The 66,357-nt window shown below is 40.0% G+C and overlaps 1 protein-coding gene and 1 non-coding gene across 3 annotated transcripts; both read left to right on the top strand.

The window, feature by feature from the left end:
- The first annotated feature begins 25,579 nt into the window (after positions 1-25,579).
- Positions 25,580-31,483, top strand: LOC104144217 (uncharacterized). The gene is made up of 4 exons (XR_011134657.1): positions 25,580-25,654; positions 28,545-28,608; positions 29,023-29,148; positions 31,347-31,483. It is a non-coding gene; the product is annotated as an uncharacterized protein (transcript).
- Positions 31,484-35,370: 3,887 nt separating this feature from the next.
- Positions 35,371-65,970, top strand: CIP2A (cellular inhibitor of PP2A). Of its 2 annotated transcripts, XM_068908120.1 has the most exons (22): positions 35,371-36,036; positions 37,652-37,799; positions 39,175-39,287; positions 40,182-40,226; positions 40,664-40,758; positions 41,301-41,397; positions 42,330-42,452; positions 42,602-42,747; positions 43,433-43,508; positions 44,626-44,853; positions 45,745-45,904; positions 46,862-47,003; positions 47,781-47,880; positions 48,750-48,868; positions 55,640-55,832; positions 58,013-58,087; positions 58,184-58,294; positions 59,100-59,296; positions 60,882-60,995; positions 61,901-61,983; positions 62,472-62,611; positions 63,356-65,970. In XM_068908120.1, exons 1-22 carry the CDS (start codon positions 35,371-35,373, stop codon positions 63,524-63,526), a joined length of 3,342 nt encoding a protein of 1,113 aa, XP_068764221.1. In that variant the 3' UTR covers positions 63,527-65,970. The 2 variants fall into 2 exon arrangements, with proteins under 2 accessions (XP_068764221.1, XP_068764229.1); XM_068908128.1 differs by lacking the exon at positions 40,182-40,226 and having other exon boundaries at positions 63,356-65,961.
- The last annotated feature ends 387 nt before the right edge of the window (positions 65,971-66,357 follow it).

Genomic DNA, 66,357 nt, shown 5'->3' with positions numbered 1-66,357 from the left:
TTCTCTTGAAGAACCATTCTATCCGGTAGCCTTGATGTACCTTAGTAAATGAATGGTTTCCTCTAGAACTAAACAAATGTTTGTGAATCAGTGAAGTTGATTGCTATAGTTTTTTTATTCTTGACGTGCATATGATTCACAGCAAATTACTTCCTTGATTCTAAAATTGTTCTCTTCATCAAAAAGGTGAAAGGTGAAACAGTTTTCAGGTAAAACATTTAACAATTTTTTTTTTAATCAACTGCTGTACCAGGCTTTTCTTTAAGATGTTGTTTAGCTTTGATATTATTTTGACATGATAGACCCAGTGAAAAATTAAAAAGCATTTTAAGCCAGTCTATTATTTTGAAAGTTCAAATGTTGTTACAACATTAAACAGGAGCATTCAACTAGTCTAATGTCTCCTGTTAATACATAAACTAACTTCTGACATAAGAAGCCTGAAAACCTCCTCTTTCACTAAAGAAAATGTCTGAATATCCTTAGAGGAGAACAATACCTAAGTTAGGTTTGCCCCCTGACAGTTAGTAATATAAAAAAAAAATGCAATAATAGTAATATTTTAGTCTTGATTAGAATCAACATAGTAATGATGAAGTAAAAGTTCAGACAGTGCTAGCAGTTAAACAAATAAACCTGTAAAAAAAGAAACATCAGGACCATACCTTCACAAAGGACATGCTCTTCCAGCAAGTCTTAGTTGCAAAAACGTAAAGCAGTCCAAACAGGACATGAGAATGCATTGCTTTAGCTTAACTGCCGACATAGATAAGTTGCACCTCTCAGGCAAATGTGAACTGGAACTTAGTATTTTCTCCTTAACTCTGTCAGTAATACAGGGAGTACACAAACATGTTTTACAATCACTTATACGGGGCTTCTCAGTGAAAAAACAAAAAAACAACAAATGTTAACGACAGAGGAAGCTTAAAGTGCGACTGCTCTTACAGAGGCTATTGAGGGAGGGGAGACACAGGAGGACTATAATGATCAACAGGAGAGAAATAAGATCAGCCCATAGATGTAAGTAAGTAGTCTGTAGGTAAATAATTTTAGACCAGCCTACAGCCTTAGGGAGATCATGTTTCATTTAGACAGTGAATGAGCTAGCTGCATTAGTAAATCAATCTTTCCGCCGATACAATTTGTTCCTATCTGCAAATGAACTCCCTTATGGCCTTCAGGCAATGAAAACTTCTGATCAAAATCTGTGGTTTTAAAATGTTTACACTGGAGTAATAAAGTTCAGTGAGCTGCATCTGATGCTTCCTGGTGTAAGGAAATATATGAATGATATGAAGGCTATGGTTTTAGTCACTTGTAAGCCTCTCTAAGCAGTTCTTTCTGTCCTTCCTGTTGAAACAAGATTGCATGATCCAGTATATAACCAAATACCATATTCTCATTGTTTCTCTGGGCAGTTTCTTCAAGAACTGAGCTAGCAGGCCTTCCTCCGTTTGTTCCAGGTTTTAGCAATCTAGAGAGTGACCTATGGGCAGTACCCTTTGGATGGGATCATTTGCCATAAACACTGCATGTTCCAAAGGAAAATGCTGAGGGACGAATACATCCTCTACCAGCATGTTAAACTTATGGGAAACTCTCCAGTTTAGGGTATCACATGCAACCTTCTGCAACCAGTAAAAGTTAAGAAGACAAAAACTCCAAATGCAAATCAACTAAATGTCATTAATCCCAGAGACAACTTATTTCTTGGAAGAGGAAATATTTTCCCTCTGGAAATAGAAATGCCTGGAATTACAGTAGATTGGTACCAGAAAATGGAGTGTTCACCAAAGGTAGGAGATACTGTCTACAATTTCATTAATGCTGTACGTTGTCCCCCTTTGATCTTTTGGCTCTCCATGGAGAATAAGTTTTATAATCCAAGCTGGGAAGGGAGAGTAAGTCTTAGCAGGCAAATTTTGTGTCATGGACAATGGGTAGTGATGGCTGTTGAAGGGTGCGACTGCTTGAGGGATGTTCTAGTTCTGCAGCCCGACTCTGAGCTGACTTCAATTCCTCTCAAAGACTCTTTGACGATTTAATTCTCTGTGCTTTGGCAATAATTGTAAAACTTGTTGTTTGAGTGAGTCCTGAGCCAGGGAATAAAAAGAGTCCACACAGTCCTGGTTTACTGAGAAAATTTTAATACTTGGCTTGTCTATGCTGTAGTGAGCTCAAGGAATTAGCCTGGTGTATAGACTGCCTCGGTGGTATCTGTGTACCCAGGGAGAAAAAATGTAGTACGATAAAATGTTAAAGTTTTTAGGGAACTCTTTCAAATGTGGCTTTCAAAGGTAGGTACTCTTTCAAAATGTAAAGAGCTACACACAACCTTCTGCGTCACCAAGCTCTTCCTTCAAGCAGTGTTTAAGTATGAAACATAAGCAAAAGTTTAGGTCTGTTGCTGAATGGTCCTGGGAACCTGCTGGTTTAGGACCTACATTCTGCCAAATCTAACGAAACAAAAGCAAAAATACGGGACAAGTCCAAGCCACATACCTGCTTATCTGTGATATCACTTGAGCACATGCTCCAACCTCAGCCTGCATTACTCTTTGTAATATAATTGAAAATGTTTTATTAAAAAGCAAGGAGGAGATGTGGAAAGAGCCTGAGAACCCTTGAGTATTGTGCAGTTATACAAATTGTTTTCTGCTGTATTGCTCTCCTTTGCTCTCTCTGAGCTGGACTTCCTTTCTGGAGCCAATACTTCTGAAATGCTCTGGCTTTGTGCCGCAAGCATGTCAGAGAAATTTCACCGAGGTAGCTGTGCCTGCTTTCAAATCACTGGTTTATGCGTACAGCATATAGCAAGATGGCCATTGTGCAGCTCCTGTAAGGACTGAATTTAACAACCAACAGGGCTGACCAAAACTCACCTCACCTTTATGCTTTGTTGTTTACTACTTAAAGCTTTTCCTTTGTCTCAAAGCGCATGGTGGTATACTATGCTGTAAGTATAGTATTCACGACTAACACTTGGAGTTATTTTGACCCTGGTTATGTAACGAAGGCTGTGTAAGGCAATGCAACTCCAAATACAAAGAAGATATTTAAAAGGCTGGGTAGGTGTATGGAAGCCAGAGGCATGACTGATATAGGACAAATGTGCTCACCGACCATTTGGCAAACTCACCTTAAAATGTGAACCAATGCTTAGCTTGACAAATTGGGGATGACCCCCCCAAAAACAATTCTAGCTCCTTATTTTCAGGCAGATGCTCATGAATTCTATGCTTGGAAAACAAGCAATTTGCTTCAAGTGTTTTAAGAATAACTGTTCAGCATCTGAGCCAGCCTCCTCAGTTGGATGCACGAGTTTGCACTTCTCTAAGAAATACTGTGATTGCTTGAAAGAGTTCCTTCTTCATTACAAAACAGAGCTTCACTTTACTTTGGAGACAGATGTTCCCTCTGCACAGAATATAATTGTGCTTTTGTCCCCCGAAAACCCCATATCAGTATAACATATCCAGATCCTCTGATACGCATTTTCATTGAAGCCTTTGATCTTTGTCCTGACTGCAATTAAAAACAACTACAGTTATCCAGTTTCCAAAATTTGATTCTACGGCAAGTATTCTCCAGAAATAAAGAATCAGAATTAAGTACTATAAAATGTATGGGAACAACTATCATATAGATGACATTCGATTGTAGCTACCTATGTCAGACTTAAAAGTATGAAAGCTGTTAATTGTAAAGTAGTAATTAACTCATTACTACAGAAGATTAACAAGAACAAATGCCTTGGAGCCTTTTTTCTTTCACTTCTATCAGTTCTGCACCTTTATATTTATCACCTACATCCGCTCCTGACGGAAAAAAAAGGAAAATTGATTCTTTCTCTCCATTTAGCAATGACTAACATTATGACTGAATTTCTGTATTGGCAGAAATCTAATTTGCTAGCTTTATTAATCAAAAAAAGCTTTCCTCTTTTAACTGATATAATTGAAGTTAATCTGCAAGTGATTGAAGTAACAAACCGGATAGCAAGCAGTAACTGGTTGCTGTTTCAGTTATGTTCTATGTAGCAGCATATGCAGTAGGATATGTTTGGTCGGAGGGGATTTCCCTGTGTTTGTGGAAATCTCAAAAGCCTTGAAGTAAAGGCCAGGACCTGAGAAAGGACTGAAAGGACTTTTCCTTTCAAGAGGAAAATAATCAGGTATTTGGAAGAGTTAGCTGTGCCTCACGACACCTTTGTACCGCTGTACTAGGATGGAGTGTAGTTGCTCTGAACTAAGCTTTAAAAAGAGAAAGAAAAGTCTAGTATGCAGATGGCAGGTCAGCCATGACACATGAACCAGAGAAAGAAGAACTTTAAAATCAAATAAACCAGATGGCAGGCTGTATGAAAGCTGTTCGTTTCCCTGCTTTTCCAGTCAAGCCTCCATCTTCCCAGAGCAGCATGCGGCAAAGTGCAGTCTCCCCTCGGGATGGGGAAAATACAGCTTTTACTTCGGGATCCTTTCTGTCTTGCCCCCACCACCGCACCACATCAGGACATCGTGCCTCCTCTTGGCCTCCCCTTTCACATTGGAAGCTCCGGCTCTGCTTATCCCCTTCCTGTCTTTCCAGAAGGCCCCCTGAGTGGTGTTTCCCCACTACTTTTCCTCTTTTGGGCCTCCGCCAGGCTAGTAGAGGACGACTTCTCTCATTGCTCCCTAGGTCGAGATTGTTTTTCCTCCCCTGAAGCTGGCTGCAGGCTCCTGCTGACCCCATGCTGGGTTCCTGGTTGTGCAGAGCTTGTGCAGAGCCGCCCAGCCAGCTCGCGCTTCACCATCCATGCTCCTGCCGCGGCCGCCCCTCACTCCTGGTCCCGATGGTCCTCGGCTGCTGCCAGTCCTGCACAATGTGCCCGGCCATGGAGGCCTGAGGCTGACGCTTGCCCTAGGTGAAGCTGCGCTTGGGAGAAGCCAGAAAAGTGCCTTCGAGTGTCTGAAGCTTAAACAGCTTGCAGAGAAGTTAAGCGCATTCACGTGGGAAACTGGTATAAGTAAGTGTGGCTTTTGTCCCTAAGTCTGTGAAATAAGGAATGCAACAGTAGTTCTGGGGCGTGAGGAAGTTTAATGGTTAGCTGCTGTGGTGTGTGCTTTACTGTTCGCTAGTTTTGCTAATTGTATGAAAAAGTGACTAGCCATCTGACAGGATTTTGTGCATGCATCCAAATCTGCAATGAGGGTTTTTTGGTTTGTATGCTCGGGGTTTTTTTCCCTCTTTTTTTTCTTCTTTTTTAAAAAAGTAAGCTAAGATCTCTGAATTTTCTGCAATAAGACAGAACTGCAAGAAAGTTTTTCCTTCCTGCTCACTCGAAGAATTCATCTACTCTAAGGGACTGCTACTTGCTTGGGAAATTCATTACTGCGATTACTGAGATCCCATGAAAGTCCTGTTAATTAAACCTCTGCCATGACAAAATGGGCTGTCATCTAGTCCCTCTGGAAGGTGAAAAGGTTGTTACTAAATCCTGCCTGGGAGTTACACTTGGAATATGATTACTGCATCTGCTAGCATTAACCTGCAATCAAGAACCAGCACAACTCTTGTAACTACTAGTCGGGAACACGCAGATGCAGTGCAGGAAGCAAGACCCATGCCAAGGTTTGGTATATGGATGCGGCCCACAGACCACACTTCACACTCGTGGTACTAGAGTGCAAAGGAGCTGACAGCAAAAGCAACCATGCTTACTGTACAACCAGACTGAAAAGTACATTTAAGGAAACAAAATGTTAGACAGCACAAAGAGAGGGAATTGCTACCATGACAGGTGTTATCACAACAGCTTCAAATTGTACCAGAGAGCAGAGCTCCAGTTTTCGAAAACTGGACTTGCATGAGCAAAATCTGATCCCTTTTTGTGCTGCAGTGTGAGAAATATCACTATACTAATGGCTAAGGTTTTTTCAAATAGATAAATCTTAAAATCTGTGTCAAAGCAGGAAACCAAGCAAAAGCAAGCCCTGCTTCTTCCACAAATACGTGCAAAAAGAGACAGAAAAATATTTCTGTAAATTGAAGCACAAAACATGGAATAGATCAGAAGCAGGTGGATAACGAACAAAGCTAGAGTAGCTGCTAAAGGAGGTATAGTGAAAGATATTGGTGAATCAACAGCACTCATCCAAAAATAGTAAACTTGTACTACTGTGGCACCTCTTACAGATATACAAGGAGAAACATGGGCAGAAAAAGAACCAAGAGCAATATCTGAGACTCTCAGGGCATGGTAAATAGGCTGATCTCCAAGAAACTGTTCCCTTTCAGTAACTGCTTGCACTCAGCTAACCCCATCACATCATAAGCAAAGAAATGAAAAATGAAATTCAAGAAAAAGCCCTAGAAAAACCCTGGGAAAAGTTCCAAGTGAAAATGCTGAAAGCTTATAATGAATCCTTTGATTTTTAAAAGTTGTACAGAGCTCCAGCAAAGCTTGGGACTGGGAAGAATGTTCTGACAAAATAGAATACGAGTTCCCCCCTAGAAAAGAAAATAAGTATTTGAATTAACTCATAGCAAATGTTAAGCCATGACGAATCTCACTAACTTGAATTTGAATGACCAGAAAAAAAAGGGAAATATTCAGGATCCACATTCACAACACCTGGCGTGGGACTGCTTAATTAGATGGTTAGGACAAATATTAACAATTGTCTACTGCTACCTAGGAGGGATTATTTTGCTGCTGTATGAATGATCATGGTACACAAGGGCTACTATCTGTGTAAACTTCCAAAGTCTTGATTTGTGTGTAGAAAGATAACTTGCTACCCATGTAATTTTTCTGGGGCAGTTCAGGTGCTGTAGTCCAAGTGATTTACAACCCCACGTAGATATCTGAGAAGCTTCCCAAAGTAGGAATTTGACTATTTACCTATCTCCACATCTAGGGCACATGATGGGGTGCATGTTCTGGGAGCAGAGCTCCACCGTACCTCAGTCCTACAATGTCTGCTAAAAAACATACATCAATGATGTAAGAACAAAACAGTTCTCACCTCTTCTTGAGGTCCCTGGCACATAGGTCCTCAGCACACAGGTAAGTACTGCTGTTTGCTGCTAACGCGCTGAGTTTATGCTTCCTTCAAGATGGCAGCATGCCAGGTGGTATAACTGGTTTAACTTGAAGAAACTCTGCTTAGCAGGCAAGCTTACCAAAAATTGTCATCTAGTAAGAAAGGCTGGGGTTAAACTAGCTGATCCAGGATTAATCCTGAGGATCCTGAAAAAAATGTACTGTGGCCACCGCAAGCTCAAAAATGTGGCATAACCTTTTCTGTGATGCAGGTTGCCATTAGATTCCTCCCCCAGATTTTCTGACTACTCTCACTTATTTCCTCAGGAAAGTGACAGCTTAATCAAAACTAAGGACTGCAGTGCTTGTACTTTCATCTATGAGTTAAGTGAAGTATGCTTATATCAGTTTCCAGCTATGTAAGCAGAGAATGCTTTTCAAGTAATTGCTTAGTAACAAGCTGGAGCAAAGCAGTATTTTCTTTCTTTCTCTCTTAATAAAATGGAAGAATATCCCAATGCAAACCTGGCACCGTTTGTGAAATGGAATTTCCAGTAAGAAAGGGTCATAAGCTGATAATTAATTTTGCTGTGCGACAGAGCAATGGTTAAGACAACATTGCAGTTCTCAGAGCAACCCTTTGATACAGCTCAAATAACAAATCTTGCAACAAAGTAATCTTTTGATATCTTTGAATTGAAACAACCATGTTGATTTTTTTAAGTCAAAACTGTAGAAGTGAAACCAAACGTAGAGCCTTTTAGATAAGCAGTTTTGGATCAAAATCTGAACTTCATGGCAAGGTATATTAGAAATAAGGCTTTTTTTTTTCCTAAAAAACTTTCTCTACACAATGTTTATTTCTTAATAATCACTTTTTACATTTCCACTGAATTGGAAGCCTGGTTTGTGAACTGCCTTTGTATGTTCCTTCTGTACCCTCGATAAAATATACTTCCTACCTTCGCAGAGGACAAGCTTGGTTTTTATTCTCTGTAATGTAGCAACAGGCCAAATGTGAAATTATGTTCTGGAGTAGGGAGAGTTAAATTTCAGGCCTAACTCTGAACTTTAGTCTGTAAGTAAATGGCATTTAGGAGCAAGAAGCAGGTAGACCCAACTGCCAAGTTATTTGCTGAAGCTTATTGGTATAGCATAGCTGATTAAAAGCAATGAAACTACAGACCTCCAAGGAACACAGTGCAAGGTAGTAGATGAGAAGCAGAATAACTGAAGTGCCATTGTTCAGTGCACCTCTGCAACATCAGTTTTTCTATTCTAGCCTTTGAACAGCGAGGTGTAGAAAGGGAGCTGAGACCAAAAAAATAGCAACTGTTATTCCACAAACAAGGAAAGCTTCCCCTTTGGTTTTTTTGGACAGGGATGGAAAAAGGTGGTATTAATTGTTCAAGATATTAACCAGAATACTTCAGATTGGCTCCTTATTTAAACTAGACTTCTTCTAGGTAGGGGTAGGTCAGAACAAGGCCCCATCAACGCTGAGACAAGCGCCAATTATAAATTGATTTATTGCTGTAGCTTCGCTCTGTGTTTGTCTTTGTCCATTTGTTTCCGTAAAGTCGTATAGTAGCTGAATTGCAGATAGTGCCAAGTGGTTGGAGAGGATTTTTGAACTTTGAAACTCTCTCAAGCATAATGAGGAATCCCACCCTGTGTGACAGGAAAATTACGCAACGACAATAACAAAATACTGCTGCTGACCTAAACCATTCATCCACTGCAAATCTGTTCAGCTGTTGGCTGTTTAGGGCCAGAGTTCAAACCAGCCAGAGCTGCATGCTGCACCAGCATGAACCGGGGCCTGATCATTCTCATCTGGCAACACAGGACCGTAAGCAGCTGTCTCCCCTCTCACCCTGTGCCCTGGTGCCAGCTATCTGTAATGCAAGTTTGTGCCAGGGAACTTCCAAGCCCGCTTCCAAGGAAAGGCCGCCAGCTGGGTTTTCTCAGGAGGGAGATATCTGCTAGAGCTTCTCCTTGCTCACATAGTTGTCACTGTAGGAGTCAAAAAACCTGAGGCTGATCTTGGAGGAATATTTTCCAGAGATATCAGAAGAATCAAACGCAGTGCTCAAAGCTAGCTTTGCTCTGTCCCTGCTGGGGCTCTGTGTGTCAGTGTGCGTGTGTGCGTGGTGCCCAAAGCCGGTGAAACTTATCTTTCTGCACAAGAGGAATGAGAATGGGAACACCAGCTGATAGTCTCCTGCTTGTACAATGTCTGTGTGCATATATGCCTATGTTACAGTGTCATCTGCTGTCAGTTAAGGCCAAAGGGCTTGCTTTTTAAAAACATTGCTGCTTATGTGGTTTAAAGTTTTTAAGTTTCCCCTGATAACTTATTCAAGAATTTACTAATTTCTTATTGCAGTTTGTGTGTCTCAGCTTCCCTCTGTGATTTGAGACATAAAGCAATAAGCAGACAACATTTATTTACAATATTTGTATGGAATGTCCTTGCGATGTAAGGGTCTTTGGTCCCCCTTGGGTACGGTAAAGAAATGAGCTAGGTAGAGAGGCCTGCCTAAGACTTCAAAGGAAATTAACTGCAATCATAATTTCTCCCAATCCTTTTATCATCTTGGTTGATGAGTGTACTTAAGAAACACAGACACCACGTCTTTACTCTACCTGCATGTATTCTTTGGATGACAGAAGCTGAATCAATTCACTGCCTCAGGTGTGGCATTGTGAGCTCGAATTAGGCTTCTCCTTGATTTCATAGCCGAGAATCATGTCTGTGCAAAGCAGAAACATGTGATTTAAAGCTAGGAAAGATAAATAGATTTGCAGACCCATGGTCAGTGGCAGAACTGGCAGTAAAGCTCAGGAATCTTTGTGCACGATTTCAGAGCTTAAACAATTTTGTCATTTTTACTAGACAACTTCATTTCTGCTGTAGAGTGTTCATCATAATGTTTGTTTATATCTCCTGTTGAAGTGTAGTGTGCTATATAAGCCCATAAAATGATAACGCATATCGCTTCTTATAAATACTTGTTACAAATGAGAGAGGATTATATAATGCAGTAGTCTTCTGGGTGGATTGGAATAGATTAAGCTTTTCTGTAGAAAATTATATTCTTCTCTCTCCTAGTTCTATAACTTTTTTAGAGCTGATGTCCAACTGCAGCCCAAACACACACGGAATAAGCGTCCTAAAATGCTAAGCCTGATCTTTCATCTGAATGACAATTATCACTCTGCTCTCCACTGAGGAAAAATGCTATAGGTTTTTAGCAATATAAATCATCGAGTAACTAATTACCAGTCTCTGTGATAATATAAAAGGCCCCTATTATCTTGAACTTGGTTTTGGTTTGTGTATCACCCACTATCTACTTTCATATTAGTGTTTCTGTAAGTAGCAATTATGAATAGTGAAGTAGACTGGAAAGTTGATTTTTAATGCCTTTTGGAAGACTTTCATTTCCACTCTGGAAGTGGAAAAAGTATCTCTACTGATTTAGAGCATTGGATAATGTGTTCTTCCACACCTTTAGCAAGATAATGAGTGGCAGTGAATCCATTAACAGCGGTTGATCGCACAGATACCCAGCAACGGTGAACTGCCAATTAACCCTGTAGTAAGTATATCGGACACAGTAAGCTAACTATAGATACCACATCCTAAGAGTACAGGGACTGAGTGCTAGTCAAGTGAGTCCATAATTAGCTAATTCACTTTATAAGTAAAAAAGAAAGAAGGTATAAGCATAACATTACCTGGCTGGCTATATTTGCAGTGCTAACTGTGAACAACCTCCAGAGGATATCTTGTGAAGCATAAGCTTGTGTTGTGATCCAAGAAGTAATTATGCACTATAAATAAAGCTATTATTACACATCTGATATATAAAGAACTGGAAGCTAGTCACTTGGCAGCTGTGCATTCTTACCCAATTGGCAATGCAAACACTTTCTTTAGTAGGGTTGTTCATTGGGGATTACTCTTTTATACAGAGTCATAGTGCCATCTAGAGACTTCCTACAGATTTTGAACAGCTTTCAGATCTGTTTTTAGAGGAACGGAGAAGTCTTTGGATAGCATATTTATGTTTAATATATTACTTCTTGAGAATAGTGCTTTTCATTGAACGAGTGGCTTTCTTATTATTGTTACTCAGTTTTGAATACGGAGCCATCACTTTCTCCCCCCCTTTTTTTAGTGTAAAATACAGAAATTCAAAGAAGACTGATGACCAGAGGAAGGAGGCACAAGCAAACTTAGCCCCTGAAATATTTTCACACCTGAACTGCAGGTGTTTAAAAATATGCTGCAACTGCAGAGAGCCCTGTGCACTTGCAATACAATACTGTTGAACTCCCAGGTTGATGTAGCTGGCATATGCTTTCCCCCTGCTGTGTGCATCTGCCAGAAAGGCTCAGATAGGAAGTAACTTGTTTTTCTAGCCTTCTCAGGAAGAGTTATGTTGGGAAACACATTTGCTTGGTGTTGGCCAACATGCTGTTTTCAAGCATGTTGCTTCATAGCCATTGCAAGGAAGTGAATGCTGGAAGCAAACAGCAGAGCCAGGGACTGGGGGCCAATACTCCCTCTCCGTAACCTGTGGGAACAAATGCTTGGCAAAAGCACTTACCAGACAGTTTGAGAAAAATAATCTGTGATGAGCAATACAGTAATACATTGTGTTCTTTTTTCTATTAAACTCAAGAGATGAGATTAATGTCCTGCAATGACAAGACACTAATCTGACTTTGCTGAGGCCTGAGAATTGTCCATTTAAACCATTGCAGCTGTGATGGGAAGTCAGGACTCAGGCAGCAGCTTCAGGGGCAAGCTCTGCAGGACCAGCAGTCCTGCACTCTCTGCCCTACTCAGTCTATTTAATAACTGTGAAGTTATTTCAAATCTGACGTGATAGCCCCCCCCCCCCCCCCCCCCCCCAGTTTGTTACTTAATGCCAGATGTTTGAAGATGTGTGCATGGTCTTCTTTGGATGCCTTGCAAGTTCAAACTTTTCTTTTTTTCTTTTTCTTCTTTTTTTTTTTTGTAGCATATAAATGGAGATTGGCTAACTCAGCAATAACTGTAAAATGGCGTGTGGGTTGCAGGAAAATCCCTGGCAGGCAGCACTGGGCCTGTGCTGGACCCTGTGTCTGCAGAGGGTGCATCCTGCCCCTCTTGCAGAAGCCACTCCTCCTGTGGGAAAGGTGTTGCTGTTGCTCCTGCCAAGAGTGTTGTCAGGGCAGTTAGCTATTATGACCTGACCTTGCTGCTTGGTTTTCATTTAGTGAAAGGGTTTTCTCTTCTCTTTCCTTCTTAATGACTACCACAGCTGGCTCAGGATCGCGGTCCTGCAGGAAGAGCCACGGTGCGCGGCTACAGCCTGGGTCTCCCACGATCGCCACGCGCAGCGAGCCTTGACTCTTCCTGACTGAACCAGCAACATGGCTGTGCTGGGGCCACTGGGGGTTTTGGAGCTGAAGGAAGCCCTTGATAAGGGGCACAGCTCTACTTTTCATTCACACCGTCCCTATGCAGGCCAGGGGTGCCATTTGGGCCCAGGTCCCTCCAAAGCCTGCCCTGAGCAGCACCGTGGGGGTGCCCGTGCCCAGCCCCGTTGCCCTGATGGGGCTCCCCAGGCGTCTCATGGCCACATTGGGGGCCACCGTAGGACCCATCACTGCCTCCAGTCCAGCTTGGAAGCCTCTGCCCTGCACTGAGGTCACCCCTGGGCTCGGCCCCCTGTGATGGGGCAGCCTGCTGCCCTTGTGCTCTGATGGGGGTGTCACTGAAGGAGCCACGGTGACCCTATACTGCTGCGGGTGTGCAAAGCCTCCATTGCTGCCTTCCTGGCAGGCCTTTGTGGAAAAGAAGGTTAAATATCTGCAATTTTAAATGCTGTGATGCTTCTGAGGAGGGTGTGCTGACCATCTTCATACATCACATGTGTTCCTTATGATAATGCATGAGAAACTATTATTTCTCCACCTTAAGAACAGAACGGGTCCCTGAAAACAAGGCGTATCTGCGAATTTGGATGCTGACATCAGCATCCCATGCCTGGTGCATTCAGTCCATGGGGTAAAGCTGACACAAACGGCAGCAGTGTATTTAGGGTTATCGGACGCGGCTGGACACAGGGCGCCACCGACCCGTTTGCCTCTCTCTTCCCTGTCATGAGAAAAAAGAGAGTTCCCAGAAGCTACGGACTTCCTTTTCCTTTAACTCAGCTGAGCAAAATGTGAAAAGGGGAAATGACAGCATGTCCCAATCCATCAAAAACATTTCAGCAAGGGAGCCCTGTTGCAGTCTCTTGAGCTCAGTCTTGATTGCAGGTGCCCTTCTCTCATATCTCTTTGCAGGACTAGTCTTAGGGTGGCAGGAGACTCCTGCCCTGTCTTTATATATGCATAGATATATGTATACGGCTTATAGAATACAGGCAGCAGATCTGTTTGCTTAGTTGTTTTACATCAGTTACCTTATCGGTGCCTTCTTAGTTTCTATACATAGCGTAGTCACTGCTTAAAACAAAGAACTAGAGGAATTCTGAAACATTAAACAGAAGTCTGCTATCATTCCCACTATGAGAGGAATTTCTTGCGTGTTTCTGAGTTTTAAAGTTTAGCACTTGAGTACTTTCCTAAAGCCACTCAAGCAGCCAAAGTTTACCTGCTGTTTGCCCAGTGTTAAAGGCAATGGCAGTGTATTGTCTGTAACGAGCCAAGTGAGATGTTATTTTATGAAAGATCTTGAGGAAACCTATGGTGCTCCTTTTAGTTTGACAGGGCAATTTGTTGAATCACTTCAATGTGAAAAATCAGCAGGACAGGCCTTCCTTATTTTTCGGTAGTTAAGACATAATTCCAAGCTGAAACAAGATGCCCAGCATGTCGTGACGGACTAGGGCTGTAGAGCTAAGGGGTCTAATTGGGCTCTTTTAGAGGCTGTACAAGAAACAAGATCCACTTGATAGCTTGCTGCTGGTTCTGTTAAAAATTGCTTTTTTGTTTGAGACTAATGATCTTCAAATTTGCAAGGAGACCTGTTTATAAAAGCTGATTTTGCTGTAAATCCACACAGTCCACTTGTACTGTGTTACAGTCACATTCAAGGCTTTCTTAGCCCTTTCACCTGGATCTCTGGATAGGTTTGAAGTTTGCTGTTTATCAGGTTTTAAAGTTCATATCCAGTTTGCCTGCAGCCTGGATGGGGGAGCTGGGAGCCCAGTAGGGTCATCCGTCTGGCAGGGCAGAGCCTTACTGACCTGTGCCTCATCCTGCAGCCCTCAGTGAGCTAAGCCAGGCCAGGCCACAGATGGTGGCCAGGGTCAGCCCAGGGTCCTCACCATAAACTGTGTAGTAAGGTTGTTGTGCCACTTTTTAATGTGGCACGTCTGTATATGTAGGTTGCAGCAGTCTTTCTGTGATTACATACTTATCCTTTTCTCCTCTGGGAGTTAAGTAAGCTTTGTGGATAAACTCCTTCGTTTCCAAAGGAAAATGGAAATGTTCATGCTGCTAATTTTTATTCCTGCTCCCATGTTCATAATTCATTTAACCAGTGCAATAAAATTATTTTCAGAGGCACCAAGTCAGGGAATCATTTCACACAGCTTTCACGCTGTGAGATGGAGCATTTGGGTGTGAATATTAATTTCATAGTAGCAACAGTAGCAGCAGAGGGCTTTATCTGCCAAAGGGAGTCAAAATGATTCAGAACTGAGAACTCTATCAGCAAGAGTTGGTGAGTTGTAGCCATGCTGCTGTAGTTTAAACCTTTGTTTTCTCCCCCGCTTTACAAATCAAATGGCAGAAAAAACGTCCCTGCCTTTTTCAGTGGTTCAGAACCAAGCATGCTGTAATGTCCTTATTAAAGGATCACTGAGTGACACATTTTGAAAAGAAAAAAAAAAGTCCGAAAGAACAGGGGATCACTAGGTAGCCTGTTGATCTAGAAGAGCTAATTTTGGTCAAAGAGGTAAACTAGTTAACCTAGTTTCTGCAACTTTAATCTAATTCTTCGCAAAATAATGAAAGCTAGTAGAAGAACAGGTAGGAGTTTGGGAGCTTGCTCTTCACCGAGAAGGGGAGGAGCCTTCCCAGGTAAATAGCATAAAAATACAATTTTGTAGCGTAGTTCATGGATTATACTTATATGAAAGTCATAGTTCTAACTCTTCATACTGCTCTGTTGAATTATTTGTTGTATAATCAATGCTTGTCCATATGTCTGTAAATAAGGTGTGGTTAAATGGTCTTTATAGTATTCTCATCAGCATTTGATTCTATTTCAAGGAAAGATTTGGGTTTTGTCCCATGCACCCACCCCTTTTTTTTCCTGGTTCCCTTCCTTTCTCCCTTCTGTAGTTCACTCTCCACCCCTCCCTTCACCTTGTGGCTTACCTTATCCACTGACATGTTGCATGATTATAACTTACTCTTTTAACTCACCTTTTGCTCTTTCAATGGTTTTAGTCTCTTCCATTTTTAAGGACTCCTTCCATGATCTCTTTTATGGTTCCTACTACATCCTCCTCACTATGTGCTCCTTTTGTCTATCTCTAAGCTGATCAGGTGCATTGTTTGGAGTTCCCAATTCCATCCCTTTTACCCAGTGATTTGCTCTGTTAAAACTGTTCCTTCTAAAGTTTGTAAGAGCTGAGGAGCAATACACCATCTGCATTCTCTTGACCTGCCAGACCCTTCCAATATCCTAAAGCACACGATTCTTGAAAGCTTCTTGTCCTTTAGTTCCAGTGATTCTATGTCTCCTGGGTTTCTTTTTACTCCTCAAAATACTTCTGTAGCACTTAACTTGAGGGAGTCTCTTCATTGCTTCCTAGCTTTTTTGAGGAATCCTATCAGATTCTGACTGAGGTTTCTATTTCTGCCTTATTTTAGCTGCAGCCAGAAATGCATCTACAAGTTGTTAACAACTTTTTGACAGATCTTCGTAGTTTAAATCTCTCTGTCTAAACCGAAATATCTGATGTATTCTCTGGAATATCTGACCTGATGGTCTAGCCTTCCTTATAGCATTCCTCCCCTTGTCCGCTCCATCATGGAGTGCAACAAAACAGACACAAGTGGGGCATCTCTAGGCTCCTATATTCAGACTTCACCTAAATTTTGCCAATTCTTTCTGTCTACCAACTCTGCGGCATGTCCTTTGCTACCCATCTTCACAGGTAAGAACCTTCTATTATTCTAGCTGTCCTTCCACAGTTTTTATCCTCTTTTGTACAAAAATGCTCTACTTCTTACACTTTCTTTTTCTATGTATCTGCTACTGACCATTGTTGGAGGTGAGATATATAAATCGCTTTTGGTTTCACTCAGGTTGGGTAGTTCCTATTTTTTCTTTGTTTTTGCCAAGTGCACTCTTGTTCTTCTGATATCTCTCTCAAATCCTGTTGTAACCAGTTGTGCAAAACTAACCTTTTGGCCCCTTTCTTTCAGGATGTGTATGACTTTAAGTCCCACTTTACTCTTATTTATATTCTCCTAGTCAGCAAATTGCCCTTGTCCTGACCAGGGCACTGGCTACCGGGCAAATATAGCTTGCCACTTTGGAAGAAAGGCTTGTCTTAGTGCTGTTAGTTTCTCATCTTTGCCTGTTTTTGAAAACTACAGCTTTTCTTACAGTAATTAGGGACTGCATAGTTTAAAGAAAAACAAACAGGATGACAAAATACAAATTCAAGAGGGCTTTCCCTCACTTTTCTGAACTATTTTGATGCCTACATTGAATTGTCATCCATCAGATACCCATTTCCTTGGTATCTTCCATTACTGATTGACTGAGCAGCATTACGGAGAGCTGATCCTTACCTCAAAGCATTTACAAGTTCATACAGAGCATAGGCTTGAATGCATATATTCCATGATAGCCATGAATCCCCATATAGAGGTTTTTACTTGAGGGCATCATCTGGGCTGAGCTAAAACCAAAGTGGGCTATGTCTGCTGTCTCCGCTAAAAACCTCAATTTCATTTCTCACTGGAACCTGAGAAGGGAGAAGGCAGATAGGATGTCACTGCTGATGGATGATAGATGACTTCCATAGTAAGAATCTTGTGTTCAAATAGTAAGACAGAAGCTACAAAAGAGACTTTTATAGTGAAGTTATATTGGGCAAAACACGCGGCAGAAGTATAGAGAGGTGACAGAGAGAAGTATAGAGAGGAACTGTCAGTGTGTTTTGTTACCTCTCACAGTTTTAGTTGCGCCTTTCTTAGCAGGAAGGCAGTACTGTCAGGACCCTGTGATGCAAACTCAGTTCTTATTGCATTTCATGAGCTGCTTTGCGAGAAACTGAGACCCAGATTGTAAATGCCTGAGTATAGGAGCTGATAATTCAGTTAACATGAATAAGGACCTTCAAGCTGGGGGAGGGAGTTGCTTTTGTGAAAATGAAGCTAGAGATTGTGCTTTCTGGGTCTTGAAGGCTGTGTTGTCACACTAGTTTAGATTTGTTAAAAACAGGTCTAAGGGTACTTACTACAAAGTTCTGTGCCTTTTAGGATGGACTGAATGAATTCCAAGGAATTATTTTTCTGGTGGAAATGGGGTTTCACTAAAGTCTGAAAGAGGAATTTTGGTGGAATTTTTTACTGCTTAAATCTGTAACACCTGGAGGTGCTTCAGGTCAGGCTGAATTGCTTCTCTGCATTTATTGTGAAGCTGAGGTGCTCCAGGGGAGGTGGGGTTCTCCATCCCTCAAATATCTGTTCTCCCCTGGCTCGCTTAACTCTCTCAGAAGGCCCCATGGTCTCTTCGAGGGGCCAGTTTATGCCATTAGTTTCTTCAGTTTAGAAGCATTGAAAACTCTTATGTTAATGAAAAATGAGTATGGATCATTGAGAACCCTGACCACTGGGCTAAAAGGTAAAAAGAAAAATGCTATTTTATGGCTCTATCTTGCAAATGAACTTTTGAGCAAAACTCTGAATAGTTTCAGGACAAACAAAACTACATTTGATTACACATATTCATATATTTTGCAGTTCTGTAACTTTTTAAATTTATTTGATTCTATAATTTTTAATTCTAATTTTAGCAAAGAGAAGTTTGCATTTTCAAGGGTCACTTTCAATTAACTTGTGTTTTAAAAATCAGACAGTCTGTAAAGAGGGTTATAAATAGGGCTTTTCCTCCTAGGTTTATATTTGACTAGCAACCAACTGTGAAAAGCAAATGTAAAAATTCTGGAGCCTTGGGAATTATTGTTGCTCTAACAGCAATCCGTAAGTATTAGATATATCAGTTACATTTTCTTCTTGGATTTACACCATAATTATTTTCTTTCAGTCTAAAATAAGTCTTGCCCATCAATAAATGCCACACACACACACACACATACACGCACACGCACGCACACGCACACACAAACTTTGCAGATCTCAGGTACAATACACTGTCTAAGCACAAGTTGGTGTAGAACTGTCTATATCATGCTACAGTTGCCAATTTGACAAAATTACATGTAATTTAGTTACTATAACACAAACTTTTGTAGGTTCACTTTGTACAGCAAGTCAGAGTATTTTGACCGCCTATAGACATAACTCAACAAGAACTCCAATTTGCAGGAGCCTTAGCTAGAACTCAGCTTTCTTTCTGTTTTCATATCCTGTGTTATCTGTGTTTATCTGGTCAAACTGCAAATGGTCCTTTGGCTTCCTGTTTTATTCACAACTTTGGCAGTTTTCAAGAGCATTGGCTTTCTTTTTAGTTTCTTTCGACTGCATCTTTCTATTTAAACATGATTGGGGGTTAACATACACCTCGATCATTCCCTAACCTCTCAGCTTTTCACGTTATCAGCCAGCTTAGTGCTTCCTCAGCTTTCCCTTTCTCCCAAGGATCATTATTTAGAGATTTACTGTGTTAGAGCTGCAGCCAGCATAGTTCGTAGAATCAACACGCGAAATGTTCTTGATCTATTGAGATGTTACTGTAAAAATTCCTCATTAATGGCTGTTTTGTGTAATAAATAGTAGCTAGCCATTTTGCTCTTCCAGTCAAAAGACTTGTTCAGTTACAGACATCAAATTTGGAGAAGTCACAGCTAAACACACGTATGTATGGTCAGGGAAAAGCAAAGCGAACAAATTCAGGGTTAGAAAGTGTGACTTGAGAGGACTCACTGAAGGAAGTGGTTGTATTTAGTTAAGAAAACCAAAGACTGACTGGAGGATGTAAATGTTTTTAAAGGTAAGAGATTGCTAAGGAGGGATAATTTGGCTGTTTTTTTCCATATGGGGCTGGGAGGAGGCCAAAAGGCAGTCTCACAGCAATTTAGCTTTTTCCGCCTTATGTCTAACATCTAAAAGGCTGGTTAATCATTGTGGTAGGCTGCCTAGGGACAGTGAAATCTCCTTCAGTGGATGATGGAAAAAACTCTAGTCTTATTTTGGAGCAGAGCAAAATGATTTTAAGAGCAGGTTCACAACAGCCACAGATTGGTTTAATGTAGCTAAAATTTGACTGATAATGCCCACAGCCCTGGTTGGGCATGACTGCCTCAGTTGTTCAAGCCCCATTACAGGCACTGAGGAACGCAGTTGGCTGTGCCTCTCTTGCACTGTTCCCTGCCTCTGACAAGACAGTCCATGCAGCATATTCCTCTGCATAGTATTGTTTTGGGACCTCACTGCCATTATCTTCCTAGGCCATTTGTCAGAAATTGCACAGAGCTTGGAATGGTTCTCTGCAATTAAAAGCCCCTAATCAGCATGAGTCCTCAGCATGAATTAGGGTGGCTTCAAACTGTTTCATTACTGTAAGCACAGCCAATTGGAGAACTGGCTGTAGGTGGGAAAAGAAAACTGCAATTTTTGCCAGACAGAAATCACAGTGACTTCCTAGAAAGGGCTCCTATGCCCTGACCAGAAGCCCAAGCTCTAGTCTGGATGCACAGAAGTCAAGCAGTATCCTGAATTTGCTGAGGAACACTGCTCCTGTCATGTAGTAACACCCCTTTCAGTTTTCTCCTATTCAAACAAAACCCTCTCAGACAGTCTAGAAATTTCTGTTAGCGAACAGGGGTGAAGAAGCCCAAGTGTCGCTGTCTTTATGTATTCCCCCTGCCCATAAACTGAAATATGCACAGATTTCATTGCAGTTAATATCATCAGCTCTTATGGCTGACCACTCCTCAGACTCACCTGGGAGGGTAGCCTGGTTACGCAGGCTTGTGTAAGCCAGAAATGCTTATTAAATTTATTAAGCCAGAAATACTTATTAGGAAAATACTTGGCCTGAGTTTATGGCCAAGTTTGGCCCGGGTAGATATGCCGTTACAGGACCTCTGCATGCACTGTAAAGATTTATTGTTGTGTGGTGGCTGGCAAGGATATCACTCTCCGGCTTCAGCTTCCATCAGTGGGTATCCGAGGCTCTAGCCTGAAAGTCCTGTCTTGTCTTTGCCTAAGCCTTGCACTTTTGCCCTGGACTAGGTCTCCAGTGCCGGAGCAAAGCACTTATATACGTATAAGTGCAAGAGACAATGTAGAGCATCTATGTCTGGTCAGTGAAGCATGTTTGTGGTTTAGGCAGTGATAGACCAGATGGTGCATATATAACTTCTCTCCTCTTTTTCCCTCGCAGACTTCTTTCTGTTGTGTATTTCTATGATTTTTCCTTTTAAACCATCCTCCCAGAATACTACAAGTAAGTCTCATAAGGTAAAAGGATCATATTAGTACCTGGGTGATCCTCTTCTACTGAGGAGGGGCTGTAGAAACATATTGCCTTGATGAATCTTTCAGAAACTCCGTTCTACCTGAGATTAGTTTGCATTGTGCACAGCGAACTAAAACAGTGTTTTCTGTGTTCAAAGTTTCCTATTTTAAAGTTAGAACTTCTGCCCAGGAATAAGCTATCAGATTCTTCATTTGAATAAAGAACTGGAAACTCAAAAGGAACAGAAAATATATGGGTAAACGCAACTGCAACGCAACACTTCCCTCTCCTAACAGGAGACCTTTTTAAAACAATATTCTTAGACTAACCAGAGCAAAGTTTTAATTTTGCCATGTCAAATACATCATTGCCCCTGCCTCCAACCAAAAGAAATGCACCAGAAATGGGACGATTCTTATGAAAAAATTGAGCGTAAAAGTAGACCACCTGACAAGTGGTAAAACAAATGTCTTCCCTTCTTAACAGGAACCTACTGTAATGATTGCATAATTGGAGTTGTTTCTTAAGTTTAATAAAGATGACTATGCAACTGTAGATTACTAAAAACATGTCGTGGTCCCAGATTCTGACTCTGAGCTGTGCTTAATGGGAGTTTCTTTTTCTCCTGAAAAGCAACACTGAAGTGTTCCTAAAGAGGAGAGGAGTAAGTGCTTGTTTCTGTGGTGGGGAATAGCTAAACAGATGTTTAAATATAGTAAGGAAAGCAAGCTATCCTCAGAAGAGAAAGCAGTTGTGCTCATTGTACTTTCTCTTGAACAGAAGTTTGTGGTTTCACCTTCAATTTTCTGTATGCAGGGTAGAAACTAATTCTCTAACAAGCAGGTTTAGGAATCAGCTTCCTTAGTCACAAAAAATGGGAGCAATTCATTACCATCTAGTGCCACTTCAGGTGCCATAGGTATTCTGACTGCTCTCTAGCTGCCACTCCAGAAGGGCATGGGTCTCCCCATGCAAGTCTATTTTCGTATCTTCCAGCCCTGCGTGGGTATCTCAGATGTCCTAGGATGCGTACAGTTGCCCTAGGCACTCTTTTAAGCACACGAATCTCACTCACAGCATTTTAGAGATGATGTGGTTCACGGGATTTCAGGCTTGGAAATGAAGAAGATGACTGAGTAGAATATAATCAATATAGGTATTCACAGTTGAACACCAAGGTCAAAAATTGTCATTTTCATCAGTGTAAGTATCATTGCTCTGATACTGTGTAATCTCGAGACTGCATCAAGGAGGTTACATGTATCACTGATCATGGCTGATTGTTATTATCTTTCACTGCATTCAGTTATTTATTACCAAATCTACTACATTGGAGTTCATTCCAGTGCCTTTTACTTATGCTAATACCTTCTCCCAGTTTTGACTGTTTTGCTGTCCTTATTTAATTATCCTTAAAAGCTTTCTCTATTCAGAGTACTGAATTATTCTATCAAAGGGTAACTTCTTTCTCCCTCTAACCTGAGTTTTCCCTCTTCAAATATTTCTTCTTAATATTTTCAAACTCCTGTCCACTTATTCCCTTCTATTTGTACTCCTGCAAATGCTATAGAAATGAAAATAAAAATGCTTTTCTCCAAGTTCTTGATAACCCTTAGCCGTTATACTACTACACTGTTAGCCATTCCCTCCACTGAGATGCCCAGTTGGTTTCCTCCGCCCAAATCTTTCTCTCCACTTCCCCTTGCCAGATGTCTTCTGCCTGGGTCTTGGCATCGTCTCAAATCTCATCATATATTTACTAGAACTACTTCAAGGCTTCTGAGGAGCATAGATTGAAATGTGCTAACTTAAGGACTGGCAGCCAATATTGCGTCTGCCGTGGGAAGGAAAAGGCAAGGGCAGAGCAAGAATGAACTTACTGCTCCTGATATTGCTGAGGAGGAAGGTGGTCAGGCTGTAGATGTTGGATACTGCTGAAAAGAGCCCCCAAACCTCATTTCTCTTGGGGCACTTCCCCTTTCTCGTGGGTTTCTTGTCATCAGAGGAGCACCCTACTAAGTAGTCAAGAGGTGATATGTGGCTGCCATTTCCCTTTGCATAACTTTGAGATATAAGCCTGCAAGCTCTACTGAATTTGATTCTATCTTCTGTTTCTGTTCCCAGCTAATGAGGTCTTTAGGGAAAACTGTGAAGAACATATAGTCATTACATTCGTGAAAGAGAAGTTTGCCGCCGTTCCCTGTAGGCTTTCCTTTCAATTCAGAGGAGAGAGAACCTGCCTGAAGCAGGGCAGCATTAAGCAGCCGCTGCTGTTTCTTCTCAGAGCTGGGCTTCTAGCTGAGTCATTCTCCTTAAACTGCCTCACGGAAACTTTTTATTTATAAGATGTATAGACAAAAGCCCCAAACAGTTTTTATCTGTAGGAAAATACAGCTGTACCTGAACATGGAGAATCTTTACTACATGCTGTTAAGAACACTTGCAAGGTGAGGAGGGATCATTTTCTCCCCGTTCTTGCTATCCCTTTGGAGATGAGGAGTTGTTTTACTGCTAAGTTATGGTAATCTGTGATTACTACAGTACAAACACCAGCTTTAGCTTCCCTTCAGACTTGCCATTTCTAGGAGCTTTTCTTTTAGGTGAATCTTTTTTCTAACAACTCCCAAATTTGTTTGACATAAAGCCATGTCTATTTGCTTTATACCTGATTTAACTAAGGTGTCATCTGGATATGCTGTTAGTATGACACATGATTAACTTGCAGTTAAAAGCACGTATGTTAACATACGATTTTTGCGTACAGGAAGTTGTCAGGGTAAGGTACATGAAAGTAACAGCTAGATGTGCAACCTAAACACAGTCATCATTGCTGGCTGGCGTTATGATGCTACTTTTAATTTAGTGATTATTTACCTCCTTTCCTCCACAGGATATTTTCCCCACTCTGTGGCCAGGATGCCGGTGGCCACGGTATTTCACACTTTGTTTCCTTATTATAATCCTTGTGTAGCTCTACATCTTATTTTGCTGAAGTCTGTTTAAACCTCTGCCTGAACAGAGAATTATAAAGTCTTTTTTTGGAACTTTCTATAGTTTCACCACTAGACTGTTCAGCACATTGCTAACATTCATTTTATTTTCTAAAATTCACTTCTTAATTCTGAACAAAAAATATAGACTTCCTGTAAACAATTTCCTCCTCCCCTGTACAACCTTGATTTGTTTATGTAGTGCAGTCCAGCCTGTGGCTTTAGTGAGGCAGGTTTTCATATGGAAAAATAATATAGACGTATGACTGACCTTCCCACCCATTACAGCAGATCCTCTATTATCCTGCATTTTGCACAAAGGGAGGAGAATTAGGAATTTACCGGCAGCATGCTACAACTCTGGCATTTCCTAACTGCTGAGTACTTGCCATTGCACGTTTAGCGGAGCTTTTCTTAAATGGAGAATGACTTGTGAAAAAGAAGGGGAAAAATACCCAAATATCATCTTTTGGCATTTCCTTGGTTTCTGTGTGGATCATCAGCAAGACTGGATCCTGGAGTGGCACCACATCAGCCTATTGTCCCTGGCACTAATGGATTAAGCAGCAGTGGTGCCAGATGTCACCATCTTGGTGAGCTGAAATTGCAGGGCCTCGTTGGCTTTGGGTGGGGGAGGTGTCGCTGGCACTGGCTGGCGATAGGGAAATCATGAAACTTCACGAGAACTGTGGGTCAGGGAGATTTGGTTGTAGGTATTAGAGCTGGGAGGTTAGGGTTCAAATGGTAGGTTTTGAAATCAGGAAGACCCATGCCACTGCCAATGCTCTGGTCTCCATTTTGGCTTCAGAAGTGAGCTATACTGCATGGTCCAAAATCCATCCCCTCTCTTTTGAGGTCTTTGTCTCTCCTGTCATCTCTGCCCCTGTCTTTTTTCCCCCAGAACCCTAACCCCAGTCACTCTGCCCTATCAGTGCTTCTTTTCTTTTCGGTTTCACCATCCGATTCACAGCCTTCCCCACATCTTTAGGTCCTCCCTCAGTTTCCTTTCTGTCACAAATACTGCCTAACCTGATTCTCATATCCTGCATCCCCATGTCGGCTTGCTCCTCTTCTGGCCCTCCGCTTCCAACAGGGTAACTTTTAAATGGCTGGGAGAGCATCTCCCATGGAGCTGGGCAGCATTTCCTCTGTTGAGTAGCAGCAGCTTTACACATGGTTGTATCTGGCCTTCTGCAATGGACAGCATTTTCCCAGAGGTGACAAAAGGCACTATCTATCTGACCCCCTTCTCCTTCCTGCTACATTTTCACATCATAGCACAGAGACCACAGACTTCTTGATAAAATATCTGTATTTTAAAAATAAGGGTGCAGGGAGAACATGCCCTGTTTTGAAAAATCTAATTCTCATATGTTGCTGAAACTTGAAAAATAAGTAAATCTAACACCCACCCCCAGAACCCAGTGTTAGAAAGTGAACCTGGCAAGAAAAAGAATGAAACAAGTGGCATTTTTTCAACATAATGACCAAGATCGCTATACGTAAGACCAAATTTGAGCAACTTTAAATGTCAGCTCTGTTAATACAATGTGACAAAAAAACTTCCTTTCTGATGTAGACTGTGACCAGTGGAGGCAAACCATTTCCCCTTTCCTTCCTTATCTGCCTTCATGAGCTTTTAGCACAGACTGTTAACTGACTGCGCTATAGAAAGATCAGTAATAATGACGCAGATGAACTCATCTATATACTCAGCACCTCCAACTTCAATTGTCTCTAGGCAACTGCATTTAGAATAAGTCTTCTAATGCCGGGCTTCTGACCTGGAATTGGTTTGAAAGACGAGATACCTTGGTTTTATTTGTCCATGGAGTTCCCATTTTTTCATGGAAAAATAACAAGAAAAACTTGTGAAGAACTACTGATCAAGAAAGGAAAGAATGGTAGCTATTTAATAAGAGAGAGTGAAAGCGTAGCAGGAGCCTTGTGTCTGTGTGTCTTGTAAGTACTCTAATATTATAAGAATTTTAATTATATTTTATTATATTGTTTAATTATTATAATAATAATATAATAAGAATTTTTAATAAGTTTTAAAATAGATGCAAAGATAAGAGTTCAACTTTGCTACTATTCACAGTTCTTCCCTAGTATTAAAAGACTCAGAATATGTGTGTCTGTATTTTCAGTCAATGCCAGTTGCCCTAGGCTTTCTTTATAGCGTGTAGTGGAAGATGGTGTTTGCAAAAGACAGTTTATAAAACAGAGGACGGATGAATCGTTCTCTGCTGATGCTGGTGTCTCTCTGCAGACAATAAAGGGAGCCCAGAGAAAATAGCTTAGCCTGAAAAAATACGGTAAGAAGAACCTCACTCAAAGCTGACAGTTACTGCATCTGTAATAATGAGTAAGTAGTGTTTTAGCGCTATTTAGGCACTAAAAACATCTCATGGTAGGATATGGAACATTTCCTTCTTCATATGCTTTATGACTGTTTAATGAAAGGTTGGCCTTGTGCTTGTAAGGTAGTTTATCCGTTGCAAGAAGATAAACTGGGACAGAAAGCTATACTGCCCTGCCCAAATTCATATGACAAGCCTGTGAACAAGCTGGGCATAGAAAAGTACTACTTATAATTCTTAATTTTAATTACTGAGGTTAAAACTTTATGTTTTAGGGAAAAGCACTTTTACTTTCCTTCCAAGATGCCCATTTTACACTTTTCATATGTAGTAGATCTGTTCCTAATGTGTTCAAAGTTTATAAAACAGTAAGTCTGTTCTGAGTCATTTTTTTGTCTGACCACATGATGTTTCATGCTTTTCTTGAGGGTGCTTGTGTCTGAGTGTGACATGAAAGTTTTTTTAACGCTCACATCTAATTAGTTCAAAAATATCAGGAAATGTTCTGCACCAATAATCAAAATCTCATGACTTTTGGTGCAAAACAAAAGAGAAGGAGAAAAAGATAGGGTGAAATGCAGTGTTGTGGGGCTGGTGGGTAAGAGAAAAGACGACTATGCTATCAGAGGGAAATAGAGGGAAAAGGAGAGAAATAGCAAGTGGGGACAACCAGAGCCCATGGGGAGGGGCTTGGAGAAGGAATGAAAATACTCATCCCTGACATGGGAGAAAGGCTACTTATCTCTTATGAAACAGCGGTAGTTGAGAAATTGAAGGGCTACTTAGGTGTGTGTAATGACTTTGAACTACTTCAGCAACAGAGGACACATCTGCACAGTATGCAGATGCAAGCCTGCTCTGGCCATACTCTGGACTGACATAAAGCTTAAGCTTGGTGCCACACTTGCTTGCCAGCTTGTTTGCTTACTTTTTTTCTTTCTTCCTTTCTTTCTTTCTTTCCTTCTTTCTGTGGAAAGCTTGCAGATGTGTTTGTCCCTCTATAATGTTCTGGGCAGACATACGGAAAAGCATATGACTTCGTTTGACTCCTGCTAGCCTCTGTGAGTTTTCAGTGTTATGAGAAGGCAGTGTATTTGACTTTAGCTTGTGCATTAACAAATGTTTTAGTTAAACAGTAAAGACGGAAGTAACGGTATAACCATTTTTGAAGTAGAGGTATGTATTAGCACTGTTTAGAGCGTGAAAAGACTGCCTGATGGTTAGCTCCCCAGCTTGGAGTCTGAGGGTTGACTGCGCCATGGCTCCCCTTTCTTCACCACTGATAAGAGATTCTGCAGTTCTCAATGATACACGCATCACCCCTTTGCCTGCAGTTTATTCCCATGTTGAGATGTGCACAAAGTGGTTTCCAGTGCAGTGAAGCAACTCTGCTGATAGTGAGCAAGGACTTACGCATCCTATGGGAGCAAGGACACTCTTCTTTCTTTTACACAACACCTCACAGTGGAGTCCTAGACTCTTCTTTTGCATTTTCTTACTATCTCAGAACAAGTAATACAAATTCTCAGGGACAGTCAGCCCTCTTCTGGGTGTATAATCCTAAAGCATTTTCATTGCTCTGACTTACCAGAACTATTTTACTGCAGCTGCAGTAGTATAGAACTTAGCACAGGAGACGTACCTAAGAAACTGGAGAAATGTTTAGGCAACTAGCTGACCTGGATGTACATAAGCTAGCTGGACACGGCTGACCAGTATCTATGCTAAGCAAAGTGCAATGGCTGCACACTGAACCCAGCACTCTTAGCTATGCCTACCATACCTGTCCTAACTCTGCAGAGCAAAGAAGAGAGCTGTGCATTTGTCCAAAATTCAACAGATCTAAACAGGGTCTTGATATACAAAGGGCTAGATTTGAGGTAAGGTATGATAAAGCAATATTTGGGTTTCTGAGGCTTAGGAAAAAACATACATAACTAATTTCATCAAGAGTCAAATAAAAATATTACTAATAGAATCCAAAGCATTTTGAATGCTTTAATATATGAATCAAATGAAAAAATGAATGCATACTCGAAGTTCAAAATGACCCTATTTAATGGCAGTCTTGAAAGACAAATAATTATGAAATGACTTTTGGTACAGTTAGTATGCTCTTAATGGAAAATATCTGCTTGGATACATTTTAAAGAGCTGGTGAGTGTTTTGTTCATTTTTGTTAAATTGGGCTGTGAAGTTGACATTGACTTTTCTTTTCAAGTGTCCCACTGAGTAGTGAAATGTCCAGGTATTTTCTAACATAGCTGTTTTTACAAGTGATGTTCTGGTACGTAATTGATGATATTTAGCATTAAGCATTCCTTGAGATTTGTTTCTTTGGCTTCAGACTTTCACTGTATTGCAGTTTACTGTAAAAAACAAGCAAAAAACCAAGAATCAAACCTTGCTGTCAGGTTCAGCTGTAACAGTCTATGGTAGTTGCAGTAGTCTGACAAAAGGCATAACGTATAAAACAATGTTTTTCACAGCTTTGAAGAACTCATCTACACTTATCGTATCTTCAGGGAACACCAAGGGTGTTTTAGAATACAGGTAAGTAACCCTCATTTCATCTCTAAAGATTGTGCTAAAAAACATTTTCCTGGTTAAAATATAGATATATATGTACATGAACACTGTACTGTAGAAAATATTTCCAAGTTTGCTTTCTACCCTGCGCAATTCTTGACTATTTAATGTCATACTTATTGTTGCATATGAGCTCAGAAGTAACTATTATCTCTGCAGAAATCCCTTGTAACCTAAGAGCATCTCTTATTTGTTGACCAAGTACTTTCTGGTTTGGCCATTTCTTTTTGACACTATTGAAAAAAAAAAGATCACTTTCATTATCCGCTCCTTTATCTTTTTTTTTTTTTTTTTAAATCTCTGCCACTGCATTCAGCATCTTGTAGGGGCTTCTGAATATTGGGATGAACATTTTGATTTTAAAACATCTATCTATAGATCTGTGTGATTCTGAGGCAACTGAAGCGACAGCCCTAGAAAACGCTGCTCATTGCTGGAATAAGCGTGAGAGTAGACGCCATCAGGCAAATCCCTACAAAAACAAAGCTTTAACCTAGAGGCAAGGTGAGACGACAATGGAAAAAGCTGGCTCGCTCCTTTGCTTTTAGTAGGATAGCCAACACGACTGTCAACAACTAAAAAGCATTTAAGTGGAACAAGGTCACTAAACTCACTTCATACACGACAGACCAAGTTGTCATATGGTGGTAACTCTTGTTTATTAATGCTTTGGGCTGATCATGAAAAGCATAATTTTCCATGAATAATTGAATGGTTTATTGACAAAAAAATAGCCTATTTTGGATTATAGCTGCTCTTCTGGATTTTGTGTTGTGCCTGTCAGCAGCTAATAACTCAAACACTTTCAGTTTTTTCAAATCCAATTTTTCTTGCAGGGTTTTGCCAACAATATGAAAGAAAGCTCTGTTCTTCAAGATTTTGAAGACAGACTGTTTTGCCTTACCAAAATAATATCTTGAAATAATATATTGATGGGGGAGGGGGCATTGTTTGTTTTTTAAAGGCAGATACACCCATGAACTTTCTAGAGACAGTGGCATCCAGTTTATTCAGAGCTGAATGGAAGACGACGCATAAAAAGAACAACAGAAATGCCTTTTGCTAGACAGTGAATGAAGGGAAACCAAAGCCGGGTTCACTTTTAATGAATTGTATTGGAAGTAGGACCCTCACTGCGAAAACAGCTGATAAATATGCTTATTGTCTGTCACTGTCTTAAAGTATCAGTGTTGCAAGAACCTCGGTATGGATCTGCGCTGCGGAGGCAGTTTAGTGTGGCTCTGTGAAACTGTGTTAAAAAGCAGTTTGTGAGAACTATGTTCCCTCGCTTAAGAGCTGTGCCATCCATCCCTGACCTCAAGAGTTTCCAGAGCTAGTCACAAAATTAGACAAATCTGAGACAAATAATGAACTCCTGCCTGAAAGTGAAAGATGGTAGCTGGAACTTTAACATGGATCCCCGGACACGTTAGCTGCATCTGCAGATGTCTTTGGTAGTGCTGACATTTTGTAAAACCTTTGGCTTCCGCTTGTCACCTAGTTGTTTGAACCCAGTATTTTAAGTAGGAACTAAATGCATTATCCCTAAACTCATGTTCTAAAATGAGAAGGAAGCTTGTAATGTTTTCACTCTTCTAAATTCTGCTGTAATTGATTGCTTCAGTGTGCACTTGAGTCAATAGTTTAAATTGCAACTTAAAATAGTTGCAACCATAATAAAGAAATAGCCACAAGACTGATGACACATACCATACCGTCCAGAACTGGAAGTGGTAGATGGGTATCTGCAATGGTTTTAGCTCCTCTGCTGGAAAAAAACTAGCTAGAACTGCATGGAACAATTTGGGGAAAGACTGTTTGAGGGACTCAGACCTAGGCTTGCAAGAGAAATTTTGGTCAGCTCATTGATATCAGACAGAGATATGATTCCTTACAACTGTGTATTGCTTAAGGCTCCAGAATACATATCGAACCTCTTTTACTTACCCTCATCAACATGCGAGTATTTTAAGGAGCCTTTTTGGTGTAGTCCTGGACTGCATCTGTGTCCAGGTGGTTTACCAGGACAGCAATATCAGAAAACCTTTCTGTGGCACAGACCAAGTCTTGAAGGGCAAATGCAGGATATGAGAAATTTACCCGGGCACCGTGACCTCCATGGCTTCCCAAAAGACAGCAAGTGGTTCTGTTCTTTTGCAGCTTAAGAGAAAAACAAGTCTGTCTTGTGATGAAGGGTGAAATTCTCCAAGACATGGACTGTAGTTGACTGAAATCAATGTTTGAACTGTTAAATAAAATAATTGCACTTTCAGCAGGTGATTAGTCCTAGAGCCCTGGCCAGGGATTCCTGAAGGGAGGAACTGAGACTGTCTGAGATGCAGCCAGGCCTGCAAAGCAATGAGGGGTTGGTTACAGACAGTGGTTAGAGGAGTGAAGGAGGTAAAATTTATTCCTGCTAGAGTGGGAAGCTTGTGATCCCAATGAATGCAGGGAGCATCAAACAAGCTTCTTCCTGGCTGCCGTGCGCTCGGACTGGGATGGTGAGGGAGGTTACACCTAGCGCTATAACCACACCACCAAATGGGTGTCCCTACTGTTTTAAGTGTAGTACAATATTCTGTTGACAAATCTGCTGAGAAAACAGCCCCTTGGTAAGGAATAAGCTACAAACAGTTCCTCTCACTTAGGGGACCTCTTGTGAAATACGATTGCAAACCAACTTTCTTCTTCCTTCCTCGCAGACTCCTGAAGGTATTCCACAAAAGACCTTCAGAACTTTAAAGGATTTAATATACACCTATGAAAAGCCAAACCAAGGGCTAGTAATAAACCTTCGCTACCCAGTCAATAAATCGATGCCCTCACAAAGAAGCTTGAGATTCAAATCAGCCATCGATGACATTTATGATGGTGAGAAATCCAGTTTGGTTTTTGTCTTTCTTTTTTTAGGACAGCAACTGCATTGACAGGTCTATGGTCAACACCAATGAATCCTGCGAGCACAGCTTGCACAGACTGAACATCCTTTCCCCTCTCTTCCCTCAGTTCCTTCTTTTATCAGTCCTCACAGGCTCTATATTGAATCATATGTCGGAGTGGGAGAGTAGTCCTAAATTGAGCCTTTCTGAGACTGCTAATAAAGCTTAGAGCTAGTGTCATGGCACTAAAGTTCTTGGAACAGATGCCAGAACCACAGAAAGCTGGTACATGGAAACTGACAGAAAATAACGTGACTTGATAAACACAGAGACAGGGAAAAGAGAGGTTCGGCCAAATTTGCCTAGGGGAAAGGGTTAAATAATCTGCAGTCCTTTCTCTTATTCAAATTCCTGGTGGCTCCTTTCTTTGGTGCTGTTAGCTTTGAACCTCAAAAGACTGAATTCCTGAATCATGTAGTATCTTTATTATTTTTTCTTTTTTCCTCTCTTTCATCAAAAGTCAATGCAAAGGTATAGTAATCAGAAATCCATCAGGTATCTCTACTGACAATTCGGGAAGGGAAGCACTCTTGCTGGTAAAATCTGCCCTCAGTTTGAAGAAATAAGGATTTGACATATAAAGATTTTTATTAAAAAAGCTTATCCCTACTGCAGCCAATTAAAATTTTCCAGCTGAACAAATATTCTGTCAGGAAATACTATTATGCTACTAACTGATTTTTCTATAGAAATACATCAATTTCAATTAAATATTCTCTTGAAAGGAGAAAAAGAGTATTTCAATAAAGCTGGAACATTTTGCACGTTTTTATTTCTCATTTCAAAATGACTTTGTTCCAGACTCCGATTCTATTTTATAAAGTGAGGTCAAAAGCATAACAAAACATTTCAATCTTACTGATGTACAACACGAATCCAAGCTAACATTTCTGAAATTTTTATTTTATGGTAAATTTCAATATTGACAACAATGTCATTGAGGAACAAAAACTGTATTCATAACCTTTCCTATGGAGGAAAAAAATGCTTATTTTGGCTTAGATTTAGATTTGCTTAGATATCTCCTTGAAATGCAGGCTTCCTAAAACAAGCACCATATCCTTCTCCTGGCCTGGTCCCTTCTGTTGCACCAGCAGCTGGCATTGTGGCATGTACAGGATTGAGCCTTTCAGTGCGATCGGTGGAACAGCTCACAGGACTGGGGTCACGGTGCTGGTCATTAGGCAATTTTGATTATTGTTTTCTAGCCCAGGAAGGGTCTAGAAAAAATAAAAATTAAAATTAAATGAAAATTTAAAAAAATTAAATTAAATTTGTCTGAGGGTGGCTACTTGAAGAGACAGTAGGTTTCCACAGTGGGAGACAGAGTCCTAAGCATACAATTTCTGCCTTTCCCAGAGCTCTCAAAAAAATAATAAATTCAAAAAGACCTAAGAGAGAAAGAGGGTTTTTCAGGCTCTCCTCCTCTAGCTGACTTTTCTGTTGGAAATATTTAGAGAAGAAAGGATGTGTTATGCTACAGTCACAGCAATCTGGGCTGTTGATATGATTTACTGACAACAGATGATTTACAACATTTGACTTTCTCATGAAGAATGGTTCTTATGTGGCTACAACTTTTTAAATACTGAGATTGCCGGTTCAGGAAAGACAACACTGGCTTCTCCTCCATATGGGAAGTGGTCTGAAGGAGCCAGTCTACAGGGCATTGGACCAAAATGTTGGCCTGCCACAGCAGAGAGAATACTGAGTAGCCAAATGGAATTAGTAGGTGCCTAAAACATGCCACCCTGTTTACAATGGTCTTTCAGAGGAGTCTTTTTGTCATTTGCAATGACAAGAGCCTTTTATATTGATTTCTTTTCAGAAGTTGATGAGAGCGATTATGTTGATGTCCTACCCTGAAATGATCTGCAACCTGATGATTTGGGAAGCTGCCCTTTCAGACTGTGCCACACCACGACAGATTAGGGACAGTTATCAGCTGGACGTTCCTGGATACGGATCTATACTTCTGGAATTAACTCCTTTTGGAGCCTGTCAGAGTAACTGTCTTTTGCTCCAGTTGATCCAATACAAGCTACTATTTTTTTCAGCGTTAGAAGAATCCTTTTTTTCTACTAGGTGCATGCATATATGTATGTGTGTGTGTTTTGTGTTTTTTGGTCAGCAAATTGTCCAGTATGTCTCCTGCTAAAATGAACTACCTGTTGAAAAAAAGCAATATAGGTATGGTAAATGAATGTGCATAAAGCAGTAGCTTATGGTAGAACTGATGTATGTTGATAAAAATGATACACATGGTGATAAAAGTTCTGTTGAAAACATATGATGCTTAAAAGACTCCAAATTCTATTTTTTTTGGTGCATGATTCATGTTGCCTCATTGCTGGTAAGTAGATAGTCATTTCAGCTATAGATAGGCCAATACTAATATTTATCCTGTAGTTTGAAATAATCTAAATTAGAACAAAAAGGTACTGATAAATCTATGCTGTACAGAGTTAATAACATGAACACGGCTTGAACTACTTTTAATTAGCAGCTCTAGTGTATTATTACGGGAGTGCAAGCTTTACATGTGTGTAGTTATGAGCATATACTTTTGAATATTTAATGTATACATGAAAATAGCTAATACATTCATTTGCCACTGCCATTAGCTCTGTATTGTAACGTGCATGTTTTTTATTATTTTATTGTAAGAATTTGCTTTGATCTAGCCCGTCATTTTAAATATTTAGTACACAGTTTTGTACTGAAGGTGATGTGCAACTAGCAGCCTAAGCCAGAACTGTAACATATGCCCTGATTCTCCCTGTTATTAGTACCAATTCTTTCTCAATTTGTGATCTTAAGGAAGATGATTAAATTTGCCAAGTATTTGTTTAGTATCTTCAACAAGTTATTTATGTATTCCATAGAGGTAATACTAGTTGTATTTCTTTTTTGTTATATATCTTTTTCTCCAGTATTTGTTGCAGAACTTTAAAATGTTACACTGCTTTGGACTTCACTGTGAGCTTACAGTGCTAACAGTTTCTGATGTCAGGCTTAACTGGTACTTGTAGCATGAAGGAGATGAAAACTAAGAATACTAATTAACCCTGACATCACCCAAATTGCTGATTTATGAGTCCAAAATTCATGAATTGAAAAGAAAGTAGCTGCCCATGAAAAATGGTACTACTGAAGGGAAAAATCTTACTCTGCAGAAGCATAATGTGTTGATGCATCTCTCTAACAGCACAATTCAGCAGCCTGCCTGACACTTGGTCATCGCATGTATCAGACAGAGCATTTGCTCTGTCAACGTATCCAAACTATGCTAGCTTGACTGTTAACAGCCTACATCACTGCATAGTTTTTCTGTAGTGAGTCACACTACAGACAGTCATCCACGTGATTAGTCACTCAGACTGATGTTCAACCTTACAAAAAGGCTGGGTGACAGCAGGGGATCTGGGGCTGCACCTACTGCGTGATTCCCAATGGCTGGACTGTTGCTCACAGCTGACAGGGACCACGGACCAGGCAGCGCTGCTCTGTAATTGGTAATCATGCCGGTGCCTACGCTGAGCTGTGGGCAGTAGCGTGTGGGACTCGGATTCACAGCGCTGCTTTGAAACCCAGGAGCAAATCCAGCCCATGCTCCTGTCACTGGTCAGGCCTTAGCTCTGACACGCAAAGTACAGCAGAAGACAAATGACGCACACACCTTTTGAAGGACTGGGTACTTAAAGCTGGGAGCAAGGACTTGGAGCAGAAGTAGACTGACTTAATTCAGCTGTACTTTATAGGAAGGTATTTGTTCTGTTAACAATACATGGTCGTGGCGGGGGGGGGGGGGGGGGTTAATATACACGTTCGTAACTTCTTCACAGACCTGGTACAGCGGGAAAAAAAAAAAACAAAAAAACTTGTGCACGAAGTTTCCAAAGAGCATACGCTAAAGCTTCAGACGTCAGCCGACCTCCCACTTCTACAGGAAATGAGGCCACATGGGCCCTCGGACGGCTGCCACCTCCGCGCGCCTGACCCGCCAGCCGCGCCCGCGCCGCTGCCCAACGGCCGCCCACGCCCCGCCTGTCCCGTGCCCAACGGCCGCTCGCGCCCTGCCGCAGCCGCTCCACGCATAGTCACGCCCTGCTGTTACGCCACAAAAGCGGCGCGCGCTCTCTCTCTTCCCTCTTCCCCCTTTCCACCTCCTTTAAGGCAAGATGGCGGAGGCAGCGCTCCTCCCGTCATGCCCCGCGCGGCGGGCGGGGTAGGCGGGCGCTCTCCTCAGTGGTTCCTGCCCGCAAAATGGCGGCACCGGCGGGAAATACGAGTGGAGACTGAGGGGAGGCTGTGCTGTGCCGCGCCGCGGGTGGGGGGGAGCCAGGCCGCTATGGACCCCTCGGGCTGCATGAAGTCCCTGCTCCTGGCTGCCGCGCAGTACCGGGCCGCCAAGACGCCGCCTAACGCGACGCTCCTGCAGCGCAGTCTGGAGGTGAGAGCGGCGGCGGGGAGCAGGTGGCCGCGGTGTCCCCTGAGGCTTGAGGGCTCGGGTGGCTCTTGGCACCTCCTCGGAGCCCGGCCTCGACTGGCTTCCCATCTCCGCCGTGAGCGGCCGCGGCGGGAGCTGCCTGCGACGGCCACGGGCGTCGGCGGGTGCGGGCCGGGCTGGCCGCGGCCTCCCCTGCCCGGCGCTGTCGCAAACAGGACACGGTTTAATGTTGAACGCTGTCTTCCTGTTATTACTCTCTTGTGTGGTATACTGTTTTATGCTGTATGTGTGCATCTGCAGCTCCATTGTCTGTACCTATAAGCCCCTAAGCTATGCCTGTAGCGACACTTGTGAGGGGTCTCTTTACTTTTGATTATCCCCCTAACTTCTGACCCATGGCTGTCATTTGCTTTCACAACTTGAAAAAATGCAGTTTGAGGGGCAAATGCAGTTTGAGTTTGGTACTATATCTAGGGTTGGGCTATTTCATGCGACGCGTACTCAAAGGCGCTTACAGCTAAGGAATAGTCATGTTGTCTTTCCTGACTGCTTCTTTCTTAAGTACAGCTCTCTCAGTGCATATGCCTAGTATGATGAAAAACAGAGATATTGACTCAGTATCTGTCACCAAATCTGCACATTGGTATCTTTCTCAAATATAGGTGTTTCTTTATTAAAATGTTGATATAGTAATTAGCATTCAGCCTAGGTGGGTTTGGGGTAATTATTGTGAAGATGTATACCAGAGATAAGCATAACCAGTATTATGTTGCTTTATTATGCATGTATACCTCATGTCTACCTGTACTGATGTGCAGGTGTGTCATTTTTGGCATCATCTTATATGTCTTCTGTGAACTCAAGAAGTTCTGTCTTATTCTATCCATTTTCTATTTTACAGTATTCATAAAGCAGTGTTACCTGTTACTGCTTATCTTAGTGCAGAAAAAGACCTTTGTATTCCAGTCTTTGTCTTTGTAGGACAGTCTATGGGGCTGCCTGAAGGCTAATTATTAAATGTTTATATGGAGTAATATGTTTCACTGCTCCTTCAGAATAAATAAGCCCCATCTTTTATCTATCCTAAAATAAATGTGGGAAGAATAAGCCTTTGGTATTAATTCTGTTTAATATGTGAAGAACTACAAAATGTTATTCTGCTACAGCTATTGGTTTGGAAAGAATGCTGTTAAAATAGTTGTCACAAAGCAAGAAAGCAAACAAAAGAAGCCCACCTCTGTTGTAAAAGTGAAAAGACCACAGCATAAACTATGTGTTTTCCAAGACAAAAGGGGACATATACATAGGGATGAACAGCAGTTCAAAAAAAAAAAAACAAAAAACTGAACTGGAGATAGCAGCAAATGTGAATATGAGTGTCCTATTAGAATGGCATTTATATTCTCTGTTTGTCAAATATGGCAAAAGATTTTTAATTCTGATACAAAACTCAAAGGATGGAGTTGTATTAAATACCTTCTTGCAGATAAGTAACTGTTCAAACAAGGGGGAAAAATGTGTGTGTATATATGCATATATATATATATATATATATATACACACAAGTATACATGTATGTAGGTATGTTTTGTTTTTTTCCCCCTCCTTTCCTCTTCAGGTCATCTCTGGACTGAAGCTTACGAGGTTATTTGCTTCAAATCAGATTCTACCAAGTGAATGTCTTATTTGCCTAGTAGAACTCCTTGAGGATACTAATACAAACCCTTCTCTAACCTTATCTGTGGTTACGTTGCTATCACAGCTAGGTAAGTTTATATCTTAACTTCTTAGCTTGGGCCTGAGAAAGGAAAAGCAAGACAGGTGCTGGGTCTTTGGTGTGTGACCAACTTCCTGTAAAAAGCATAAGCTGTGAAAGATGAAATGCTTTTCATCGTAGTGGCTCAATTTGAGGGGCTAACACCCTACTGTACATACAAGGCTAGATGGGATGTTAAATCACCATTAGAAATATGTTTGGAGTTGTTCTTGTTAAAAAAACAAACAAACAAAAAAAAACTATGCTTGCCAGAATTTGCTTCCTTGCTTGCAGGCTGAGAAATTATTCTCTTGAGGATTCCTTGTAGGTTTTGGTTTTTTGTTTTGGGATTTTTTTTTGTTTTTTTAAGCTTGAAAATACTACCATTTTTTATGAAATGAAGAAATCTGCCTAGGGGATGTGACAGGAGGGAGAAACCATGATGCATCAATCGTCATGCCCTCAATTTAGTTCTGCCATCCAAGAGGCTTGTTAGTTGGTAGTTCAGCGTCTCTGATGCCCTTGGCCCGTGTGCTTCAAGTTCCTGGATTAGGGAACAGGCTGTAGTACCTGTCGTTTTTTTCCATTTAACAGAAGTGGGACTTTATTGCCTGGGGAACTCTGTGTCCACCACAACACACGCATAGGCTACATATGTAGTGAAAGATTCACTATTCACTTCACTCTCTGCCTGGAGTTTCTCATCATGTGTGAGTGGTTTGGGGGTGTTTAATCTGAGTCCTTTAGGATGACCTTTGTTTATCTGATCTGATTGTTGGAATTCTTAGCCTCTTTCAGGCTTCCTTTGAGTTTCTGCAAATGGCTAGTCTGAAAAGAGATTTGTTGCTGTTTCACCCCTGCACCCATCTGTCAGGCTGCAAAAATTTTAAGATTCAGTCCTCCACCACTGATCTGTTGCTTACTCTTTGTCATCTTTATTTGCTCCTCCTTTTCCTGGACTGCCTAAGCAGAACTTGGCTTTTTGTGTTTAACTGTATTGCTAGGTAGCTATCAAGATACCAGTTTTAGTCTGCTTTCCCACCTTAGCATGAAACAAGGCAATTAAAATCATTGGTGTTAAGGTTTAAGTGTGCAGGACTCAAGATCTCAAATAGACCTAAAACTTTGTTGGTAAGAGGGGGGCAGTTCCCTCAGTACCCGTACATCTTAAGGGAAAGTATTGATGTTTCACTTGCATGTAAGTTAAGAAGTGAGATGGAGATGCAGATGTGCAGGAGCTGTGGCTTATTTGTAGTTACCTGTGAAATATATTCAAGAAACTTGTCCAAGGCCTTGACTTTCCTGCTTTCCTTAAATCCCAGCTAGTATAACTGTTACTTTTGCTATTATGTAGGTTTTTTATTAATAATACTTTTAAATTCTAGCTTTAGACAATGAGACTAGAGAAGCTCTTCAGGATACCTACAATCTGACCAGTGTGCTGGCAGGAGTGGTTCATCGAAGTTCTACCGATCTTAGTGATCCAGTCTTATTACAGGTAATTGGAACTAATGCTTAATAATGCTTTGTTATTGTTAAACAGTAAATATCTTACTGAGTGTATATATATAATAGCTTTTTAAAGGCACTACCTGAAATAATGTGTTGAGGGAAACCTGATCAGAGTTATGTATTTTATTTGCTGTGTGAGGCTAATACGATTAAATTTTAACACCACATAAGAGTAGTGTTAAAATTTAATCTTGCTTGTACTTCTCAAGTGCTCTACTTCACAGAAACTTCTGCTTTTTGAAACAAAGTGTCTTCTTCAAGAAATTGCTATCTGAGAGCTTGGAAGCTTATCTTCCAATTATTCTGAGGTAAACTTATTTTTCCTTGTGTTGTCCATAGCAAAAATCTGGAGTTCGTTTCTCTACTCAGTGCATTGACAGGCAGCTGCTGAAATTAAAGGAGTGAAGGAGAAGCTGTGGCTGCCAGTTTTCACTGAAGTTTTGCTGGGCCCGTATACCTCCTTCCCTCTGGTCAGTGATATCTGAGAGTGAATGCAAGGAAAGGACTGCTTTTGGAAGCTCGCTCTTTAGGAGCCAAGTGCATGCGTTTTTGATTCTTCAGTCAAAGGACAATGTCTTGAAATCAGACTTCAGACTTTCATTTGTCCTTTCTCTGCATTGATCAGTAAAGTTCTGGCAAAAATTCCTGTGTATAAGTATGCACAGGCTTTCTTATACCTGGCTCTGAGCTTTCAGCAGGTCCTTGTTGACTACCACTTGTTGATTACCTCTGATCAGATCTCTTCTTTGGGAGGGAAAGCAGCAAATGAATTTGCTAACAGTTTTTTCAGGTTTTTTTGGGTGTTGTTTTTTTTTTTTAACCCTTGATCTGTGGAAAGTTAATTCAGCATCCAGTAAATAACACTTTTCTCATGTTCTAGATATCTCCTAAAGCACTAAGAATACCAGAGGACTTAAGGATCCAGGTGATTTGCCCTGTCAGTGCGAGAGATATTGTAGATGAATTTTCTGCAAGAGGTTGCAAAGTAGTTTTTGGTGAAACTTCTAGGTGTTTCAATAGGACAAAGCCCCTTTCTCACCCATCAAATGGAGACCTTGCTGACCAGGCAACGGAGAGAATTGGATGGGCAAAATAGTTAACTTCTGTCAAAATAAAACCTTATTAATCTATATGTGCTTTTAATAAGTACATGCACGTTAACGGAGGAGGAAACTACTCAGTGTTCCTGCAGCAACTTGTGTAATTGTAATTTTAATGTTGCGGAGTCTAAAAATGAGTTTAGTTGCAGTGTCTTGCTTTTTTTTATTTGTTCCAGCTGTAGGAAAATACCTTTTGTATTTGAAACGTTCTTCGATGAGATGCAACAGGAAAGATGTATGTCAATAACTTTTATTTCCTCAGAGTATTCAGCTGCTGCAGAGGCTAACCTACAACGTTCGAGTTTTTCATGCTGGTGCCAACATCGATGAATTAGTTTCATTTCTAATGCATCATGTGTAAGTGTGTACTCAGTTGTCTTTTATGGGAAACACGTAGCTAAGTTTCTAAATTTTTCCAGAGATGCTTGTTGTGCTAATCTGGTCTCTAGAATGAATTGTGACATATTTGCTCTAAACTTACCAGAGATTTTTTTTAAGAAACACTATTACAGATTGTCAAATGGAGTAATCATGGGACTTTTCAGAGACTGAGTTTGAACTGGCATCTTAGGCTGTGTCCGCTCCCCTAATCCAAAAATGCAGCATAACAAAGACAAAATTAATGCTTACCATTAGGAACAGAATTATGATAATATGAATTTTATGTAAATCTTTTGAGAGGTCTGATGACTGTTATAAGCACTCACGGTAAAATCAGGACCTTATTTTTACTGTTATGCTCAATAAAAAGCTGCCAGCGCTATGGGGCCTGCAAATCTAAATTTTACTTTGCTTGGAGGAATGATGTCTTACTCAAAGCCACATTTCTTGTAATTAAATTCTGGATACTTTATTATAATTGGTTTTGTTTACACTTCTGGATTTTTTTTTTTTTCCAGTCAATCCACTGAAGATGAGTTAACAATACCATGTTTAGGACTCCTGGCAAATCTCTGTCGTCACAACTTATCTATTCAAACTCAGATAAAATCTTTGGTAAGAACTCTGTTTTTGTGGCGTGATTCTCTGGATTGAGAATGAGAGAGAGTTATTTTTAACTCTGAAGTTAACTTTGTATTTCTTATACCTTTTATATACAAATAACAATCCTCACCTGTGTTTTGTGTTTTTTAAGAACTGGTGGTTGTTTCTCCCAAACTGCAGAAAATAGTCTGTAGAAGAACAGGAAGTTGGGTATTCTTTCCTTCTGTACATTGCTATATTGTTACACCAGCTCACATTAAGAATGCAGTTTCTGCAACTTTTTTCTGTAAGTGAAAGGTGAACTTAAATTTGAGTGTCTCTTTCCTCAGAAAAACTGTCAGCCTAAAGTCTGGTTGAATTTCTGGCAAGCAGCAGTAACCTGACACAAAGAGAACTACCTTTCAACAGAGATATCAGTAATTCTCACCAATACTGATGTCAGGTCAGGGCTCCAGAACTCTCAAATACACATCCATATCTAAGCTGCTCAGTTCCTGTCTGTTCATTAATTTATGCAAACATAAGTCATGACTGAGAAATTCATCTACGTTGCAAGGAATGTTGTAGGGTATACTTCTTGGAAGAAGGGCAAAAAAGAGGGAGAAACTGGTTTCAAGTCTGTTCATAGAGCAGAGAGGAGATGGGGGGGCAGTTTTTAGTGATAGCTTTCTCTCTGCAGGGATGTCTTGGCAAAAATGATGGAATTCCTTCTTAATTTTCCCCAATCATATCCAACAGGGGATATAGTCATTGACATCAGCCCCCAGGTAGCTGTACATTGGAGGAACACTAAAATAGACTTCCCAGAAAACTTGTTACCATTCTAAGATTCTTGTATCGTTATTGGTGATTTGTGTCACTTATAAGTGTGTGCTAGGTGTAAGTTTGGTGTTTTTATAGAATGGAGTGAAATCTGTAATGCCTGTTTCTCTTTTCTGCTTTAGAATAATGTGAAGAGTTTCTATCGTACCTTGATAAGTTTCCTGGCCCATAGTAGTTTGACTATGGTTGTGTTTGCCCTTTCAGTGTTATCAAGCCTTACTTTAAATGAAGAAGTAGGAGAAAAAGTAAGTGATGCTTTGAAGTGTCTTCTATTCTTAAGTTATAGATAATTAAGTCACCGTGGCTAAATCACATTGCGACTCCAGCTAATTTTAAAAAGAGACCTGCGCAAGGTAAGTATACGCATTGTAGGTAACTTTCTTCTTCATTTCAGCTCTTTCATGCTCGAAATATCCATCAGACTTTTCAGCTAATATTCAATATTATTGTAAATGGAGATGGTACACTAACAAGAAAATACTCTGTTGATCTACTTGTGGATCTTCTGAAGAACCCCAAAATTGCAGATTATCTTACCAGGTATAACTTCACTTTATAAAATTGCAGGATCTCCTTTCTAAGCTTTTGTTGGGCTCCTTTGCTATATGCCGTTTGTGTTCTGAAACAAACCCTGGAAAAAAAATTCCTAGATGCTTCTTGAATGTTACTAGTTGCTTATAACATTTTATATTAGAAACTAAAGGAATTCTTGTGTTGTCAGTTTCATACAGAAGTAGTGTGAACTGAAATCTGTCCTTTCATGGTCACTTAAGGAATATTATTTAGTGGTTATGTCCAGTAATTCAATTTCTCTGACCAGTATTGGTGGTCAGACAGCTTGATGACTAGCTATGTTGCTATTTCACAAGCCTATCGTATATAGAATAATATTGTTCAAGTTGTAACAATTTTAGTGGAGGGCACTACAGAGTAGTTGTGCGGAATGCTTGACTAGTGGTTTGGCAAATCCAGCTTGTAGAATTTAGTTGCTGAATCTAGATCTGAATCTCTAACAGTAAAAATAGCTGGAAAATCTTGGTTTATTTTAAGGAATTTGCTTTCATTTTTAGAGTATTTTTAAAGTTTAGCCTCTGAATAGAAATTACATTATTGAACCTGTGTAAACTATCAAGACTGTCAAATCTGTACTTGAAGTGTTTGGGGGTGAAAAGGGGAATGTGGCACTTGCATTTATCGCTTGGTATAAATCTTATATATGCTGTAGATATGAGCACTTCACCTCATGCCTTGGGCAAGTATTAGATCTTCTTCATGGAAGGGATCCTGATTCATCATCTAAGGTATTTATACTTTTTCAGCATAAGGCTAGTTGCTTATACTTCCTAGTCCGATTCTACTTTTGTAGTCAAATTTTTATGTACTAGGGTTGATGATGAAATAAATTGTAGGTCACTTTAAGAGTCCTGAAGTCAGCGTTGATCCACTATAAATCTTTTAGTTGTTCAAAAGGCCATCAGACTGACTTTGCAGAAGTTGGTGGTATGCCTGCTTTCAGACAACTGACATAGAGGCAAAAGGCCAACATAAGCACCTTTTTCTGCGTTGGCTAGTGTTAAAAAAAAAAAAAAAAAAAAAAAAAAAAAGGCACAGAAGTGCAGCGTGCACCCCACTGGACTGGCCAAAATTTAAATTCATACTGCTCAGATTTTGAATTGATCATGCAACCATGATGTTAGTTTCAGAGACCGTAAGTTATTTCACTTATAGTAGCTGAACAAATTGATACCTCTTTGAATTAAACAGTTTGCCTTTGCATTTACCGTTGCCTCACTGCCACCTTGTATAAATGGAAACACATTTGGTATCTGTCACTGAAGATTAAAATATGAAATATCCTGAAAATATTTGGGCTGAATATATCTATGAAACAAACTTTTCATGAATGCATTTCAAATTATAGTAAATGGTAAATATTAATACTCTTGTGTATGTGTGGATTTTTTTTGAGGGGTGGATTTTATTTAAAAATGCACATTGAGGATGAAGCTTTCTAGGGCACTTCCATCTTCATTTCTGAGTATGCACCTAAATATCCATTATGATCTCAGTGTTTTCCCTTCCATAACTTTCTTCATTCAAATTGCTTGATGAGGTGTTTTACTGCTGATAACTTTCAGTGTACTGCTTCCTCCTATGTATTAAAAAAATTTGCTGCCTGGAAATCTAGCTATTACAAGCCTGATCTTCACCACTCCAATGAACTTGTGTTTCTGCAGCTGACTTGACTTTCAGGAAAGAAAGCCATCTTTCAAAGTATTGTTGGCTAACCTTCTTCAACGTGGCAAGGAGAGCTGCTTGGAACTTAAATATGTCTTTAGATGTTTGCTCTGGGAGTTACAATTTCTGTAGAAATACTTGATTTGAAAATATTTAAACTCTTCCATTAACTTCACACAGATCTTAGAACTGCTACTTGCCTTCTGTTCTGTGATGGAACTGCGTCATACTCTGCGGCAGGCAATACTGGAACCCTCTGGATTGCCAGTCTCTGGAAATACCAGATTTGTGGCTCGCTCAAAGACTTTTGAACCATCTGTTGCATTGGTGCACTTGTCAAACCAACCATTGGAAGGCTCTGAAGACTGTTCAGTTCTAGCCTTGCAGCTATTCAAGGAGATTTTTGAGGTACCAAGACTAATAATTGAGTTTACATAGCATTTTAGCAGCTATATTTTATGTTTTATCTCTAGCGTTAGAGAAACACATCTCTAATAGAACACCAGTTTATCTATAGAGGGATTGATACTGGTTTGGGGACAAAGGTAGTGGACTCTGAACTGTGGTGAGCACACTAAAATAATGTTTATCTAAAATCTAATTTAGCAACGCTTGCATGAGTATGGTGATACAGTTTCAAAAGAAATTACATTCTAGTTGAAGGTACCATTTAAATAACAGTAACTCAATGTTATTTTGGGATCAAATTTGGTATTTTTGTGGCAAAAAAGTTGCTGGTCAGTTCAGTAAGTAAAACCTAGCTTAAATGTTTTGGTATTGTTTAGGTGGTAAGTTAAGGTCCGCTTATGTGAAAAAATGATCTTAAACCTCATATGCTGAATTGATTTCTGAACAACTGCTGTTACAGTTAAATCTTAATCCGCTTTTGTGGTCTTACTTGAAAAATAGCGTGTAAAATACACCTGAAGTATAATTCTTTTTGTTCTGGAATTCCACATGCTGTAAATCAGTTTTCTTTGAAAGACAAGCTATATTTTAAAAAACCAGATCTGTGCTGCAAGGTAAATGAAGGTATGGCAGTTCATGAAGTAATTAGGTGGGTACAGAACTGTCAGTAAAGAACTGTTTTTGTTGGAGCTAGTAGAAGTCAGGAAGTCTCTGCTGGTTCTGTGCTCTTTGTTAAACTTCCTCCAGTGTGATATTAATTGATAGTCTTGAAACAAAACTGAAATAGCAAGGGTCTGGGAAAGCTAGGAGACAAACTGGTGGAAGAAGGGTAGAATAGACTTGGTTTTCTTCTGCAGTTTTAAATATTGACATAAAATTTGCTTGTTACAGGATATTATTAATAGTGGCAACAGTGCCTCAGCTGAACACTTTGTGGATCTTTTGCTGCCTGTTCTCCTTGATCATCTTCAGATGCCAGAACAGATTGTGGATGAGCTATTAGTGAAGAAAAAGTGTGAAAGAATGGTCAAGGCTATTAGTGTTCTAACAAATATCCTTTTTATGTGCCTATTGGCAGTTAAATTATTATTCCTCTTCTATGCTCTGCTGCTCTAAGGTGCTAGAGGAAATACCCATCTTGAGTCACTGAATAGCTTTTAATGTCAGTCAACATCATGATTTGGCTTGACTGTCATCCTCGAACTCTGTAAGTTGTTTTCTAATTGCTGTGAAGTAAATAGTAGTGATGGAAGATAAAATGCAGTGACTGTTCAGCAGTGTAAAGCACCCAGCCAAATATGGTGCATGTTCAAATCATTGAAATGCACGCAAAAATAGATGTGAAATCATGCCTTTTTACATTCTTCTATTTGTAAAGCGGTTTTGTTCATTAGGATATAAGAGTGGCCTTTCTGGTTTGTCTAGGCTAAAATGCTGTCTCTGATAGTGGCCAAACCTAGGGAAGAGCATTGGGAGAAGGCAAGTATGGTGCTACTACTCAGTTATTTTCAAGCTTCTAGCTCTGAATTATTTGGGCAACTACATTTCTTCCTCTTTTTTCCTGCTTCCATGATTTTTATCCAGCTGACTTTTTGAACTTAATGTCGTCCTGTAGGAGGGAGGACACAACTGCAAGGCAGTCCTGCAGCTAAATGGATTTCTGTGAAGTCTCTTCACTAGTTCTGCCCTAGAGAACTAGTTGTTGTATTAGAGACTGACTACTTGCTTTTGTTAATCTTCTGTCACTCATGATTTTATAGACCATTGCGTTTCCCTAGTCCTCCAGTTGTTTGTTTCCAAATAGACATACTTTTTAACTGAAGAGTGAAGCTTACTTGGCTTGTGTATTAAGTGTGGCTGTTAAGTGGCTTAGAGTTGGATTTTAAAAGCATATTTGGAGGGTCTTGTGTTTCAAGGTACTAGCTTGTGTCCTTTACTGTTAGATAACATAACTTTATGTGCCAATATTTGAAGATGGATATAAAGTTTTATTCTTAACTTAGCCCACTGCTGTGTGGAGATGACGTACTGAAAACACATGCCTCAAAGGAGCTGAGTGCCAGCCGATGCACATCTCTAATAGAACACCAGTTTATCTATAGTGGGATTGATACTGGTTTGGGGACAAAGGTAGTGGACTCTGAACTGTGGTGAGCACACTAAAATAATGTTTATCTAAAATCTAATTTAGCAACGCTTGCATGAGTATGGTGATACAGTTTCAAAAGAAATTACATTCTAGTTGAAGGTACCATTTAAATAACAGTAACTCAATGTTATTTTGGGATCAAATTTGGTATTTTTGTGGCAAAAAAGTTGCTGGTCAGTTCAGTAAGTAAAACCTAGCTTAAATGTTTTGGTATTGTTTTGGTGGTAAGTTAAGGTCCGCTTATGTGAAAAAATGATCCTAAACCTCATATGCTGCAGTTGAAGCTTATCCAAATTGAAGCTTCCCTGAAACGCTCATGTCACCTAACGGCTCATTTTAATTTTTATGTAACTAGAGTTCAGAAACATCATGCATCAGTATGTGGGAAAAAAAGCGCATAAAATGGAATAGAAACCGCTTCGGCTCAGTGTCATTGGCAAGCATGTAGTCTAGGCTATAGTTGCTGCGCTTATATGTCAAACCAATAGTGAAATGTAATTGACCTGGGATTAAACCCTCTTCACTTTAAAGTTGTGGTTTTTGTGCTTCACTGTTGCTGCCCTTAGTATGCTGGGGAAGCTCAGTAGCGCATCCAAGGACGTGCTACTCTCTTGGTGTTGGCATTGGTGCCTTGCTAGACATGTTTAATTTGGCGGGGTGGGGGGTGGTATCTGTGTGTTGTGTAGATAAACTGAATTTATTTATCACTGTTGATTTGACAAATCTCACTCTACATCTTTTTTTCTTCCACTTTTGCTTTTTCCATTTATGTTAAAAGCAAACTTGCTGCTGATGTTATTTTGAAAACACTTGATCTTATGAGCAGACTTAAGCAGGAGGTACCTAGTATGGAAGTCAGCTTCTACAAAATTTTACAGGTATGATGTGAAATTCCTTCACAGTTATGCTTTGAAAGGTGAGTGTCATAGCACTACAGTAGTTTTAATTCTGCATGTTTTGTGTGAATAACTCTGAGTGGTAAAACTTTTAGGGAAATGTAGTCCCCTGGGCACAATTTTTGAAGGTTGTTTCATTAATTCTTCTAAAATACCAGCAGTTTACTTTTACTCAATTCACTTGCATGTTTTGGTAATGCATGTGAAATTATATTCAGCTGTTTGGTAAGGATAATCTGTATAAGGCAGCGTTAGAACTGCAGTTTAAAGGTAGTAAACTAGAAAAAAGTTATCATTCAAATATTTGGTTGTGATTTGTGGTGTTGGTTACTATTAAGTATATCCACCCAATTCATGACTTTGTGGAGATGAAACAGCTTCTGGTAGCTATTGGGCAGATGATACCTTAACAGTTCACTTTATACATGGAAGACTTATTCAAACTGTCAAATAATTCATATTGTTCTGGAGGGCTTATTTCAAAAATGGATAATATTATGAAATTTAATGAGTAGTAATGAGAGTTCAGTAGTTCTCTGTAAATTCTAACAACATCTAAGCTTATTTTTTTATATAATTAAAATCGAGTACTTAAAGGAATTAAGTAGTCTTTTATCTTTTACACTGCCTTAAACAGGAAACCAAGTTTATAAATACCCCCAAATGCAAACTATTTGTGAAGTCATTTCTGTTTCATTGACTTGAGGCTTCAGAAGCTTAGAAAGGGTAAACTTTGGAAAGGTAGCTTCAGGTCTGATAAAGCATTTCTGTGCTAGTGGGCCTTGGTGTATTGTGATGTCTTTTGTTGTTGTTGACTTATGTTGTATTTGATCAAAGTGGTTTCTTTTTAGGATCAGCGCTTGATTACACCTTTGACATTTGCTTTAACATCAGACCATAGAGACCAAGTGCAAGCTGGACTTAGAATACTGTTTGAGGCAGCACCCTTACTGGATTTTCCAGCCATAATGTAAGTCCATTTTTGTGATAGTTTGGTAGGATTTGACACTTTTATGGCTGTAAGGATGCTAATATTTTTTGGCATATTATTTCCAGTTCATTTATAACAAACTTTACAAAAATTTTCTTGTTTTCTTTATCTGCAGTTAGAGACAGCAGTATCTTGGGGGTCAGAGGAAGTAGTGCAAACATTGGTAATTGGTTAAAAAAAGATGCTAGAGAGCACTGTAGTGACTTAATTCCATCTCTCAGGATTGACTTGTCTGAATTCTGTTCTTGGAGCTTTCTACTTGGACTGCATTTAATACCCTGATTGTCAGAGGAGACTCTGCAAACTTTCAGATGTGTTACTCTTCAGTTCCTAAAGGTGAATCTCTTTGCTTACCATTTTGCAGTAATTTCCAGTAAAGGCCAGATAGCAGTTTGGGCAGGATTTAAGGTTCCCTAAATACGGGAAATAAAACATTGAATAATTTATTTGATGGAGTCCATATTGATCCTTAAAGTTGTAGCACACTTCTCGCAACCTAGAGAAACAAACTGGAACTGCTTCCCTTTTTGCTAGCAAAGATTTTGAAAAAGAGGTAGGAACTGTTTCAAAGGACTTGCAGATCAGATGTCTTTTTGGCATTTGAACCGCTTTTCTGGAGCAAAGGATTCGCAACATATTGAGTTTGTCTCAGAACAGTGCCTGATGTACTACTTCTTGGTGGGGTGGGAAAGACTTGACCAAACGATGTTTTGTTTTATTGTGGTTTTCTTGTTGTTTTTAAGGAAGTTTAAGGTGGTGCTATATACAGAAACTACTACTACTACTAAAAAAAAACAAAAAACCTAAGGAACTGTACTCCTTTCTGCCATAATCTTGAAGGTAGTGTTTAGAACAGTTATAAGAGCCTGAACTGTGGCTGCTAAAATTGTACTTTCATCCTTAAAACCTTGATGCTGTTGTGATTTCAAGTAGTAGTTTATTTCAGTAGCATCTAGTTACTTTAGATGTCAGGAGTGAAATATTTGACTTTTTTCGAGTAAATGAATGTTTGTAACGTGGTCAAACAAATGCGAAATGAACTTTGAAAGCTACTATAAGATGGGGTTAAAAAGGATGTTTAAAAACTGCTAGCAAGTAAACTTTTAAGACATCTGCAATTGCAGTTAAGTTTGAAACCATGCAGCAATTCTCAGAGAAAGGTGATTACCTTAATTCAGAATAGCTGAAATAATTTGCATGATGACCTAATGAGAAAAGTCTGGCAGCAGGTAAGAAAAAGCTGAGTTTTGGACAATAGTTGGTACTAGAAGCGATGCTTAATAGACTGTTTATCTGCCAAGTATTGCATGCTTTCCTAAGGTATTGGCGAATGAACTGTGTTTTACTGAGAGTCAGTTCACAGACAGCCAGGGAGAGACAAGTACCAAGTAATTTGTGACAAGATGCAATTTTCATTGGTGTTTACATCACAACTAGCTAGTTTAGGACAAAGCATCACATGAAATGCTCTGAGTGCAGCTAACAGACAGCTGATATAGAGCAGTTTGCAGAGCAGCTTCTGAGTTCTGCTTCAAGATCTTGTTAATTTTCTGGGGACTTTGTCTGAGATCATGGTGGGTGGATAGGGGAGGCTTCTGGGAGCCTGCTGAGAAACTTCAGGGTGTCTGCTGCTGCCAGGTGAGGATAGCTACAGGAGGTTATGATTTCTAGCAAGCTCTAGTAGCTTTTAACAAGCCCTATCAGCTATCAAGAGATCAACGGGTGGTGGAGTTGTTCTAGCCCGTTCCTGATCAGGGAGGGTCAAGTGACCTTTCAGCAGGAAATAGGGAGAGCCCTATATAAGTGCTAGCCTACAGCATGGTTCCCAGAGCACAGCTGAAAGAGGCAGTCAACAGATGCTGCAGTTTTCCCAGCAGTTTGTGAAGCAGGGCACACACAAGCGGCCAGCAACTGCTCAGAGCAGCATATGCTTCCTCAGCAGTGATGGTGACACGTCCCAGGACATGGTCCCCAGCAAGCATTGGAGTAACTTTCCCCGTAATGTCAGAGGCCTCAACCCAGATGGAGCTTCAGGAGGAAGATGCAGCTTTGCAGGTTTCGAGCTGCAGGGAGTGCCTGGCACCTCTTGCTGAGCTGGGGCAGTAGGGGATAGATAGTCTTCTAATCTGCAGGAGATGTTCAGTTGTTCAGGATCTGTGTTGCAAGTTAAAGGAGCTCTGCAGGAGGAGGTTCTCAGACTGCAAGCAGCAGAGGTGATGAAAAGAAAATGACCAGATCTTCTCCAAGACCTTGCAGCTTCAAGAGCCATATTCCCAACTGTATCAGAAGGAGGGACAGGTGGAGTTGGCTTGTTGGCTTGGGAAGTAAAGATTTCTGTGACAGCAAGGCTGGGAGCTTGTTTCCTGACACCAGGAGGAAGGCTTCTGCTCCACCTGAGGTTTTGCAGCTACAGAATAGATTCAGTGCCCTCCAGGCTGACAAAGGGCTAGAAGCTCTGCTCAGCAAAGCATCTGTGCCAGCTGAACCTGAGCCACATGGCAGCACCAGGAGGAAGCAGTGAGTATGAATAGTGGGAGACTTCCTATTGCGGGAGATGTAGGCCCCCATCTGCTGATGTGACCTGTCACCTAAGGTAGCTTGCTGGAGGCTCGTATTCAGGATGATGTTGAAAGTCTGCTGAGGCTTGTCCAGCCCTCAGGCTATTACCCCTGCTGCTCTTCCACATGAGCACCAACAATACTGCCAGGGAAGGCCTGGAAAGTATCAAGTGTGGCTGTGTGGCTCTGAGGGTAATGGGTGTAGGGGTTCAGATGATGTTCTCCTTGATCCTGCTGATGAGGGGGAAGGGTGTGAGGAAGAGTGAACAGATCCTGTGAGTCAACGGTTGGCTGTACACCTGGTGTTGGGAACAAGGTTTTAGTTTTTATGACCATCAGACTCTGAGGATCTAGGACTACTAGGGAGAGATGAGGAAGTGGTAAACCAGGTTAGCAAGCAAAAAGTGCAGGATAATGTGAACAGGAGGGACCTCACAATCAACAAGACAGGGCTGCATTATGAGGAAAGCTTTCATACGCTTTCTGGGAGATCAGCATGATGATGCCGCTCTGAAGTGTCTGTACAATAATGCACACAGCATGGGGAACAAAAGGGAGGAATTATTAGTCTGCATGCAAACCACTAATCTATGATTAGGCTACGATTTCATTGGTACCGTGGAGATGTGATTGGATGGCTTACATAACTGAGATGCTGCAATGGATGGATTCAGGGCCTTCAGGAAGGATGGGTTAGAAACATGAGATGGGAGAGCTGCCCTTTACGTGAGAGCAGTGGGAGTGCATGGAGCTCTGCTTTGGGATGGCTGATGAGCCAGCTTGAGAGCTCATGGGTTCAGATTAGTAGGCAGACTGAAAAGGGCAATGTCATGGTAGGTGTCTGCCACAGACCACCTGATCCGGAGGAAGTAGATTAGGCCTTCTTCAGACAACGGGAAGAAGCCTCATGTTCGCAGGTTGGCCCTCATGAGGGACATCATACTGATATCTGCTGGAGGGACAACACAGCAGGGAACAAGCAGTCCATGTTTCTGGAGTGCATTGTTGACATCTTTCTAACATAGGTGATCAAGTTGCTGAATGAGGGGAAGCGTTTGGCTGAACTTGATTACTTCCAAATAAGGAAGAATTGGTTGGGAATGTGAAGGTCTGGGGCAGCCACGGCTGAAGGTGGAGATGGTGGAGTTCAGGACCCTGAGAGGCGGGAACGAGACAAAAAGCAGGATCACAACCCTGGGCTTCAAGGAGAGCAGGTGTTGGCCTGTTTAAGGGCCTGCTTGGAAGAATCCCAGGGGCTCTCACACTTCTCTGTAGAGAAGAGGGGTCTAGGGCAGCTGGCTAAGATTCAAGGATTACCTCCTCCAAGCTCTTAGTTGTCCATCCTAATGACCAGGAAATGAAGCAAAGGCAGCAGGAGGCCTGTATGGATGAACAAGGAGCTCCTGACAGAACTGAAATATGAAAAAGAAGCATACAAGAGGTGGAAGCAGGGACAGGTGACATGGGAGGAATTTAGAGTCACTCTCTGAGCATGCTGGGATGTGGTTAGAAAAGCCAAAACCTGCTTGGAGTTGAATCTGGTGAGGGACATGAAGGGCAACAAGGAAGGCTTCTACAAGTACCTCAGCAGCGGAGGGAAGGCTAGAGAAAATGTGGGCCTGATGCTGAATGGAGCAGCGGCCCTGGTGACAAAGGATACAGAAAAGCCTGAGGTACTTGATGCCTTCTTCACCCCAGTCTTTACTGGGAAGACTAGCTGTCAGGAATCCCAGGCCCCTGAGGCCAGAGGGAAAGCCTCAAACAAGGAAGACTTACCCCTGATGGAGGAAGATTAGATTAAGGAATATTTAACCAAACTGGACATACACAAGTCTATGGACCCATGAGTACTGAGGGAACTGGCTGATGTAATTGTGAGGGCACTCTCGATTATCTTTGAAAGGTTGATCAAAGGAGGTTCCTGAGGACTGAAAGAAAGCAAATATTGCCTCAATGCTCAAAAAGAGCCAGAAACAGGATCTGGGATACTACAGGCTTCTCAGCCTCTCCATGATCCCTGGAAGGATGATGAAGCAAATCCTTTTGGAAGCCATTTCCACTCCAAAAGGGTGAGAAAGTGATTGGGAGTAGTCAGCATGGGTTTATGAAGGGGAAATCATCCTTGATCAACATTGATAGCTGCCTAGATGAAATGTCTGGCTTAGTGGATGTTGTTTGTCTTTACTTCAGTGGCTTGAGTGTTTGAGGTGGATGGCAATCTGGCAGAACTGCTGGGTTGAAAGGGACAGGGTCAGCAGCACCCTGGACGGGAGGCCAGTCCCTAATGGTGTCCCCCAGGGGCTGATACTGGAGCCAGTACTGTTGAACTTGTTCATTAATGCCCTGGTTGATGAGACAGTGTGCATCCTCAGCAGTTTCCCAGATGATACAAAATGGGGATACACCAGATGGTTGTGCTGCCACTCAAAGGAACCTCAGCAGGTTGGAGAAATGGGCAGAGAGGAACCTCATGAAGTGCAGTAAAAGGAAATGCCAGTTCCTGCACCTGGGAAGGATTAACTCATTGCCCCAGTACGTGCTGGGGACTGACCAGCTGGAATGGAAAGTAGCTTCCCTCAAAAAGACCTAGGGGTCTTGATGGATATCAAACTGATCATGAGCAGGTAAAGAAAGCAAATAGCCTCCTGGGCTGCATTAGGAAGAGTGTTGCCAGCAGGTCAGAGGAGGTGGTCGTTCCCCTTTATCCAGCACCGGAGAGACCCCATCTGGAGTGCTATGTCCAGTTCTGGAGTCCCCAGTAAAAGATGTGGATGTACTGGAGCAAGTCCAGTGAAGGGACTGGAACATCTCTCATATGAAGAGAGGCTCAGAACTGGAGAAGAGAAGACTCAGGGTGGGAATCTTATTTATAAATATCTGACTGGAGGGTGTAAAGAAGAAAATGACAGACTCTTCTCAGTGGTATCTAGTGACAGGATAAGAGGCAAAAATTGAAATACAAGAAATTGTTTGCTGTATGAGTGGTGAAACGCTTGAACAGGTTGCCCAGAAAGGTTATAGAGTCTCCATCCTTGGAGATAATCAAAACTTGACTGGAATCCGTCCTCAGCAATCTGCTTCAGGTGACCCTCCTTTGAGTGGGGGATTCAACTAGACAATCTCCAGACAACCTCAACTATTCTGTGATTCTATGACTTTTGTGGATATAAAAAACGTTATAATGGCCAGTAACAAATACATTCATTAAAAGAATGAAGGATCTGTTCAGTCCAAAATGCCTGACTCTATACAATGGAATAGCCAAATAGCATGTCTACAAACGCGAGTTAAGTATAGGCTCTGGTCACAAAGATAGGAAGCAATTGAGACAGCTCTTCAGTGAAGTGTTTGGGTAACTTAATTAAAGAATTTATCAAGATTTTTGAGTGGTCACTTAAAAATCAGCTATTTTGACCTCTCATTCTCTCTGATTTGAAACATAACATGACTAGATACCTTGAAAATACCAGCTGTGAGTTATATACAGACGCTGGGATGTAGGCACTCTAATTTATTGTGTCTAAACTCTTGTGTTCTCTTCCCGGTACAAATAAGTCTGAACCTATTGCCTTTTGCATACTTGAATTATGATTAAAACTTATGAAATGTGGTGTAGTTCATGAAACACTGTAAAACAGCATCCAAAACAAGCAAAAATGTGGGTTTTTTGGTTTCTTGTTTTTTTTTTCTTGGTAGCACCCTGGCTTTTGATGATTCAGTCTTTTTGTCTTTGACTGATTAAAAAAAACATTTCCTGCTAAATACCACATCTGTCCTGCCACTTAAAAATTATGGCCTGGTTGAGTTGAATAGCAATACGTTAAGTGTCCTGGTTCTCAGGCTAACAAGGGACAGTTGCTCTCTTCTGCTCAGGAGGAGCTGAACAGCATGTCTTTCCTGGTAAGATGCTGCACTTGTTTCTGGAGGTGATCCATGGTGGGTTACAAAGCCTAAATATGGATGTGGTAGATCTTCAGTAGATGACTGACCTTTTCCATTTTTACTCCTTTCAGTATCTCTAAACAGTTTGGGTATACTGTATCTTAATGTTATATGATAATGCAAATGGAGTTATTTCAATAGTCTCATGTTTTCAGTGAGAGAGAAGTTATTTTATGAAATAGTTCATATCTTCAACCCTCACTATGATATTTGTAAAAAGTTTTCTTTAATAACCTTTATTTGTTTACAGGCTGGGCGAGAGCATTGCAGCAAATAATGCTTACAAGCAACACGAAGCAGAGCATGCATCAAAAAGAATCCAAATGCAATCACCTATGACCAGTGTTTCTTCAGTGAGATGTTCTTCATCCTATTCTTCATCTGATAATTCTGCAACTTCAAATATTCAGGAGTTAATACAGAAACTCCATTCTGGACTAGAGGTTAATAGAATTTATGCATGCTTATTAAATATTTGATACTTTACTGAAAGGCTACAGTGCACGTATCAGTTGGAATCAGTGTAGATTCCTGCCTATTTGGAATGTGCTGCTTTTACTGAGCTCCTGAGCAGAACTCAAATTTTTGTGCTATATCAGAAGGTAGTCTCCTTGCTGAGATCTTTCTCCAGTGGAGTTGCCCATACTCTTTTAGCTGTCCTGTGGAGGCAGATGTCAGATCTAGTCACACTATTATGTAGACTTGCTGGGATGGGTACAATGAGTGCCCTCCCCCCCCAAGAGAGGTGATTATGCTGCTTTATAAGACTATGGTGCATCTCTTGCACATTTAAACAGGCATACGAACGTTTTCCTTTTGTTGCTTGTTGGTGGCTCTTTAGCATTTGTATTTTAATCTTTGTGGTATTCCTGTGAAGGCAATGTTATTACTTTAGAAAAGTTTTACTTTCCTCTGCAGCAACATGCATTGTAGATGAGATGGTGGAATAGGCACCACATACAGTTCCCCTGTTAAAGGGACCGTACTGTCAGATGCTGGATGCTTTCCTTTTTCTGTTCAAAGCAAGGTAGTTGCTTTGTAGCTGTTTTAGACAGTGATGGATTGTTACTGCTGCTTTCTTTTGACTTGAAAGAACAGTATGCAAATGAACAAAATGAACAGGAAGTGTCTAATAAGGGCTCGGTAACTATATTAGTGCCGTTGCCTCCTGCCTTAGCTTTGCAACCCTTCGCTCTTTTTTGTCATTGATTAGAATGAAGCTCAGCAAGCTACCAGTTCTAGGCAGTTACTGGAATAATAGTGGAAGAGGTCAAGTGACTGCCTTGGCTTACTTTTTACCCTGTCACTGGATACTCTCATTGATAATTCTTTTCAGTACTGCGTGTGACAGTCTGTAGGTGCACTGCTGCGTATTTATTAATAAAAGTCAAAGTAGCCACAGGTGCTTTACAGCATTAGTTCACTAGCTTCCAGTAATGTAACATGTCCTGCAGCTCCTTCGATTTTTGATGAGAAGGGAAAAATGTTATTGATTGTTCAGTGAATTATTTCTTAGTCCTTCTCATTAGTAGAACTTTCCTTTAAAAATGCCTTATTTAAACACTGATGTGCATTAATTTAAAATGCACAGTACTTCAGCCCTGTGTGCATTCTATATATTGTGTGAAGCTCAGATGTGTGTAAAATATTTGAAAACCATCTTTTAATAGAGTGACTGTACAGAGAAAGTGAAGGGAACTTGCATAAGCTTTACTTGTAGTAATATTTAAAAGGTCATGGAGATGACGAGTTTGCAAGCAAGAAAAGAAATTATTGGTCTCTGGTGTTGGGGCAGGGAAATGAGCCGAAGACTGCGGTTATGTGGGGTCTACTGTTAATCTCGGAGGAGGGAAAAAAAAAAAAAAAACACCAATTATGCAATTGTTCTAAGTTGGTGCGGAGATGATACCTTTTCAGTAGGCATTTGTTGTATGAACAGCTGGGGTAATTTACACTTGGTCATGCACCTGTGTACGTGAACAGCTGCTCAGAATTGTTATACTAGTACTGTTTAAGGAAGAATCTCCTGAAATCGCCAAGTGGCATTCTCACTTGACTTGAGTGCATATTTAAATAAGCACTTAGGGCTTATTGAACTGTACAAGGTAAACTTCCTTAGTAAGTAAATGAGTTAGAATAACAAGTCCTGTTCTGGATAGTGTATTTTCAGAATAACTGTCTAAGATCTTTTCTGATAATCCAGACATTGACAAGGCTGAGGAGTATAAACAAGGATTTTTAGCCATGTGTGTTCTGTCATGTTGACATTAGGGCAAACTACTCTAGATAGATGTCCTATTAATTAATTCTCCAGGAGTTAGCAAAGATTAGATAGTCCAAGGGGAACCGCTGTAGATGTGATACTATCTTTTCATAGTGACTGGCTAATAATCTTCTGCAGGTTCATCCTATTTGACCTAACTAGTCTAACTATTCAGATTTTCTGCAAGTCAGGTAGATGCAGTTGAGCAGATAGTTCCAGATAAGCGGATAAGAATTTAAAAAAAAAAAAGCTACTGGTCAGGTATAATTCAAGAAACTATTGTACTTTTCAGATGAACATTACCTGTTTCAGTATTTACAAACTTAACTTTTGTAACTGCTGCTGCAAAATTTTCCACAGATGAAGGAGCCAATTGCTGATATGAGAATATCTGACATAATGGATGTTTATGAGCAGAAGCTGTCAGCATTAGCAGTGAGTATGACCTAAAGTGTGTGTGAATGCATTCCTGTCTGCACATACAGAAATTTTTATTGAAAAAGGCTTTCTTTTTTTTTTTTTTGTGGGCAGTCTAAAGAAACCAGGCTGCAAGACCTTTTGGAGGCAAAGGCGTTGGCACTGGCTCAGGCTGATAGGCTTATGGCTCAGTACCGATGTCAGAGAGCCCAAGCTGAGTCTGAGGTGAGTAGCAGGACCCTCATTCTGGAATTCTGGGGTGAAGATGAATGGTGCTTGTCTGGGTAGCTTTAACTGTGATGGCACATATGAAACTTTCTACTGCTTAGCTAAGCTATGCTTACAATTTAGGATGATCTTAATATGTCATCATAAGCATCCTGTTTTCCTTTGGATTGTTCTTTAGAACAATGTTCTTTATCTTCTTTTCCCTTATAGGAAGTCAACAAAACTGATCTGCTGTACTGATTACCTTTACGATTGGTTAACCATTAGTGTTAACTAATCTGATGATACTAATCTCTGAAACAAACAAAAGCCCTTGCTAGAATTATATATGGAGTTACCCAGTGTATGTAGAACAGCTTCTTGTTTGTGCCATTTAATCACTTGTCATCTTTTCGTAGGAAGAACAACTTTCAAATAAATCTTGCATCACTAGGGTGTTTGTGGGTGAGGTGTGCTTTGAAAGCTCATAATCATTTTTATTCTTTAAACTTTATTATAAAGACTCACTAGCTCAGGCTGCAACTTAACCAAAGGAATACATGTATTGATCTTTTTCGTCCCTTTCCCCCTCACATTGGCTATAAAGGGAGCTAAAGGACTTTAGAGTGAGTTAATTGCCTGGTTTTTAGCTAATATTTGGTGAGAGAAATCCTCTCAACATAACTGATGGTATTTTAACGTTAGAGACATACGCCTATCATATTAGGTATCCAACGTTATGTTTGATATCGAACATACCATTACAAAGGAGCTTGTAAAACAATTGATTGCAATTGTTTTGGTTTTTTTTTCTCACTCAAAGGCAAGAACTCTTGCTGCAATGTTGAAGGATGCAGAACGAAAAAATGAAGAACTTAATGTTCTGCTGAAAGCTCAGCAGGTGGAATCTGAAAGGGCGCAAAATGATATTGAACAACTCTTTCAACACAACAGAAAACTACAGACAGTTGCTGAAGAACATGAAATACTGAAAAAATCCTCTGTTGATCTTCTTCAGAGGTAAGAAGCTTAAGATCTCTAAGCAAATACTTCATATCCAGCTGGAGTGATGAAGTCCTTTATTTTTCTGGGCTAAGTACATTCGAAGGACAACACTACATGCTGCTTTGTAGTTTAAAGTGAAATTTTCCCTTTTTTTCCCCATGCTTGTAGATCAGCTACCTTTAAGTCATTCAGGAAGTTAGTATGTTAAATGGAGTCTGAAAACTAAAGTTGTAGCTATTGAAGGTCCAGCTCGGGAAATGGCAAGAGCTCTGTATATTTAAAAAAATAAAAAATAAAAATTGTTCTCCAAGAAACACAACTAACAGTGTTTGATTTCTAGTAGTGTTATGCCATATGCTCAGCGTCATTCTTTGATCTTATATGGCATCTTGACAATATGCTATGAGTAGTCTAGAGAAGCAGCTAATATGGTATGCCTGTATAAGGTAGGAGTTTGCATCTCGTGATCTCTTCTGTAGCAAATTTGACAGGAATTGGGTAAAAGTGAGATGGGGAGGATGAAACCACCTTGTGTCTCCCCAGTGACATTTATATATTATATATATTATTTCTTCAGGATCTTAAGCTAAAAAGAGGGCGTGTGAGGCATAAAACATACACAAGGATAGAAACTATTTCTTTCTTTACAGAAAAAAGAATATGCTGTGAGAGAAGAAAAGCAAGAAGAGCTTTGGCTTTTCAACTCATTTGAGTTGATCTTGTCACTAGGTGTCAGCAAGGCCAAGAAGCTGATAAAATTCAGAAAGGCTCTAACTTAATGGGAACAAACTTTGTGTTAGACAATTTTGAAGGCATATCACAACCAATAAGGGAGTAATGGGGGTGGAGGGGCGGAATGCATTTAAGTGATTTATTCTGTCCATTATGGAGCTTCTTGAGTAAGCATCTAGTATAGTTGCTATGGAAGTGCATTCTTTCTTGCTTTAATTGTATGTAGCCGCATGCTCTACGAGCATATACTTATTTGATTAGTTGTGTATGAAGTTAAACAGTCTCAGTCTAGTACTTAGCCATTGTAAATTCTCCAAAGAAGGAAAAAGATATCTTGATGATCCTTACAATGTGATTATAAAGCGAGAACTTACTTTCTAAACAATCTGCATACTTTAAATGCTGTTCCTTAAATACTCAAATAACTGACGTTGGGGGGGAGAATTTTGCTTTTGGTAGGAAGCATTGTTTGTCTTCCGCACTGTTTTCAGTCTGTGGCATCACCAGACAACTGGAGTTTAGAGACTGTGTTCCTTAAAAGATGGCTGTGAAAAGCAATCTGTGTATGCCAGATTTCTAAAGACATCAGCATATTCATTTGTCAGTCCCTAGGAGTTTTTTGCTAGAGAAAAATTGCTTCCTGATGTTTGTTAAGGATACAGAAGGGGTCCCCCGAAGCTTGTTTTTTATCTGTGTTTATGGAAAAAAAAACAAAAAAAAAAAACAAAAAACCCCCACAACTTTGCTTTTAGCTTGAACGGGATGATTGCTCAGATGATGTCAAGTATTTTTTTTGACAAACTGTTAAAGTAAAAGCTCTTCAAAAACACTTACCCTTTTTAAATATAACCCTCTAACTTTTTTGTAGACATGAAGCAACTGAAAGACAATATAAAGATCTGCATGTTACATGCAATTCACTAAATAAACAAGTAGAAGCAATGAAAAAACTAAATGAATCACTCAAGCAGCAGAATGACAAGTAAGTTTAATTCACAGTCTTTTTTAAAGCAAATTAAAGATAAAACAGTGAAACTAAATTGCACTTTAGTCTCAATCTTTCCGTTTTCTGTGCTTTAAGTAACATCTGAGAAGTGTAGTTAGCTTCAGGGTTACTTGATATGTGTATTAGGTGAAAATCTGTAGTAGTCACTTCCATAATTTTTTGTTTTCTTTTCCTGTTGGGGAGGAGAGGGATTCCACGTAAAGGCTATAGAGACAGTAGGAAGAAAAGTCTAATGAAAACAATAGAGGTTTTTGTATTTTTTTTTTTTAAGGGTGGTTTGGGGATGTGTTTTCTTAATTCTTAAATACTATTATCACCTAGGTTTTTCACATCTCCTTTTAGCTTGCAAGGTTTCTCTGTAATCATATGAAATATTGCTGTTGACAGTGGAAGTACTTAAAGGTTTTTGTTTGCAAATAAATAAAATTAATACATGATTTGCTTTAAAAACAAATTGCATCATAAATAGTGATGGTTAGTATTCTCTCTGTGGTGCAAAACTTCCTTTCTTGACCATAAGACTAGCATTGAGGCCTCTGTATATAATATACTTATATACATACATACATAAATCCCTCCCCCCCTCCCCAAACTAATGGCTTAAGATAGGTCTGAGGTACCTTTCACCCATGTAATTAAGGGGTTATGGTTCCTATTTGTGAAACTTTAATACTACTTGGAAAGATATCTTCTGCAAAATCAGGAAATCTGTCTGTACCCACACCCTGCAAATTCATAGTTGTGTAGATTTGATTTTGAGCTCCTGACAGCAGTTGGAATTGATACAAAAACCCTTCTGACTTGTTAGAACACAGTAACGTCACTATCTTTTATTTATTTTAACTTCCCTGATTATTAAATCTTTTTCTCTGCAATTTTAGGGCTGCTGCACAGTTGAAAGAAACTGAAGATAACAGAAAAGAATTAGTACTACAGCTACAGGATAGAGATGGCAAAATAGCAAGTAAGTCGCTTACTAAAACTTCATTGGACTGACAGAGCTAACTAGATTAAGCAGATGGTTTTTATGTATCCTGGATAAGTAAATGACTTGTAAGTTTTAAAGGTAACCAAAGACAACAATTGCATGAAACAGATTAAATATTTTGTTTTTGTTTGAAAGAATACTTACATGTGACTCTCCAGGCTACATGGATTTCACTGAATCTCTGCACAGTATCAGACATTCCTTCAGGATCTTTTCAGAGCATGTCCATTAGAACTACTTTCTATAGGAAGTGTAAATTGCAAGAATTTAACTTAACTCTTTAGTAAATGACTGAGAAATAGCCATTAAAACTTAGCAGTAGATGGCAGTACTCAGTAATTCACTTAGCTGCCATGCTGGGTCTTTTTTTTAAACAAAAAAAAAAAAAACCTTATTTCACAGGCAATTAAGTAGCTCTATTCTAAGTCTGGCAACCCATCTTGTAATGTGTTGATTTTCTTAAGGCTTGCAACAAAAAATAAAAGGTCTTGAAGAAAAACTGAAAGCTCGACAGAAAGAAAAAACAGATATGGAAGAAACTATAGATCTCCTTAGAAAGGAATTAAGTAAAACAGAACAAGCAAGGAAAGAACTAAGTATCAAGGTAAGAATCGTTTTCACCTGCACCCCAGAATCTGGAATTTTAAGTATCTATATAACTATAGAGTTGGAGAATCTGTATCAGAGTAGAAGTGGCTAAAGAAAACAGAGCAGTATGTGTAGTGGACAAGAAGAAATACTATTAGCTTTAATCATATATACCTTTTGAGTTTTGAATAGCTGAGCCTGAATTTAAGGAACACGCATACCCTGAAACAAAAATAAAAACAAATCAAAAACAAAAATACTGCAGTGCAGTTGGCATGTCTTTTGCCTGGAGGTGTATTCAGCTCCCTATTAATTCACAAGGCAGAGGGTCATCTTCTGTGCAAACTGGTCAGTAATCATAAAGAACTGTGTGGTCTATTAAAGCATTTGCAGTATTTCTATGAATTGCAGCACAGCCTAATCTCCCCAGGCAACTTTTGCCAATATATAGCAAATATTTCCCCTGCTATTAGCAAATACCTAGCTTTGTGTGGATTGAAATAAAATATGGATGGCTTATGAACACTTCTGTCCCTTAAGCAGAACAATATGAGGGTTAGTGCTTTCCCTTTGGTATCTAACCTTTTAAAGTGTGGCAGTAGCTGTAATCATTCACAGGCACCAAGTGTGAAGCTGTGTGAGAGTTGAAGATATTTCCAAAACCATTTTAAAGCAGTCATTTTAATTGCTTACTGAATTACTGCATTGTGTATGTTGAGACTTCTTCCACTATCAACTGAAAAAATTATTTATTCTGTAGGCATCTTCTCTGGAAGTTCAAAAGTCTCAGTTGGAAGGACGTTTGGAAGAAAAAGAAGCTATTGTGAAAGTACAGCAAGAACAACTGCAGAAACATTCCCATATGATAGCAATGATTCACAGTTTAAGTGGTGGCAAATTAAGTGCTGAAACAGTGAACCTCAGTTTATAGGGCTCTCTAGTTAAGGTTTTAGTATTTTAGATATATGTATAAATATATGTAAAGATTTTTAAACTTGAAGTTAGCGTATTGTCAGGCTAAAAAGACCCAGTCATCTACAATTGAAGTAGTTTGGCTGTCAGTTGAGAAGAAAAACTAGTATTTTGGAAGCTTTGGTTTGAAAAGTCTGAGCTATTTTATAGCAAATAGGTCTTCTGATGGTCTTGTAGAACTACCATCATCTGTATTGGGAGCTGGATTCAACTGTGTTTTTGTGACTAACATTCCTAGCCCTGCAAAGGGACAACAGGAGTCACGGAATTTTTGTCTGTACATTCTGTTACTGGCAGTCAGACATGCAGTATGCTTCATTAAGGAAAGGTTAAGCATTTTTATAATTTCATCTTGTTAATTTTTACTCTTCTGAATACCATGTATTATTTGTGCAATGTTGCTTCCTGATGTCTAAGATAAAAACATAGAAAATGGATTATACAAGTTAGAACCTGTTACACTGAAAGCTATATTTCAGTTTATTGGTGCACATGCTTCATGTAGTAAATATGTGGAGGTGTTTCAAATTATGAGGTGATAGGAATTAGAACGAGTAGAATACAAACCTGAATGATTATCAGAAAGTACTATCAATTATAGAAAGTATGCTGAAATATGAAATATATGAATCTACAAATATTTGTTAGAATACTATGTAATATTTTCCTAGTTCTACAACACTCTTTCTCATTCTTTAAAAGGATTTGCACTTTCTTTTGAGAGTCCTATCTGGTACACACTAGCTGTTGTCAGCATTGTGCATTTTTGCTGTACATAAATAGGATTTCATATACTGTTTGTAGTATAACCATGAAGATGCTTGTTTTTTTAAAAAATGTACTTTCATATGAAAGACTAGTGCTAGAACTTGTGCATTTTTGAGTGGAAAAACATTTTCATATTCTTAGCTTCAATATAACATGACTAAACGTGTCTTTTAGCAGTTGACAGAATTCTTACTTTGATAGCTGTATTTTGGTAGAACTACCAGAGGTCTGGCTGATTAATATATATCCTTATCTGTAGCATTACTGCCTTTATTTGTATCTAGTTTGCAATGGCTAGATTTTAATACATCTGAGATGCCTTATGTTTTTCACTTGTATAATCGATGTATCTTAATGAATCTGCTCAACTCACGTCTAAGTGGAGCTTTGTACATTCAGTTGCAATTATACAGCACCAGATGAATTGTATCTATTATAACTTGTTTCTGAAATATATTTCTTATCACTTAACCACAGGTAAGATTGTAGACATTGTTTTAGTCTCTATGAAGACTACGAGTATTTAAAAAAAAAAAAAATTGCTCTATTTTCTTTGTCTTTTGTATTCTGTTAAGTGAGGTAAATTACAGGATAACTGCCCGCTCAGAGTAGAATACATGCAGTTTGACTCCCTTTTTGCATAAAACCCAGTTATTGCTTAAGGAAGATTTAAAAAAAAAAAGAAGAAGTGTTAACAGAATTGCTGAGGTAAGGATTTTTGTTGTTAGACTTTCCAAAACTCAAATGGGAAAGCAAGCTTCATTAGCCATAAATTTTTACTTGAGTTTAATGGGTTAATAAGTTTGAGCGTCAAAGTAAACTTGCAGACATGGATTCATTTCTGCTTAAGTCTCTTGATCACGGGGAAAGGTTTGTGCTAACTTTCTGCCGAAAACTGCTTGTGTAAAGGAATTCAAACAGGAATTAAAATGTCAAGTGTGTTACTAATTAAACTGATAAGTGCAGGTCTGACTTTGCTATTTTCCCCATCCCATTCCCCTTAAAAAAGCAAGTTGCTTACTGGAGTAAGGTTATTCAATAAAGCTTCATGGTCCCAGAAAATGGTAGGTGAATCTCTGGAGCTGGCATAACAGAATCCACAGTAAGAAGCACGATATATGAGTATTGATTGGTGAGTTTTTTCCTGGAAAATGTGCTGCTTCAGTATGTTATTGCTCTAAGCCAAGTGTTGCTGAGCTCTGTTGGAATACATAGCAAACAAATGCATGGATGCGTTAAACTCCCTTGACAACAGTTCTGCGTTCCTTGCTGGCAGTGGTTTTCCAAATGAATAGTGGCTACTGGAACTAGCAAGTAAATTGTTTAAAATTGAGTTTAAAACATACAACTCTCCTCCCCATAGGAAAAAGATCTGTAGCTTTTTTGTATTTAATTCATGCAGAGAAATAGCTGTTTTGTTCTTTGCTTTTAGGTAGATTGAGTTTTATTAACATTGAAAATAGTTCTGTAATAAGGTTCCCTGTGCACTTCTCATTTCTGTTACATGCTGTATGTAATATGCTATTGGAGTAAGTTTTTTTTTCTTTTTTTTTTTTTCCCCCTCAGGCTCCCTCCCTCATTTAGTGCAGAGAGTAACTGGCGCCAGCATAACGAACAGCTATTCGATAGAGTCCATCTTTAATTATCTATGTTATGGCAGGGTGTCAATTGCTTGTTTTACAAATGTATAGACTCTTGAGCTGTCTTACTGCAGAGCAACCTCAAGTCTCTAAATCAGGCACTCTAGTAGTTGTATTATCTGGAAGTAAATGCCTTTTATCCTGCATAATTTGGAGAAAGTTTTGCATTCAGCGTGTGGTTCTGTATACATCATTTATACATTGTTTGAATCCTGTGAAACCAGTATTTCTTTTTCTTGGAGTGCGTGTTGCTGTACAGTCTGGTTCATTCTTGGTTTATTTTGGGATAATGAGATGGTCAACAGTTTGGGGTTGATACCATTCACTACTGCATCTGATAAACGTTGTCTTTGTCTTACTGCTTCCCTTCTCTTTGGTCTCT

Source organism: Struthio camelus, chromosome 1 (assembly GCF_040807025.1).
Source record: "Struthio camelus isolate bStrCam1 chromosome 1, bStrCam1.hap1, whole genome shotgun sequence".
In the NCBI taxonomy this organism is placed as follows: domain Eukaryota; kingdom Metazoa; phylum Chordata; class Aves; order Struthioniformes; family Struthionidae; genus Struthio; species Struthio camelus.
The sequence above is the reverse complement of the archived record's forward strand: the minus strand, read 5'-3'. Positions and strand labels throughout refer to the sequence as shown.

What these genes read in the sequence shown, in the direction of transcription:
- CIP2A (XM_068908120.1), top strand. Translation starts at nt 35,371, where the DNA reads ATGGTCGTGGCGGGGGGGGGGGGGGGGGTTAATATACACGTTCGTAAC. An exon ending in GTGATCCAGTCTTATTACAG is followed by an intron (nt 39,288 to 40,181) that starts GTAATTGGAACT and finishes CTCATGTTCTAG; the next exon opens with ATATCTCCTAAAGCACTAAG. An exon ending in CTGGATTTTCCAGCCATAAT is followed by an intron (nt 48,869 to 55,639) that starts GTAAGTCCATTT and finishes ATTTGTTTACAG; the next exon opens with GCTGGGCGAGAGCATTGCAG.